The sequence below is a fragment of the Salvelinus namaycush genome, unplaced genomic scaffold (assembly GCF_016432855.1).
Source record: "Salvelinus namaycush isolate Seneca unplaced genomic scaffold, SaNama_1.0 Scaffold466, whole genome shotgun sequence".
In the NCBI taxonomy this organism is placed as follows: Eukaryota; Metazoa; Chordata; class Actinopteri; order Salmoniformes; family Salmonidae; genus Salvelinus; species Salvelinus namaycush.
In genome coordinates, this window is record NW_024061160.1 from 1 (window position 1) to 56,021 (window position 56,021).

At 42.4% G+C, this 56,021-nt stretch overlaps 2 protein-coding genes across 4 annotated transcripts; one reads left to right on the forward strand and one right to left on the reverse strand.

Annotated features, from left to right (window-relative positions):
* Positions 1 to 8,349: 8,349 nt before the first annotated feature.
* On the reverse strand, positions 8,350 to 37,383 carry fga (fibrinogen alpha chain). 3 transcript variants are annotated; one of them, XM_038986380.1, is made up of 11 exons: positions 37,251 to 37,383; positions 30,399 to 30,515; positions 29,853 to 30,036; positions 29,441 to 29,586; positions 27,697 to 27,893; positions 27,447 to 27,574; positions 22,463 to 22,584; positions 18,483 to 18,583; positions 13,174 to 13,256; positions 11,022 to 11,167; positions 8,350 to 8,850 (listed from the first exon to the last, which is right to left on the reverse strand). In XM_038986380.1, the coding sequence occupies exons 1-11, from the start codon at positions 37,302 to 37,304 to the stop codon at positions 8,479 to 8,481; spliced, it is 1,650 nt and encodes a 549-aa protein (XP_038842308.1). In that variant the 5' UTR covers positions 37,305 to 37,383; the 3' UTR covers positions 8,350 to 8,478. The 3 variants fall into 3 exon arrangements, with proteins under 3 accessions (XP_038842308.1, XP_038842306.1, XP_038842307.1); XM_038986378.1 differs by lacking the exons at positions 8,350 to 8,850; positions 11,022 to 11,167; positions 13,174 to 13,256; positions 18,483 to 18,583; positions 22,463 to 22,584 and adding an exon at positions 23,831 to 26,204 and having other exon boundaries at positions 26,799 to 27,574; XM_038986379.1 differs by lacking the exons at positions 8,350 to 8,850; positions 11,022 to 11,167; positions 13,174 to 13,256; ... (4 more) ...; positions 30,399 to 30,515; positions 37,251 to 37,383 and adding exons at positions 23,831 to 26,204; positions 29,285 to 29,434 and having other exon boundaries at positions 26,799 to 27,574.
* A 6,243-nt stretch (positions 37,384 to 43,626) lies between these two features.
* LOC120041430 lies at positions 43,627 to 49,852 on the forward strand. Its single transcript, XM_038986381.1, has 5 exons — positions 43,627 to 43,987; positions 44,425 to 44,525; positions 44,680 to 44,749; positions 47,026 to 47,156; positions 49,760 to 49,852. Exons 1-5 carry the CDS (start codon positions 43,738 to 43,740, stop codon positions 49,850 to 49,852), a joined length of 645 nt encoding a protein of 214 aa, XP_038842309.1. The 5' UTR covers positions 43,627 to 43,737.
* The last annotated feature ends 6,169 nt before the right edge of the window (positions 49,853 to 56,021 follow it).

Sequence of the window (56,021 nt, forward strand, 5' to 3'; positions counted from 1 at the left end):
AAACATGAGGGGGATTTGACAGCATAGCACCACTAAACTAGAAACATGAGGGAGGATTTGACAGCATAGTGACACTAAACTAGAAAACATGAGGGAGGATTTGACAGCATAGCACCACTAAACTAGAAACATGAGGGAGGATTTGACAGCATAGCACCACTAAACTAGAAACATGAGGGAGGATTTGACAGCATAGCACCACTAAACAAAAACATGAGGGAGGATTTGACAGCATAGCACCAATACTAGAAAACATGAGGGAGGATTTGACAGCATAGTGACCACTAAACTAGAAACATGTATGGGAGGATTTGACAGCATAGTGACCACCTAAACTAGAAACATGAGGGAGGATTTGACAGGGCATAGGACACAAAACATGAGGGACAGCATAGCCACCACTAAACTAGAAACATGAGGGAGGATTTGACAGCATAGCACCACTAACACTAGAACAATGGAGGGAGGATTTTGACAGCCATAGCAGCCACTAAACAAGAAACATGAGGGAGGATTTGACAGCATAGGCACCACTAACTAGAAACATGGAGGGAGGATTTGACAGCATAGGCACCACTAAACTAGGAAACATGAGGGAGGATTTGACAGGAATAGCACCACTAAACTATGAAACATGAGGGGGATTTGACAGCATAGCACCACTAACTAGAAACATGAGGGAGGATTTGACAGCATAGCACCACTAAACTAGAAACATGAGGGAGGATTGGACAGCAGAGCCCCACTAAACTAGAAACATGAGGGAGGATTTGACAGCATAGCACCACTAAACTAGAACCATGAGGGAGGATTTGACAGGCATAGCACCATAAACTAGAACACGAGGGAGGATTTGACAGCATAGCACCACTAACTAGAAACATGAGGGAGGATTTTGACAGCATAGCACCACTACACTAGAAACATGAGGGAGGATTTGACAGCATAGTGACTACTAAACTTAGAAACATGATGGGAGGATGTGACAGCATAGCACCCACTAAACTAGAAACACGAGGGAGGATTTGACAGCACTAGCACCACTAAACTAGAAACATGAGGGAGGATTTGACAGCATAGTGACACTAAACTAGAAACATGAGGGAGGATTTGACAGCATAGCACCACTAAACTAGAAACATGAGGGAGGATTTTGACAGCATAGCACCACTAAACTAGAAACATGAGGGAGGATTTGACAGCATAGTGACACTAAACTAGAAACATGAGGGAGGATGTGACAGCATAGCACCACTAAACTAGAAACATGAGGGAGGATTTGACAGCATAGTGACACTAAACTAGAAACATGAGGGAGGATTTGACAGCATAGCACCACTAAACTAGAAACATGAGGGAGGATTTGACAGCATAGCACCACTAAACTAGAAACATGAGGGAGGATTTGACAGCATAGTGACACTAAACTAGAAACACGAGGGAGGATTTGACAGCATTGTGACACTAAACTAGAAACATGAGGGAGGATTTGACAGCATAGCACCACTAAACTAGAAACATGAGGGAGGATTTGACAGCATAGCGCCACTAAACTAGAAACATGAGGGAGGATTTGACAGCATAGTGACACTAAACTAGAAACATGAGGGAGGATTTGACAGCATAGCACCACTAAACTAGAAACATGAGGGAGGATTTGACAGCATAGCACCACTAAACTAGAAACATGAGGGAGGATTTGACAGCATAGCACCACTAAACTAGAAACATGAGGGAGGATTTAACAGCATAGCACCACTAAACTAGAAACATGAGGGAGGATTTGACAGCATAGCACCACTAAACTAGAAACATGAGGGAGGATGTGACAGCATAGCACCACTAAACTAGAAACATGAGGGAGGATTTGACAGCATAGTGACACTAAACTAGAAACATGAGGGAGGATTTGACAGCATAGCACCACTAAACTAGAAACATGAGGGAGGATTTGACAGTATAGCACCACTAAACTAGAAACACGAGGGAGGATTTGACAGCATAGTGACACTAAACTAGAAACACGAGTGAGGATGTGACAGCATAGCACCACTAAACTAGAAACATGAGGGAGGATTTGACAGCATAGCACCACTAAACTAGAAACATGAGGGAGGATGTGACAGCATAGCACCACTAAACTAGAAACATGAGGGAGGATTTGACAGCATAGCACCACTAAACTAGAAACATGAGGGAGGATTTGACAGCATAGCACCACTAAACTAGAAACACGAGGGAGGATTTGACAGCATAGCACCACTAAACTAGAAACACGAGGGAGGATGTGACAGCATAGCACCACTAAACTAGAAACATGAGGGAGGATTTGACAGCATAGCACCACTAAACTAGAAACATGAGGGAGGATGTGACAGCACAGTGACACTAAACTAGAAACATGAGGGAGGATGTGACAGCATAGTGCCACTAAACTAGAAACATGAGGGAGGATTTGACAGCATAGTGACACTAAACTAGAAACATGAGGGAGTATTTGACAGCATAGTGACACTAAACTAGAAACACGAGGGAGGATTTGACAGCATAGTGACACTAAACTAGAAACACGAGGGAGGATGTGACAGCATAGCACCACTAAACTAGAAACATGAGGGAGGATTTGACAGCATAGTGCCACTAAACTAGAAACATGAGGGAGGATTTGACAGCATAGCACCACTAAACTAGAAACATGAGGGAGGATTTGACAGCATAGCACCACTAAACTAGAAACACGAGGGAGGATTTGACAGCATAGCACCACTAAACTAGAAACACGAGGGAGGATTTGACAGCATAGCACCACTAAACTAGAAACATGAGGGAGGATTTGACAGCATAGCACCACTAAACTAGAAACACGAGGGAGGATTTGACAGCATAGCACCACTAAACTAGAAACATGAGGGAGGATTTGACAGCATAGCACCACTAAACTAGAAACATGAGGGAGGATTTGACAGCATAGCACCACTAAACTAGAAACACGAGGGAGGATTTGACAGCATAGCACCACTAAACTAGAAACACGAGGGAGGATTTGACAGCATAGCACCACTAAACTAGAAACACGAGGGAGGATTTGACAGCATAGCACCACTAAACTAGAAACATGAGGGAGGATTTGACAGCATAGCACCACTAAACTAGAAACATGAGGGAGGATTTGACAGCATAGCACCACTAAACTAGAAACATGAGGGAGGATTTGACAGCATAGCACCACTAAACTAGAAACATGAGCGAGGATTTGACAGCATAGCACCACTAAACTAGAAACATGAGGGAGGATTTGACAGCATAGCACCACTAAACTAGAAACATGAGGGAGGATTTGACAGCATAGCACCACTAAACTAGAAACACGAGGGAGGATTTGACAGCATAGCACCACTAAACTAGAAACATGAGGGAGGATTTGACAGCATAGCACCACTAAACTAGAAACATGAGGGAGGATGTGACAGCATAGCACCACTAAACTAGAAACACGAGGGAGGATGTGACAGCATAGCACCACTAAACTAGAAACACGAGGGAGGATTTGACAACATAGCACCACTAAACTAGAAACACGGGGGAGGATTTGACAGCATAGTGACACTAAACTAGAAACATGAGGGAGGATGTGACAGCATAGCGCCACTAAACTAGAAACATGAGGGAGGATGTGACAGCATAGCACCACTAAACTAGAAACATGAGGGAGGATTTGACAGCATAGCACCACTAAACTAGAAACATGAGGGAGGATTTGACAGCATAGCACCACTAAACTAGAAACATGAGGGAGGATTTGACAGCATAGCACCACTAAACTAGAAACATGAGGGAGGATTTGACAGCATAGTGACACTAAACTAGAAACATGAGGGAGGATTTGACAGCATAGCACCACTAAACTAGAAACATGAGGGAGGATTTGACAGCATAGCACCACTAAACTAGAAACATGAGGGAGGATTTGACAGCATAGCACCACTAAACTAGAAACATGAGGGAGGATTTGACAGCATAGCACCACTAAACTAGAAACATGAGGGAGGATTTGACAGCATAGCACCACTAAACTAGAAACATGAGGGAGGATTTGACAGCATAGCACCACTAAACTAGAAACATGAGGGAGGATGTGACAGCATAGCACCACTAAACTAGAAACACGAGGGAGGATTTGACAGCATAGCACCACTAAACTAGAAACATGAGGGAGGATTTGACAGCATAGCACCACTAAACTAGAAACATGAGGGAGGATGTGACAGCATAGTGCCACTAAACTAGAAACATGAGGGAGGATTTGACAGCATAGCACCACTAAACTAGAAACACGAGGGAGGATGTGACAGCATAGCACCACTAAACTAGAAACACGAGGGAGGATTTGACAACATAGCACCACTAAACTAGAAACACGAGGGAGGATGTGACAGCATAGTACCACTAAACTAGAAACACGGGGGAGGATTTGACAGCATAGCGCCACTAAACTAGAAACATGAGGGAGGATTTGACAGCATAGCACCACTAAACTAGAAACATGAGGGAGGATTTGACAGCATAGCACCACTAAACTAGAAACATGAGGGAGGATTTGACAGCATAGCACCACTGAACTAGAAACATGAGGGAGGATTTGACAGCATAGCACCACTAAACTAGAAACATGAGGGAGGATTTGACAGCATAGCACCACTAAACTAGAAACATGAGGGAGGATTTGACAGCATAGCACCACTAAACTAGAAACATGAGGGAGGATTTGACAGCATAGTGACACTAAACTAGAAACATGAGGGAGGATTTGACAGCATAGCACCACTAAACTAGAAACATGAGGGAGGATTTGACAGCATAGCACCACTAAACTAGAAACATGAGGGAGGATTTGACAGCATAGCACCACTAAACTAGAAACATGAGGGAGGATGTGACAGCATAGCACCACTAAACTAGAAACATGAGGGAGGATTTGACAGCATAGCACCACTAAACTAGAAACATGAGGGAGGATTTGACAGCATAGCACCATTAAACTAGAAACACGAGGGAGGATTTGACAGCATAGCACCACTAAACTAGAAACATGAGGGAGGATTTGACAGCATAGCACCACTAAACTAGAAACATGAGGGAGGATTTGACAGCATAGTGACACTAAACTAGAAACATGAGGGAGGATGTGACAGCATAGCACCACTAAACTAGAAACACGAGGGAGGATTTGACAGCATAGCACCACTAAACTAGAAACATGAGGGAGGATTTGACAGCATAGTGACACTAAACTAGAAACATGAGGGAGGATTTGACAGCATAGCACCACTAAACTAGAAACATGAGGGAGGATGTGACAGCATAGCACCACTAAACTAGAAACATGAGGGAGGATTTGACAGCATAGTGACACTAAACTAGAAACATGAGGGAGGATGTGACAGCATAGCACCACTAAACTAGAAACATGAGGGAGGATTTGACAGCATAGTGACACTAAACTAGAAACATGAGGGAGGATTTGACAGCATAGCACCACTAAACTAGAAACATGAGGGAGGATTTGACAGCATAGCACCACTAAACTAGAAACATGAGGGAGGATTTGACAGCATAGTGACACTAAACTAGAAACATGAGGGAGGATTTGACAGCATAGCACCACTAAACTAGAAACATGAGGGAGGATTTGACAGTATAGCGCCACTAAACTAGAAACATGAGGGAGGATTTGACAGCATAGCACCACTAAACTAGAAACATGAGGGAGGATTTGACAGCATAGCGCCACTAAACTAGAAACACGAGGGAGGATTTGACAGCATAGCACCACTAAACTAGAAACATGAGGGAGGATTTGACAGCATAGCGCCACTAAACTAGAAACACGAGGGAGGATTTGACAGCATAGTGACACTAAACTAGAAACATGAGGGAGGATTTGACAGCATAATGACACTAAACTAGAAACATGAGGGAGGATTTGACAGCATAGCACCACTAAACTAGAAACACGAGGGAGGTTTTGACAGCATAATGACACTAAACTAGAAACATGAGGGAGGATTTGACAGCATAATGACACTAAACTAGAAACATGAGGGAGGATTTGACAGCATAGCACCACTAAACTAGAAACACGAGGGAGGATTTGACAGCATAATGACACTAAACTAGAAACATGAGGGAGGATTTGACAGCATAATGACACTAAACTAGAAACATGAGGGAGGATTTAACAGCATAGCACCACTAAACTAGAAACATGAGGGAGGATTTGACAGCATAGCACCACTAAACTAGAAACATGAGGGAGGATTTGACAGCATAGCACCACTAAACTAGAAACATGAGGGAGGATTTGACAGTATAGCGCCACTAAACTAGAAACATGAGGGAGGATTTGACAGCATAGCACCACTAAACTAGAAACATGAGGGAGGATTTGACAGCATAGCGCCACTAAACTAGAAACACGAGGGAGGATTTGACAGCATAGCACCACTAAACTAGAAACATGAGGGAGGATTTGACAGCATAGCGCCACTAAACTAGAAACACGAGGGAGGATTTGACAGCATAGTGACACTAAACTAGAAACATGAGGGAGGATTTGACAGCATAATGACACTAAACTAGAAACATGAGGGAGGATTTGACAGCATAGCACCACTAAACTAGAAACACGAGGGAGGATTTGACAGCATAATGACACTAAACTAGAAACATGAGGGAGGATTTGACAGCATAATGACACTAAACTAGAAACATGAGGGAGGATTTGACAGCATAGCACCACTAAACTAGAAACATGAGGGAGGATGTGACAGCATAGCACCACTAAACTAGAAACATGAGGGAGGATTTGACAGCATAGCACCACTAAACTAGAAACATGAGGGAGGATTTGACAGCATAGCACCACTAAACTAGAAACATGAGGGAGGATTTGACAGCATAGCACCACTAAACTAGAAACATGAGGGAGGATTTGACAGCATAGCACCACTAAACTAGAAACATGAGGGAGGATTTGACAGCATAGCACTACTAAACTAGAAACATGAGGGAGGATTTGACAGCATAGCACCACTAAACTAGAAACATGAGGGAGGATTTGACAGCATAGTGACACTAAACTAGAAACACGAGGGAGGATGTGACAGCATAGCACCACTAAACTAGAAACATGAGGGAGGATTTGACAGCATAGCACCACTAAACTAGAAACATGAGGGAGGATTTGACAGCATAGCACCACTAAACTAGAAACATGAGGGAGGATGTGACAGCATAGCGCCACTAAACTAGAAACACGAGGGAGGATTTGACAGCATAGCACCACTAAACTAGAAACATGAGGGAGGATGTGACAGCATAGCGCCACTAAACTAGAAACACGAGGGAGGATGTGACAGCATAGCACCACTAAACTAGAAACACGAGGGAGGATGTGACAGCATAGCACCACTAAACTAGAAACACGAGGGAGGATGTGACAGCATAGCACCACTAAACTAGAAACACGAGGGAGGATGACAGCATAGCACCACTAAACTAGAAACACGAGGGAGGATGTGACAGCATAGCGCCACTAAACTAGAAACACGAGGGAGGATTTGACAGCATAGCGCCAGAGGGGCCTTCAGGAATTCCTGTTCATCACCACGATGTCAGAGGATCCAGAATAATAAAACGTTAGCTAGGCTACATGTTTTCCTGGCTGGACCTGCGTTTACAATGTTTCCTACTTCAGTTTGTGTGGTCGTTGGTTTATCTTTCTGTAACTTTGTAGAATGTACGGTCTGCAAGTGCAGGTCCATATTGCGTCATGATCGCAAGATGTCCCGATATCTTTTCCAACTGTCCCGTTATCTGGTATAATGTACATTCTAGAATGCCCTTCTAGCCAATAAGAAAGGAGTATTCAACAATGCAGAGGTATATAATAATATATGTGCAGGAAGATGTTTAGTGCTGGGGGGGTTGTGCTGCTGAGGATCTCTTCGTCAAGGGAGCGCCGACAGAATGTTTTCATCACACACTAATGCCTATATTTATCCTCTCTGTCAAGAGTCATATTTGTTTTATTTAACAGGGCAAGTCAGTTAAAGAACAAATTCTTATCTACAATGACAGCCTACCCCGGGCCACTTGTCCCTATGGGACTCCCAATCACAGCCGGATGTGACGCAGCCTGGATTCGAACCAGGGTGTGTGCAGCGATGCTTCTTGTACTGAGATGCAGTGTCTTAGACCCCTGCGCCACTCAGGAGTCAGTAGTAGCACCTCAGTGAGGCACCCTCAACACCCCTACTTCCCGTGGCGATGACTGTATATAATGATAGTTTATGTTAATAAAACAGCAGTCCTTTATTATAAGTTAAAAGGTTCAAATACAACCCAATATGTTTATAATAACATATGCATCAGACCCGAACCAAGATATCACAGAGAGGCAGACATCTCTATCTAAGATTATAATTTACATTCTAGAACACCTGCTTCTCCTTTTCCTCTCTCCCGTTCAGAACCCAGGCATTCCGTTTCTTCTAGAACCTCTTCTAGAACCACATGGTTCTGTTCTAGATCCTCAAACTGAGTCAGGAGTTCCTTCTGCACCATGGGGATGGTTTTATAGGCGGGGGACGGCGGGAGACCGACATCCACTGGCTGTAGTTTGATCTTAGCGATGTCCTTATTAAGAGGAGAGCTCTTCTGATGCTTGGCAGTGTTACTGAACAGGGTCATCTGATCGTCTAGCGATCTGTAGCCGTCGTGGTCGATACGGAAAGCAACGGACCTGTTGCATGATCCCTGACAGGAGCGCAGTTTGATCTCAACCTCCACCTAGGGTACAGAGAGAAACACAGAGTGAACAGAGGTTCCCTACATAGTGCACTACTTTAGACCAAGGCCACCTATGCAACCCACAGAGGCTACGTCCGAAATGGCACCCTATTCCCTATATATAGTACACTACTTTAGACCAGAGCCCTATGGAACCCTGTTCCCTATATATAGTACACTACTTTAGACCAGAGCCCTATGGAACCCTGTTCCCTATATATAGTACACTACTTTAGACCAGAGCCCTATGGAACCCTGTTCCCTATATAGTGCACTGGGGCCATATGGATAAGTGAGTGGTGTTTTATCAAGTGCAGGAGTTCTGATTTAGGATCAGTTTAGCCATTTGAAACCATAATGAATAATATTAAATGGAGAGAGGGGCTGATCCTACATCAGAGACACACGATGCCCCTGGTCAACAGGGTGCTATTTCACACTCAGCCAAAGGTCAATGTCCATCTGATGTGTTACAGAGAAACACAGAGACTAGAGGAGTAAACCGTTAGGATTTGACCAAAGCTCTTAGGTAAACACTAGAGGACCTTGACTGGTGGGATGAGTTTGGAGAGGATCATGTGTGTCCCAAACGGCTCCCTGTTCCCTATCCAGCGCACTACTTTTGACCAGGTTCTGGTGCACTAGATAGGGAACAGGGAGCCATTTGGGACCGGAGCCATGTTTTGTCATATGAGTCAAAGTTAGCTAGAGTTTTGCCTCCCCCGCATGTCCCCCGCATGTTCTCAAAATCAGAGAGATCAATAGTCACTAACACAACAGTTGTGTGTCATAAGGCATTGATATTCAACTATCCTCATCGCCTTTCCTCATCTCCATTCCTCATCTCCTTTCCTCATCTCCTTTCCTTGTCTCCTATCCTAATCTGATATCCTCATCTCCTACCCTCATCTCCTATCCTCATATCCTATCTTCATCTAATTTCCTCATCTCCAATCTTCATCTCTTATCCTCGCCTCCTTTCCTCACCTCCTTTCCTCACCTCCTTTCCTCATCTCCTTTCCTTCGTGAGCACTGAATGGAGTTTATGGGTGAATGTGATATGATGAAAATCTCCAGCGCATTCTGGAAGTATTCAGACCCCTTCCCTTTTTCCACTTTGTTACGTCACAGCCTTGTAATAAAATGTATTTAAAAAAATTCCCTCATCAATCTACACACATTACCCCATAATGACAAAACAAAAACAGTTTTTTATATTTTTTTGCAAATGTATAACATTTTAAAAACCTAAATATAACATTTACATAAGTTTGCAAAAATGTCTAAAAACCTATTTATGCTTCATCACTATGGGTTATTGTGTGTAGATTGACCAGGGGGAAAAAACGATTTAATCCATTTCAGAATAAGGCTGTAATTTAACAAAATGTGGAAAATGTCAAAGGGTCTGAATACTTTCTGAATGCACTGAATTTACCCAGAACTTTCCTGGACACGTTAAAGGTAGACTCAGCAACACGAGCACCACCACAGATATTCAGATGATGCAAGACTTCTCTCTCACACAGTCTCTACACATGGGTTCTATTCACTCTACTAGGACTAGACTAGGCATAATCTCAAACAAACAACAAACTGGGCCTCTAAGTAAATTTTTAACCTTCATATCATCTCCAGCACCACGGCAACATCAACATATGTGAAAATTGTGTTTTTCTATGTTTTGTAGTAAAAGATATAGAGAAAGAAAAGTGTTTCCAAAGACGTGTTTCCAATGAAGTTGAAAAATTGTGAAGTTTCCCTTTCACTTTCTAAGTCTGACTCTTGACTCTCTAAGTCTGACTCTTAACTTTCTAAGTCTGACTCTAAGTCTGACTCTCTAAGTCTCTAAGTCTGACTCTTAACTCTCTAAGTCTGACTCTCTAAGTCTAACTCTTAACTCTAAATCTGACTCTTAACTCTCTAAGTCTGACTCTCTAAGTCTGACTCTCTAAGTCTGACTCTTAACTCTCTAAGTCTAACTCTCTAAGTCTAACTCTTAACTCTAAATCTGACTCTTAACTCTCTAAGTCTGACTCTCTAAGTCTGACTCTCTAAGTCTCTAAGTCTGACTCTTAACTCTCTAAGTCTGACTCTCTAAGTCTGACTCTCTAAGTCTCTAAATCTGACTCTTAACTCTCTAAGTCTGACTCTCTAAGTCTGACTCTTACCTCTTGCCGGTACATGTCCTCTAGCTGTTTCTGGACGTGGCTTCGCTGCTCCTTCAGTTTCCGAAACAACGCAGCCGACCTTTTCCTTAGCGATGTCAGGTTCATGGCCAACCCCTCAGCAAACTCCACGTACCTCAGCTCAGACACTGTAGTCACAATCAATCAATCAATCAATCAATCAATGAAAACAGAAGATGGAGAGAGAAAGGGGGAAGAAGGAAAACTGGGGGAAGCAGAGAGAAAAACAGAAGGAAGGCAATTGATTGATAGATATTGTAGAAAGATCGATGGCTTGGTTGGTAGACAGACGAACAGACAAACAGACATCGATTGATACAGTTGAAGTCAGAAGTTTACATACTTAGGTTAGAGTCATTAAAACTCGTTTTTCAACCACTCCACAAATTTCTTGTTAACAAACTATAGTTTTGGCAAGTCGGTTAGGACATCTACTTTGTGCATGACACAAGTCATTTTTCCAACAATTGTTTACAGACAGATTATTTCACTTATAATTCACTGTATCACAATTCCAGTGGGTCAGAAGTTTACATACACTAAGTTGACTGTGCCTTTAAACAGCTTGGGAAATTCCAGAAAATGATGTCATGGCTTTAGAAGCTTCTGATAGGCTAATTAACATAATTTGAGTCAATTGGAGGTGTACCTGTGGATGTATTTCAAGACCTACCTTCAAACTTAGTGCCTCTTTGCTTGACATCATGGGAAAATGAAAAGAAATCAGCCAAGACCTCAGAAAAATAATTGTAGACAAGTCTGGTTCATCCTTGGAAGCAATTTCCAAATGCCTGAAGGTACCACGTTCATCTGTACAAACAATAGTACGCAAATATAAACACAATGGGACCACGCAGCCGTCATACCGCTCAGGAAGGAGACGTGTTCTGTCTCCTAGAGATGAACGTACTTTGGTGCGAAAAGTGCAAATCTATTCCAGAACAACAGCAAAGGACCTTGTGAAGATGCTGGAGGAAACAGGTACAAAAGTATCTATATCCACAGTAAAACGAGTCCTATATCGACATAACCTGAAAGGTCGCTCAGCAAGAAAGAAGCCACTGCTCCAAAACCGCCATAAAAAAGTTTGCAACTGCACATGGGGACAAATATTGTACTTTTTGGAGAAATGTTCTCTGATCTGATGAAACAAAAATAGAACTGTTTGACCATAATGACCATCGTTATGTTTGGAGGAAAAAGGGGGGGGCTTGCAAGCCGAAGAACACCATCCCAACCGTGAAGCACGGGGGTGGCAGCATCATGTTGTGGGGGTGATTTGCTGCAGGAGGGACTGGTGCACTTCACAAAATAGATGGCATCATGAAGAGGGGAAATTATGTGGATATATTGAAGCAAGATCTCAAGACATCAGTTAGGAAGTTAAAGCTTGGTAGCAAATGGGTCTTCTAACTGGACAATGACCCCAAGCAAACTTCCAAAGTTGTGGCAAAATGGCTTAAGGACAACAAAGTCAAGGTATTGGAGTGGCCATCACAAAGCCCTGACCTCAATCCTATAGAAAATTTGTGGGCAGAACTGAAAAAGCATGTGCGAGCAAGGAGGCCTACATACCTGACTCAGTTACACCAGCTCTGTCAGGAGGAATGGGCCAAAATTCACCCAACTTATTGTGGGAAGCTTGTGGAAGGCTACCCAAAACGTTTGACCCAAGTTAAACAATTTAAAGGCAATGCCAAATACTAATTGAGTGTATGTAAACTTCTGACCCACTGGGAATGTGATGAAAGCTGAAATAAATCATTCTCTCTACTATTATTCTGACATTTCACATTCTTAAAATAAAGTGGTGATCCTAACTGACCTAAAACAGGGATTTTTTACTAGGATTAAATGTCAAGAATTGTGAAAAACTGAGTTTTAATGTATTTGGCTAAAGTGTATGTAAACTTCCGACTTCAACTGTAGATAGATAATGTAGAAAGATCGATGGCTCGGTTGGTAGATGGGCAGACAGGCAGGCAGGCAGGCAGGCAGACAGACAGACAGACAGACAGACAGACAGACAGACAGACAGACAGACAGACAGACAGGCAGGCAGACAGGCAGACAGGCAGACAGGCAGACATTGATAGATCATTTTGTTTGATCGATTGGAGGTGTTGTCACCTACTGTGTGTCTTGACGATGGCCTTGCGGTTGCTATTGTAGATGTGTTTGGTGGTCACCATGGATGCTGTAGCCGCGTCCTCGTACCTGAAGGAATGTTTCTCGGCTTTAACTTTCACAACATGTAATATGTTTAACTAGGTTTAATCTCAGTTAACCCGGACCTAAAGTCTCATGTAATTGGTCAGCTGCTCAATGAACTTCTGGGACCCTACGTGTTGAGAAAAGAGATGAGAAGATGAGGAGATCCTAGAAGGAGGAGATCCTAGAATGAGGAGATCCTAGAAGGAGGAGATCCTAGAATGAGGAGATCCTAGAAGGAGGAGATCCTAGAATGAGGAGATAAGGAGATCCTAGAACGAGGACATCCTAGAATGAGGAGATAAGGAGATCCTAGAACGAGGACATCCTAGAATGAGGAGATAAGGAGATCCTAGAATGAGGAGATCCTAGAATGAGGAGATAAGGAGATCCTAGAACGAGGACATCCTAGAATGAGGAGATAAGGAGATCCTAGAATGAGGAGATCCTAGAACGAGGAGAAGCTAGCACGAGGAGATCCTAGAACGAGGAGATCCTAGAACGAGGAGATCCTAGAATGACGAGATCCTAGAATGAGGAGATCCTAGAACGAGGATATCCTAGAATGAGGAGATCCTAGAATGAGGAGATCCTAGAATGAGGAGCGGAACCGGAATGAGGAGTAAGTTAAGGGCCAAATGTCCCCTCCCTTTCTGAAATTCCAAAAGATACTAACATCTGCAGAATCGTGATTCGTCCAAATAACCAGTGACGAACAACACCGGAACTACTACTGCTCGTCAAGGCCGGTTCTAGGGCGGTTCTAGGCCGGTTCTAGGGCGGTTCTAGGCCGGTTCTAGGGCGGTTCTAGGCCAGTTCTAGGGCGGTTCTAGGCCGGTTCTAGGCCGGTTCTAGGCCGGTTCCAGCTAGTGATATAAGCGGTCGCTTAAGCCCCCTGGCTTGCATGACCAAAACAATTAAACAATAATACACTGCTCAAAAAAATAAAGGGAACACTTCAACAACACAATGTAACTCCAAGTCAATCACACTTCTGTGAAATCAAACTGTCCACTTAGGAAGCAACACTGATTGACAATAAATTTCACATGCTGTTGTGCAAATGGAATAGACAAAAGGTGGAAATTATAGGCAATTAGCAAGACACCCCCAAAAAAGGACTGATTCTGCAGGTGGTGACCACAGACCACTTCTCAGTTCCTATGCTTCCTGGCTGATGTTTTGGTCACTTTTGAATGCTGGCGGTGCTCTCACTCTAGTGGTAGCATGAGACGGAGTCTACAACCCACACAAGTGGCTCAGGTAGTGCAGTTCATCCAGGATGGCACATCAATGCGAGCTGTGGCAAAAAGGTTTGCTGTGTCTGTCAGCGTAGTGTCCAGAGCATGGAGGCGCTACCAGGAGACAGGCCAGTACATCAGGAGACGTGGAGGAGGCCGTAGGAGGGCAACAACCCAGCAGCAGGACCGCTACCTCCGCCTTTGTGCAAGGAGGTGCACTGCCAGCGCCCTGCAAAATGACCTCCAGCAGGCCACAAATGTGCATGTGTCAGCATATGGTCTCACAAGGGGTCTGAGGATCTCATCTCGGTACCTAATGGCAGTCAGGCTACCTCTGGCGAGCACATGGAGGGCTGTGCGGTCCCACAAAGAAATGCCACCCCACACCATGACTGACCCATCGCCAAACCGGTCATGCTGGAGGATGTTGCAGGCAGCAGAACGTTCTCCACGGCGTCTCCAGACTCTGTCACGTCTGTCACATGTGCTCATGTGCTCAGTGTGAACCTGCTTTCATCTGTGAAGAGCACAGGGCGCCAGTGGCAAATTTGCCAATCTTGGTGTTCTCTGGCAAATGCCAAACGTCCTGCACGGTGTTGGGCTGTAAGCACAACCCCCACCTGTGGACGTCGGGCCCTCATACCACCCTCATGGAGTCTGTTTCTGACCGTTTGAGCAGACACATGCACATTTGTGGCCTGCTGGAGGTCATTTTGCAGGGCGCTGGCAGTGCACCTCCTTGCACAAAGGCGGAGGTAGCGGTCCTGCTGCTGGGTTGTTGCCCTCCTACGGCCTCCTCCACGTCTCCTGATGTACTGGCCTGTCTCCTGGTAGCGCCTCCATGCTCTGGACACTACGCTGACAGACACAGCAAACCTTTTTGCCACAGCTCGCATTGATGTGCCATCCTGGATGAACTGCACTACCTGAGCCACTTGTGTGGGTTGTAGACTCCGTCTCATGCTACCACTAGAGTGAGAGCACCGCCAGCATTCAAAAGTGACCAAAACATCAGCCAGGAAGCATAGGAACTGAGAAGTGGTCTGTGGTCACCACCTGCAGAATCAGTCCTTTTTTGGGGGTGTCTTGCTAATTGCCTATAATTTCCACCTTTTGTCTATTCCATTTGCACAACAGCATGTGAAATTTATTGTCAATCAGTGTTGCTTCCTAAGTGGACAGTTTGATTTCACAGAAGTGTGATTGACTTGGAGTTACATTGTGTTGTTTAAGTGTTCCCTTTATTTTTTTGAGCAGTGTATATTATTAACAATATATAATATATATAAGTTCCTAAAATATATATATATACAGTGGGGAGAACAAGTATTTGATACACTGCCGATTTTGCAGGTTTTCCTACTTACAAAGCATGTAGAGGTCTGTAATTTTTATCATAGGTACACTTCAACTGTGAGAGATGGAATCTAAAACAAAAATCCAGAAAATCACATTGTATGATTTTTAAGTAATTCATTTGCATTTTATTGCATGACATAAGTATTTTATACATCAGAAAAGCAGAACTTAGTATTTGGTACAGAAACCATTGTTTGCAATTACAGAGATCATACGTTTCCTGTAGTTCTTGACCAGGTTTGCACACACTGCAGCAGGGATTTTGGCCCACTCCTCCATACAGACCTTCTCCAGATCCTTCAGGTTTCGGGGCTGTCGCTGGGCAATACGGACTTTCAGCTCCCTCCAAAGATTTTCTATTGGGTTTAGGTCTGGAGACTGGCTAGGCCACTCCAGGACCTTGAGATGCTTCTCAAGGCCCTGGCTGTGTGTTTCGGGTCGTTGTTATGCTGGAAGACCCAGCCACGACCCATCTTCAATGCTCTTACTGAGGGAAGGAGGTTGTTGGCCAAGATCTCGGGATACATGGCCCCATCCATCCTCCCCTCAATACGGTGCAGTCGTCCTGTCCCCTTTGCAGAAAAGCATCCCCAAAGAAGGATGTTTCCACCTCCATGCTTCACGGTTGGGATGGTGTTCTTGGGGTTGTACTCATCCTTCTTCCTCCAAACACGGCGAGTGGAGTTTAGACCAAAAAGCTCTATTTTTGTCTAATCAGACCACATGACCTTCTCCCATTCCTCCTCTGGATCATCCAGATGGTCATTGGCAAACTTCAGACGAGCCTGGACATGCGCTGGCTTGAGCAGGGGGACCTTGCGTGCGCTGCAGGATTTTAATCCATGACGGCGTAGTGTGTTACTAATGGTTTTCTTTGAGACTGTGGTCCCAGCTCTCTTCGGGTCATTGACCAGGTCCTGCCGTGTAGTTCTGGGCTGATCCCTCACCTTCCTCATGATCATTGATGCCCCACGAGGTGAGATCTTGCATGGAGCCCCAGACCGAGGGTGATTGACCGTCATCTTGAACTTCTTCCATTTTCTAATAATTGCGCCAACAGTTGTTGCCTTCTCACCAAGCTGCTTGCCTAATGTCCTGTAGCCCATCCCAGCCTTGTGCAGGTCTACAATTTTATCCCTGATGTCCTTACACAGCTCTCTGGTCTTGGCCATTGTGGAGATGTTGGAGTCTGTTTGATTGAGTGTGTGGACAGGTGTCTTTTATACAGGTAACGAGTTAAAACAGGTGCAGTTAATACAGGTAATGAGTGGAGAACAGGAGGGCTTTTTAAAGAAAAACTAACAGGTCTGTGAGATCCGGAATTTTTACTGGTTGGTAGGTGATCAAATACTTATGTCATGCAATAAAATGCAAATTAATTACTTAAAAATCATACAATGTGATTTTCTGGATTTTTGTTTTAGATTCCGTCTCTCACAGTTGAAGTGTACCTATGATAAAAATTACAGACCTCTACATGCTTTGTAAGTAGGAAAACCTGCAAAATCGGCAGTGTATCAAATACTTGTTCTCCCCACTGTATATATTAGCAATTCAGTTGGGGTCTCAATTTACTATTGAGAGTAAGAATACACCAGGTGCAATATCGAAGTTTGGTTGTTCAACTCGTTCTCCGATGGATCCCATTCCTTCAATAATGCTTTAGAACGTTACATGGTTAGCTCTTATAGCTTGGAAGCAAACGCTCTCTTAGCTAGGCGGTCTCAGTCCGGGTGATAACCGGGGGGTTATTTAGTATTAGCATATTTCCCAGCATGCCTTTCAGGTGAATGTGAGACATGCCTACCCATGACTATGTTTGTTAGTGACAGAGATAAGGTTTTTACATTCCAGGCTAATTTTTTTTAAACATTTACTGCGTTTGAATTAAAAGTAAACCATGTTTGATCTATATCGTAAGGCTTTTAGTTGTGGCCTGTAACTCTTGAGAAACAGCATACCTGAATGTCACATTAAGATGATGTGTGCAGGGATTTGTAATTCTTATCAGAGAACAGCCAACAACTTTAATTTGTTTGTTAACCACAACGTGCTTTCAGAATGACTGCAACGGTGCACGATTTACAAGACGTTAAATCCATCTAAACATCTAGACGTTAAATCCATCTAAACTGGAACAACTATCTCAGTAACGGGTGCAATAAATCCGACCCTTTACTGATTGGATTAGTTTAGAAAAAAAATGTCATTTATTGATCTTTGTGTAGTATAAGATCAATTAATCAATCAACGTGCATGCAGAAACATAGTTATTAAAAAACGAACTATTCTAAAAAATCAACTTGCAGCAATTAACATTCAGTGGTGTAAAAATAACCCCGGTATCGGTGTTACTAACAAGAGTTGAACCAAAACCACGACCGGTATTATCATATTTCCCAGCATGCTCTATTGCAGGTTGATTTTTAAGAATTGTTTCAATATCTTACTAACAAGAGTTGAACCAAAACCACGACCGGTATTATCATATTTCCCAGCATGCTCTATTGCAGGTTGATTTTTAAGAATTGTTTCAATATCTATGTTTTTACATGTACTGTACATTGACACATTTTTCTTTACCCTTAACACTGAGATTTTAACCACTTACAAATCAAATCAATCAGTATACCTCTGTGTCCTCTCGCAGATGTCCCTCAGTCTGCCCGCCGTTTGTCTCTCCGTCTGCTCCATCAGACCCTGTAGTCTGCAGCCCGACGGACACCTGGACTCCTGTGGACGTTATCAAGAAGTTATTTATTGATTATTGGCTATTGATTGATTCGATAAGGTTATATTGATCAATTGTCTATCTCTCTGTCTGCTTCATCTGGCCTTGTAGCCTGCAGCCAGACCGACACCTGGACTCCTACAGACACACCACAGTCTATATTGTTAGGATATACATAAATATGCCAGTGTATGTATTATCAATAATGTATACATTTGGTGGTGAGTTTTGTTGTGGTGGCCTTGGCTATATCGTGAGTGTGTTAGTCTCTATTAACATTATCAGTAAGTTATCAATAAGTTCAGGATTGGATTGGTTTTATTCCTTTCATCGGGTTAGATGGGATGTGTCTCACTGACTTTGGTCTAATTAGAGGGTTTGGTGTGTTTGTGTGTGGTGTGTTTGTGTGTGGTGTGTTTGTGTGTGGTGTGTTTGTGTGTGGTGTGTTTGTGTATGGTGTGTTTGTGTGTGGTGTGTTTGTGTGTGGTGTGTTTGTGTGTGGTGTGTTTGTGTGTGGTGTGTTTGTGTGTGGTGTGTTTGTGTATGGTGTGTTTGTGTGTGGTGTGTTTGTGTATGGTGTGTTTGTGTGTGGTGTGTTTGTGTGTGGTGTGTGTGTGTGTGGTGTGTGTGTATGGTGTGTGTGTATGGTGTGTGTGTGTATGGTGTGTGTGTGTGTGGTGTGTGTGTATGGTGTGTTTGTGTTTGTGTGTGGTGTGTTTGTGTATGGTGTGTTTGTGTGTGGTGTGTTTGTGTGTGGTGTGTTTGTGTATGGTGTGTGTGTGTGTGTGTAGTGTGTTTGTGTAGGCTGTGTTTGTGTGTGGTGTGTGTGTGTATGGTGTATTTCTGTATGGTGTGTGTGTATGGTGTGTTTTTGTGTGGTGTGTGTGTATGGTGTGTGTGTGTGTGGTGTGTGTGTATGGTGTGTGTGTATGGTGTGTTTGTGTATGGTGTGTTTGTGTATGGTGTGTGTGTATGGTGTGTTTGTGTATGGTGTGTTTGTGTATGGTGTGTGTTTGTGTATGGTGTGTTTGTGTATGGTGTGTGTGTGTGTGTGTAGTGTGTTTGTGTAGGCTGTGTTTGTGTGTGGTGTGTGTGTGTATGGTGTATTTCTGTATGGTGTGTGTGTATGGTGTGTTTTTGTGTGGTGTGTGTGTATGGTGTGTGTGTGTGTGTGGTGTGTGTGTATGGTGTGTGTGTATGGTGTGTTTGTGTATGGTGTGTTTGTGTATGGTGTGTGTGTATGGTGTGTTTGTGTATGGTGTGTTTGTGTATGGTGTGTGTTTGTGTATGGTGTGTGTGTGTATGGTGTGTGTGTGAATGGTGTGTGTTTGTGTATGGTGTGTGTGTATGCTGTGTCTTTGGTCTAATTAGAGGGTTTGGTGTGTGTGTATGGTGTGTGTTTGTGTATGGTGTGTGTGTGTATGGTGTGTGTGTGTATGGTGTGTGTGTGAATGGTGTGTGTTTGTGTATGGTGTATGTGTATGCTGTGTTTGTGTATGGTGTGTGTGTGTGTATGGTGTGTTTGTGTATGGTGTGTGTGTATGGTGTGTGTGTGTATGGTGTGTGTGTGTATGGTGTGTGTGTGTATGGTGTGTTTGTGTATGGTGTGTGTGTATGGTGTGTTTGTGTATGGTGTGTGTGTATGGTGTGTGTGTATGGTGTGTGTGTGTGTATGGTGTGTGTGTATGGTGTGTTTGTGTATGGTGTGTTTGTGTATGGTGTGTGTGTGTATGGTGTGTGTGTATGGTGTGTGTGTATGGTGTGTGTGTGTATGGTGTGTTTGTGTGTGGCGTGTTTGTGTATGGTGTGTGTGTGTGTATGGTGTGTGTGTGTATGGTGTGTTTGTGTGTGGTGTGTGTGTGTATGGTGTGTATGGTGTGTGTGTGTATGGTGTGTGTGTGTGGTGTGTTCGCGCACGTATGTACAGTGCATTCAGAAAGTATTCAGGCCCCTTGACTTTTTCCACATTTTGTTAAGTTACATCCTTGTTCGGCAGGTAGCCTAGTGGTTAGAGCGTTGGACTAGTAACCAAAAGATTGCAAGATCAAATCCCCGAGCTGACATGGTAAAAAAATCTCGTTCTGCCCCTGAAAAAGGCAGTTAACCCACTGTTCCCCGGTAGGCCGTCATTGAAAATAAGAATTTGTTCTTAACCAAAATGCCTAGTTAAATAAAGGTTCCATTTTTTTTTTTAATCATGGATTAAATGTTAAAAATAAATCCTCATCAATCTACACACAATACCCCATAATGACAAAGAGAAAACTGTTTTTTATAATTATTTTTAAATCTAAACAGAAATACCTTATTTACATATGTATTCAGTATTTGCTATGAGACTCTAAATTGAGCTCAGGTGCATCCTGTTTCCATTGATCATCCTTGAGATGTTTCTACAACTTGATTGGACTCCACCTGTGGTAAATTCAATTGATTGGACATGATTTGGAAAGGCACACACCTGTCTATATAAGGTCCCACAGTTGACAGTGCATGTCAGAGCAAAAACCAAGCCATGAGGTCGAAGGAATTGTCCATAGAGCTACGAGACAGGATTGTGTCGAGGCACAGATCTGGGGAAGGGTATCAAAACATTTCTGCAGCATTGAAGGTCCCCAAGAACACAGTGACCTCCATCATTCTTAAATGGAAGATGTCAGGAACCACCAAGACTCTTCCTAGAGCTGCCCGCTCGGCCAAACTGAGCAATCGGGGGAGAAGGGCTTTGGTCAGGCAGGTGACCAAGAACCCAATGGTCACTCTGACAGAGCTCCAGGGTTCCTCTGTGGAGATGGGAGAACCTTCCAGATGGACAACCATCTCTGCAGCACTCCACCAATCAGACCTTCATGGTAGAGTGGACAGATGGAAGCCACTCCTCAGTAAAAGGCACATGACAGCCCGCTTGGAGTTTGCCAAAATGCACCTAAAGACTATCAGACCATGAGAAACAAGATTCTCTGGTCTGATGAAACCAAGATTGAACTCTCTGGCTTGAATGCCAAGCGTCACGTCTGGAGGAAACCTGGCACCACCCCTACAGTGAAACATGGTGGTGGCAGCATCATGCTGTGGTGATGTTTTTCAGCAGCAGGGACTGGGAGACTAGTCAGGATAGAGGCAAAGATGAACGGAGCAAAGTACAGAGAGATCCTTGATGAAAACCTGCTCCAGAGCGGACAGCAGTAGTTATATACTCATTAATAAGGTCATCAATCAGCTTTCTTCATTCCCCTAGAGGCACCAAAACGCTCAGGACCTCAGACAGGGACAACAGGACAACAGCCCGAAGCACACAGACAAGACAATGCAAGAGTGGCTTTGGGACAAGTCTCTGAATGTCCCTTAGTGGCCCAGTCAGAGCCCGGACTTGAACCCGATCAAACATCTCTGGAGAGACCTGAAAATAGCTGAGCAGCGACGCTCTCCATCCAACCTGACAGAGCTTGAGAGGATCTGCAGAGAAGAATGGGAGAAACTCCCCAAATACAGGTGTGCCAAGCTTGTAGCGTCATACCCAAGAAGACTCGATGCTGTAATCACTGCCAAAGGTGCTTCAACAAAGTACTGAGTAAAGGGTCTGAATACCTTTGTAAATGTGATATTTCACTTTTTAATTGTTAATACATTTGCTAAAAATTCTAAAAAAAACAGTTGTTGCTTTGTTGTGATGGGGGATTGTGTGTAGATTGATGAAGGTAAAAAAAACAATTTAATCCATTTAAGAATAAGGCTGTAACGTAACAAAATGTCAAGGGGTCTGAATGCTTTCTAAATTATGTGTGTGTGTGTGTGTGTGTGTGTGTGTGTGTGTGTGTGTGTGTGTGTGTGTGTGTGTGTGTGTGTGTGTGTGTGTGTGTGTGTGTGTGTGTGTGACTCACCCACTGGTGGTCAGAGCAGAGTGGGTACTCTGGTCTGTCAGGACACCATCCCCTCCTGCCTCTGTCTCTCTGTCTAACTGACTGGGTGACCCCAGTCCCTTGTTGCATCCACAGACTACACACTGCAACACACAACAACACACACACACACACACACACACACACACACACACACACACACACACACACACACACACACACATTTTTAGGCTACAACCCAGCCTAAAAAGGACCAGGGTGCGTTGACACGTTGCAGATTCATATAATGTATTCCATGATAGTGAAATACGATGATAGCATTTAGCTAATTATTGATTTCGGTCAATATTAGCTGTGTGCTAACATCAGTTCAGGTGAATGTCACATCGCTGAACTAAATGTTGACAGAGTTCAAAGTTCAGTCAACTATCCATATTGACACCAAACTGACCAGATCAAGGGGAAGAGTGGGGTAGGTTGAGCCAGAGGTCAGTGTAACCACCCTTGTTTCCAAGAACCACAAAATGAATCATTTTACCAAATATTTAGGAAGAGGATTTAATGTATATAATAGTCTATATATTCTTATTGTACCTTATATAATATTATATCTAATGTCTATATATACTTCATGTATATAATATAATATCCTAATGTCTATATATTCTTATTGTATATAATATAATATTATATCTAATGTCTATATATACTTATTGTATATAATATTATATCTAATGTCTATATATTCTTAATGTATATAATATAATATACTAATGTCTATATATTCTTATTGTATATAATATAATATACTAATGTCTATATATTCTTAATGTATATAATATAATATCCTAATGTCTATTTATTTGTAATGTATATAATATAATATCCTAATGTCTATATATTCTTAAATGTACCTTATATAATATACTAATGTCTATATATATTTAATGTATAGGCCTATACCATAAAGAAGACTATAAAGTCATATTATTAACTCTCATCCCACTGGGCAAAAACTGGTTGACTCAAATTTGTTTCCCTGTCATTTCAACCCAAAAAATATTTAATGTGATGACATTGAATCAACACGGAAAACTGATTGGATTTTCTAAAAGACATCAACATATGAATTTCGTATGAATTTTTTTTCACCCAACTTTGAACATTATTCCAATGACAGGGTGGAATTTGATTTCAGTGTAAATCAAAACTAAACTTTGAACTGACGTCTGTGCCCATTTGGAGGGGGGGTTATTAATATTGTAGTTGATTTCTGTTTATACTATAAAATATAACTAACTTTTGAACAGCTCTACCGTAGTAGTTTGAACAGTAAACAGAAGACATGCCCACCGTAATAACAAAAGACAAAACAAACAACCCAAAACATGAAGTTGAAGTGAACACATCTTTATTGTTTGAACAGTAGTTAATACGTTCTAACAGAAGTTCGAAAGTAGTTCTTAGAACCCCTTCTGTTCTCAGACCAGTTATTTGAACGTTAGCAGTAGCTAGTTGGTTCAAAGGTTACTGATCTCAGACCAGTTATTTGAACGTTAGCAGTAGCTAGTTGGTTCAGAGGTTACTGATCTCAGACCAGTTATTTGAACGTTAGCAGTTGGTTCAGAGGTTACTGTTCTCAGACCAGTTATTTGAACGTTAGCAGTAGCTAGTTGGTTCAGTGGTTACTGTTCTCAGACCAGTTATTTGAACGTTAGCAGTAGCTAGTTGGTTCAGAGGTTACTGTTCTCAGACCAGTTATTTGAACGTTAGCAGTAGCTAGTTGGTTCAGAGGTTACTGATCTCAGACCAGTTATTTGAACGTTAGCAGTTGGTTCAGAGGTTACTGTTCTCAGACCAGCTATTTGAACGTTAGCAGTAGCTAGTTGGTTCAGAGGTTACTGTTCTCAGACCAGTTATTTGAACGTTAGCAGTAGCTAGTTGGTTCAGAGGTTACTGATCTCAGACCAGTTATTTGAACGTTAGCAGTAGCTGGTTGGTTCAGAGGTTACTGATCTCAGACCAGTTATTTGAACGTTAGCAGTAGCTAGTTGGTTCAGAGGTTACTGATCTCAGACCAGTTATTTGAACGTTAGCAGTAGCTAGTTGGTTCAGAGGTTACTGATCTCAGACCAGTTATTTGAACGTTAGCAGTAGCTAGTTGGTTCAGAGGTTACTGATCTCAGACCAGTTATTTGAACGTTAGCAGTAGCTGGTTGGTTCAGAGGCTACTGATCTCAGACCAGTTATTTGAACGTTAGCAGTAGCTAGTTGGTTCAGAGGTTACTGATCTCAGACCAGTTATTTGAACGTTAGCAGTAGCTAGTTGGTTCAGAGGTTACTGATCTCAGACCAGTTATTTGAACGTTAGCAGTAGCTAGTTGGTTCAGAGGTTACTGATCTCAGACCAGTTATTTGAACGTTAGCAGTAGCTAGTTGGTTCAGAGGTTACTGATCTCAGACCAGTTATTTGAACGTTAGCAGTAGCTAGTTGGTTCAGAGGTTACTGATCTCAGACCAGTTATTTGAACGTTAGCAGTAGCTAGTTGGTTCAGAGGTTACTGATCTCAGACCAGTTATTTGAACGTTAGCAGTAGCTAGTTGGTTCAGAGGTTACTGATCTCAGACCAGTTATTTGAACGTTAGCAGTAACTAGTTGGTTCAGAGGTTACTGATCTCAGACCAGTTATTTGAACGTTAGCAGTAACTAGTTGGTTCAGAGGTTACTGATCTCAGACCAGTTATTTGAACGTTAGCAGTAACTAGTTGGTTCAGAGGTTGCTTGGGGTTTTGTTTTTACATGAACATTCAATACATTGACATCATCACGGGGTCAGAAAACAAAGTCACATTTAATCATCTAATCACAGAATCAACAGTCAGCATTAGCTCTCTCTCTCCTTCCCTCTCTCCTTCCCTCTCTCCTTCCCCCTCTCCTTCCCTCTCTCCTTCCCTCTCTCCTTCCCCCTCTCCTTCCCCCTCTCTCTCCTTCCCTCTCTCCTTCCCTCTCTCTCTCAGGCCATGGCGAGCGGCCGTATCTTCATGCGGGTGGTCTTCAGACTATAGTCAGCTGGTTTGTACGTCAGCCACACCACTCCGTTTTCTATCTCGTACGGAACGTTGCTACCAGGATCATACTTCCCCCCTTTGTAGTAAACACCGTTTAAGTTAGCCCTCTGGCAGTTGTTATACCACCAGCCGCCGCCGTACATCTCTGCACAGCTCTCCTCCCATTGGTCATTATCCTTATCGAAGGTACTAAACTTCATCCCCTCGTGGGAGAGGAACGACCTCAACCCGGGCGACCCCTGACTCCCTAAACTAGACTCCCCCTTGACTAAAGCGTCTCCTGCATCGCCTGCATACTCCGCCACGGTTAACTGATACCCCTCAGCTTCGGACCCCACTTTCACTGTGTACTCGGCTATCGCCTCCCCTCCCTCCCAGTCTTCTAGCTCTATCCTCAACATACTATCCTCCCGGGTTAGGAGATGGAGGTGTTTTAACCCTAGCCATACCTCCCCTTTACCCTGGCCGTCCACTCCTCCGAACCCCTCCTGGTAGTCTGCCCAGGAACGGTTGAAGCTAACCCCCCCATGCGCTCTCTGTTGGACCAGGGTCCACCCTCCTAGAAACCCTTCCTGGTCGCAGTAAACCTCCACTACCCCGTTCAGAGAGGGGGTGGAGAGGGAGGTAGAGGGGTTAATTTTGTACAGGCCGCTCTTTTCCCCTGTTAGATGGTTCCGTTGGATGTCGGAGCAATCTGAAAGCAGACGGAGAAACTACGGATTAGGGGCCCGGGAAGAATGGAGAGACCGGAATTCTGTAGTGAATTTAGTGTGGTCCTTTTCAGTGAAGAGAAATTACAACAGTCCTTTTGTTCTCCATGATTACACTTCTTATCCATTGAATATTTCATGTGCATACAGTAATAGGTACAGTACAGTATATCTTATACAGTATCTCTGTAAAGTTTTATTTGTTAAAATTAAAAAAAAAAAAATGTTAGCTACAACCACATCATATGAGCAATGTCTGAACTAGCTTACACATCTTTGTTAATTTGGCTACTGTTCATCAGATTCTGAAAGTTAATTTTACAATCTAGGCTTTGCTTTGAGCTATGACAAAATTAGCAATGTTTAACTTCTGACTGCTAGCTAAGACGCTGAAAGCTTCTGGCTAAGACTCTAACCTCTAACGGCTGCTAGCATAAGGTGCTAATTGCTATTGGCAGTTTGGCTAAGGTGCTAATGGAGTCTAGGCTAACATGCTAATTGCTAACGGCTGCTAGGTTAAGACGCTAACAGCGGCTAGCTAGGTCAACTGCTGGGCGGTTACTCCAGGTCAGATGTACCTTTTCCCACATAATCCGCCTGCCGCTCGCTCCGGACGCTAGTCTTCACGCTGCGGGCGTGGAAATCTGGGACGTCGTCTTCCTCGTTCCCGCGCATGAACGCTCCGAGATCCATTCCGAACGGATCACCTCCGAAACCGCCGCCGGTGCCACCGGTCTTGGTGCTGGTGAGGATGCTACTGCCTCCCTTGGTGCCGCCGTGGCTCGTGGTTTTGGTCAACGAGGAGGAGGAAGAGGAGGAGGAGGAAGAGGAGGAGGTGAGGGATGGGAAGAAGTCGCCCATCCCTCCTCCTCCTCCTCCTCCGCCACCGTGCTTCAGCGCCTCACAGCCGAGTCCGCCCGATACTTCCTCGATGCGCTCCACTGGCCCGTCCTTCGTATGTACTATCGTACTTTTCGTCGTCTTGGTACAGCTCGACGTCTGAGTGGTCAGGTGACCAGTAGTGGCGAAATCTCCGCCTCCGAGACTTCCCAGACCACCGCCGAATCCACCCATCCCTTTAAAGAAATCCCCAACTCCATCCCCCCTTGTCCCCCCACCACCACCCAGCTCCGTGATCGTTTTCCTCGGCCCGTCCTTCGTCCCCGACCCCGTTGACAAACCCGATGATGATGAAGAGCCTGAAGTCGAAGGCTTGAAGTGCGTACCCGGGACCTTGCTGGCAGTGGCGTCAGACAAAGCGTCAGACCCCTGGGTCTCCAAGGTTAGCTTCACGGTCTTCACCTCCGGGAAGAATACCTCCTTCTGCTCCTCAGCCGGGCCGGACTTGTACTTACTGAGAGGGGGGGTGGAGAGAAGGGTACGGGAGAGGGGAGGAGAGGAAAATATGAGATTAGATGGGAAGGGGGGTGGAGATGGCGGGGCAGGAGAAAACAAAAGCAGCATCCTCCTGCTCACCTGTCGACCACGATGTCTTTAAGCGGTCGGCTCTTCATGACGTACAGCGTGCGTACGGTCTCCACAGACTGAACGCTCTGGGATTCCAGCTGGTCCATCTGTTTGTCCAGAGCCACGTAGGATTCTTTATCAACAGAGAACTCAACGTAGCCCTTACAAGATCCCTTACAGGTGCGCAGCTTGATATCGATGTCCACCTGGCGGAGGGGGGTGGAGTAGGAGATGAGATAAGAAGGGAGGGGAGAGTGGGGTGGGGAGGGAAGAGAAGGGGGAGATGAGTAGGGGGTAGTGGGGGGGAGGAGAAGGGAGAGGGGAGAAAGGAGGTACATAAAAAAGGGTTTTTCAACACTCTTCCTCACATCACCATGTCTTCATATAGCTCTTCCTTACAACACCATGACTTCATATAACTCTTCCTCTTCTTCCTCACATCACCATGTCTTCATATAACTCTTCGTATTCCTCACATCACCATGTCTTCATATAACTCTTCCTCTTCCTCACATCACCATGTCTTCATATAACTCTTCCTCTTCCTCACATCACCATGTCTTCATATAACTCTTCCTCACATCACCATGTCTTCATATAACTCTTCCTCACATCACCATGTCTTCATATAACTCTTCCTCTTCCTCACATCACCATGTCTTCGTATAACTCTTCCTCTTCCTCACATCACCATGTCTTCATATAACTCTTCCTCTTCCTCACATCACCATGTCTTCATATAACTCTTCCTCTTCCTCACATCACCATGTCTTCATATAACTCTTCCTCTTCCTCACATCACCATGTCTTCATATAACTCTTCCTCACATCACCATGTCTTCATATAACTCTTCCTCTTCCTCACATCACCATGTCTTCATATAACTCTTCCTCTTCCTCACAACACCATGTCTTCATATAACTCTTCCTCTTCCTCACATCACCATGTCTTCATATAACTCTTCCTCACATCACCATGTCTTCATATAACTCTTCCTCTTCCTCACATCACCATGTCTTCATATAACTCTTCCTCTTCCTCACAACACCATGTCTCATATAACATGTCTGAGTGACCTCTGCATTGATAATCATCTAGTCTCTTTGAGGCTCTGAAATTGATATTTCTGTTCTTTCAAACCAAAGGAAGGGTTAATAACACCAAGGATACTGAATTCACATGTGGAAACTCTGTCTCTCTGTGGAAAGAGAGGGACTGTCTCCTCATCTCTATAACCTGGTCTCTGACCCTGGTCTTCATCATCATCATCGTCAGTCTTAATCTCACCTCCAGTCTCTGCATGTCTATAACCTGGTCTCTGACGATGGTCTTCATCATCATCATCGTCAGTCTTAATCTCACCTCCAGTCTCTGCATGTCTATAACCTGGTCTCTGACCATGGTCATCATCATCATCATCAGTCTTAATCTCAACTCCAGTCTCTGCATGTCTATAACCTGGTCTCTGACCCTGGTCTTCATCATCATCATCATCATCAGTCTTAATCTCACCTCCAGTCTCTGCATGTCTATAACCTGGTCTCTGACCCTGGTCTTCATCATCATCATCATCATCATCATCAGTCTTAATCTCACCTCCAGTCTCTGCATCTCTATAACCTGGTCTCTGACCCTGGTCTTCATCATCATCATCATCATCAGTCTTAATCTCACCTCCAGTCTCTGCATGTCTATAACCTGGTCTCTGATCCTGGTCTTCAACATCATCATCATCATCAGTCTTAATCTCACCTCCAGTCTCTGCATCTCTATAACCTGGTCTTTGACGCTGGTCTTCAGAGCGTTGAGGATCCTCAGCTGGCGCTCTATCTTGATCTTGATGTCGACGATCCTCTGACGGAGACGCTCTGCCAGGTCATAGAAGCTGTTGTCATTACCTGTTGGGACAGAGGGGAGGAATGGTTAGCATCTATACAGAGAGAGAGATATAAATTGATAGAAAGAGATGAGAGCTAGATAGATAGATCGATAGATAGAAGAGACAGAGAGAGAGAGAGGGAGAGGGAGAGAGAAGGAGAGGGAGAGAGAAGGAGAGGGAGAGAGAGAGAGAGAGAGAGAGAGACAGAGAGAGAGAGAGAGAGACAGAGAGAGACAGAGAGAGAGAGAGAGAGAGAGAGATCCCGTCTCACCTATCCCGTCTCACCTGCGTTGGAGGTGAGTTTCTCCTTGAGGTAGTCATAGGTCTGTTTGGATGCCTGGTCGGCAGAGCGGTGTTTGGCTCTGTTCTGGTCAAGGAGCTGCCTAATCTTCTCTATCTTCTTCAGCAGGGAATGGTCTGCCTTGTCTAACAGACCCTGGATACGACAACCTGACGGGCACTTAGGACCCTGGGGAGGAGGAGGAGGAGGAGGAGGAGAGGGGAGGGGGGGGGGGGGGGGGGGGAGGAGGAGGAGGAGGAGAGGGGGGGGGGGGGGAGGAGGAGGTGGAGGGGGAGGAGGAGAGGGGGAAGAGAGGAGTAGAGGAGAGAGGATGAGGAGGAGGAGGAGGAGAGGGGGAATGGGGAGGATATAGAGGGGGAGGAGGAGAGGGGGAAGAGAGGAGGAGAGAGGATGAGGAGGAGGGGGAGGAGGTGGAGGAGGAGAGGAGAGGCTGAGTTACAGTACAGGACATAGACAAAAGGTTTGTATATATCTAAAAGTATATTTCTGTTTAAAAGTCATCCATTAGGTAAAGAGAAACGGTGACTTACCCAGTCATCATCTGAGCAAAAAGGCCAATTCTTCTCTGTGGCACATTTATCAGCCTTGTAGCCATGTTCTACTGGCCTGGCTCCACGAGGGTTCAATATGGTCGCTATGTCCTCAGCCTGAGAGAGAGTGATAGAAAGAGGGGTGAGGAGGGAGAGAGAGAGAGAGAGATGTGGGGGGGAGTTAGAGGGGTGGGGAGAGAAAAAAAGGGAAAGGGAGAGGGAGAGAGAGAGACAGAGAGAGAGACAGAGAGAGAGAGAGACAGAGAGAGAGACAGAGAGCGAGAGAGACAGAAAGAGAGAGATAGAGAGAGAGACAGAGAGAGAGAGAGAGAGAGAGAGAGAGAAAGGGAGAGAGAGAGAGGGACAGAGAGATTTAAGCAATAAGAATAAGACAACAAAAAATGTCAGTAATATTAAACAAATATATGATAACATATTCAAGATAAAAAATACTGAACTCATAATTTTTGTCACCTTATAGTTCAACTTGTGCTTAAAGCCTCCTAGTCCATGTCTACATGCCCCAGAAACCATATATATATATTCATTTAAACACACATTATATATATTAATTTAAACACATATCATATAAAAAAATATATATATATATTTTTCACATTTTGTTGTGTTACAGCCTGAATTTCATAAAATTACTTAAATTTAGATTTTTGGTTCACTGGCATACCCACAATACCTTGTAATGTCAAAGTAGATTTATGTTTTTTGAAATGTTTATACATTTATTAACAATGAAAAGCTAAAATGTCTTGAGTCAATAAGTTTTGAACCCCTTTGTTATGGCATGCTTAAATAAGTTCAGGCGTAAAATATTGCCTAACAAGTGACATAATAAATTGCAACTCACTCTGTTTGTAATAATAGTGTTTAAAACCTCTACGGGATCGGTGTCCCCCCAGCGGGAACGGTTGAGCTAACGTGCGCTAATGTGATTAGCATGAGATTTTAAGGAACAAGAAAATGTCCCAGGACATAGACATGTCTTATATGGGTAGAAATCGAACTGCACTGTCCAATGTACAGTACCTATTACAGTGAAAGAATACCATGCTATTGTTTGAGGACAGTCCTAAACTTGAAGTTGTATCCATAAACCAATTAGGCACATTTGGGCAGATTTAATACAACATTTTGAACAGTAATGCAATGGTTCATTGGATCAGTCTAAAACTTTGCACATACACTGCTGCCATCTAGTGGCCAAACTCTAAATTGCGCCTAAACTGCAATAATACATTGTGGCCTTTCTCTTTCATTTCAAATCAAATCAAATCACATTTTATTAGTCACATGTGCCGAATACAACAGGTGTAGACCTTACAGTGAAATGCTTACTTACGAGCCCCTAAGCAACAACGCAGTTAAAAAAAAATATGGAGCAGTAAAATAACAATAGCGAGACTATATACCGGTACAGAGTCAATGTGCGGGGGCACCGGTTAGTTGAGGTAATATGTACATGTAGGTAGAGTCATTAAAGTGACTATGAATAGATGATAACAACAGAGAATAGCAGCGATGTAAAAGAGGGGGAGGGGGATGGGGCAGGTCTCTGACCTCCTCCCTATAGGCTGTCTCGTCGTTGTCGGTGATCAGGCCTACCACTATTGTGTCATCGGCAAACTTAATGATGGTTTTGGAGTCACGTGCAGTCATGAGTGAACAGGGAGTACAGGAGGGGACTGAGCACGCAGTGTTGAGGGGACTGAGCACGGGCCCCTGTGTTGAGGATCAGCGTGGCAGATGTGTTGTTACCTACCCTTACCACCTGGGGGCAGCCCGTCAGGAAGTCCAGGATCCAGTTTAGAGGGAGGTGTTTAGTCCCAGGGTCCTTAGTGTAACAGTATAACTTTAGTACGTCCCCTCGCCCCGACCTCGGGCGCGAACCAGGGACCCTCTGCACACATCAACAACTGACACCCACGAAGCGTCGTTACCCATCGCTCCACAAAAGCCGCGGCCCTTGCAGAGCAAGGGGCAACACTACTTCTAGGTTTCAGAGCAAGTGACGTAACTGATTGAAACGCTATTAGCGCGTACCCGCTAACTAGCTAGCCATTTCACATCCGTTACACTCACCCCCCTTTCAACCTCCTCCTTTTCCGCAGCAACCAGTGATCCGGGTCAACAGCATCAATGTAACAGTATAACTTTAGACCGTCCCCTCGCCCCGACACGGGCGCGAACCAGGGACCTTCTGCACACATCAACAACAGTCACCCTCGAAGCGTCGTTACCCATCGCTCCACAAAAGCCGCGGCCCTTGCAGAGCAAGGGGCAACACTACTTCTAGGTTTCAGAGCAAGTGACGTAACTGATTGAAACGCTATTAGCGCGTACCCGCTAACTAGCTAGCCATCCGTTACATTAGCTTAGTGATGAGCTTTGAGGACACTATGGTGTTGAACGCTGAGTTGTAGTCAATTAATAGCATTCTCACATAGGTGTTCCTTCTGTCCAGGTGGGACAGGGCAGTGTAGAGTGCAATAGAGATTGCATTATCTGTGGATCTGTTGGGGCGGTATGCGATTTGTAGTGGGTCTAGGGTTTTTGGGATGATGGTGTTGATGTGAGCCATGACCAGCCTTTCAAAACACTTCATGGCTACAGACGTGAGTGCTACGGGTCGGTAGTCATTTAGGCAGGTTACCTTGGTGTTCTTGGGCACAGGCACTACGGTGGTCTGCTTGAAACATGTTGGTATCAAAGATAACAAACAAACAAAAAAAATAATAATCATGTTTTTTTATTTTTTATTATCTTTTACCAGATCTAATGTGTTATATTCTCCTACATTAATTTCAAATTTCCACAAACTCCAAAGTCTTTCCTTTCAAATGGTATCAAGAATATGCATATCCTTGCTCCAGGTCCTGAGCTACAGGCAGTTAGATTTGGGTATGTCATTTTAGACAAAAATTGAAAAAAAGGGTCCGATCCTTAAGAGGTACATGATTTTTGAATGACTACCTCATCTCTGTATCCCACACACAACTATTTGTAAGATCCCTCAGTCGAGCAGTGAGGTTTTCCAATGTCTCGCAAAGTAGGGCACCTATTGGTAGATGGTTAAAATATAAAAAAACAGACATTAAATATCCCTTTGAGCATTGTGAAGTTATTCATTACACTTTGGATGGGGTATCAACACACCTAGTCACTACAAAGATACTGGTGTCCTTCCTAACTTAGTTGCCGGAGAGGAAGGAAACCGCTCAGGGATTTCACCATGAGGCCAATGGTGACTATAAAACAGTTACAGAGTTTAACGTCTGTGGTAGGAGAAAACTGAGGATGGATCAACAACATTGCACTTTCTCCACAATACTAACCTAAATGACAGAGTGAAAAGAAGGAAACCTGTACAGAATACAAGTATTCTAAAAACATGCATCTGGTTTGTAACAAGGCACTAAAGTAATTGTAACGGTTTTCTTCCAGGGGTGAAGGAGAGGACCAAAGTGCAGCGCGGCTAGTGTTAAACATGTTTAATAAAGAACAAGTAAAACACTACAAACAACAATACAAAATAACAAATGTGCAAAAACCGACACAGACCTATCTGGTGCAGACAATCACAGAGACAGGAAACAAACACCCACAAAATCCCAACACAAAACAAGCCTCCTATATATGATTCTCAATCAGGGACAACGATTACCATCTGCCTCTGATTGAGAACCATATTAGGCTGGACATAGAAACAGACAAACTAGACACACAACATAGAATTCCCACCCAGCTCACGTCCTGACCAACTAAACACATACAAAACAACAGAAAACAGGTCAGGAACGTGACAGAACCCCCCCCTCAAGGTGCGAACTCCGGGCGCACCCCTAAAACTCAAGGGGAGGGTCTGGGTGGGCATCTGTCCGCGGTGGCGGCTCCGGCGCAGGACGAGGACACCACTCCACCACTGTCTTTGTCCCCCTCCTTAGCGTCCTTTGAGTGGCGACCCTCGCCCACGACCTTGGCCTAAGAATCCTCCCCAAGGCCCCCACATGATTTAGGAGGTAGCTCAGGACAGAGAGGTAGCTCAGGACAGAGAGGTAGCTCAGGACAGAGAGGTAGCTCAGGACAGAGAGGTAGCTCAGGACAGAGAGGTAGCTCAGGACAGAGAGGTAGCTCAGGACAGAGAGGTAGCTCAGGACAGAGGGGCAGCTCAGGACTAATGGCAGCTCCGGACTGAGTGGCAGCTCCGGACTGAGTGGCAGCTCCGGACTGAGTGGCAGCTCCGGACTGAGTGGCAGCTCCGGACTGGAGGGCAGCTCCGGACTGGAGGGCAGCTCCGGACTGGAGGGCAGCTCATGACTGGAGGGCAGCTCATGACTGGAGGGCAGCTCATGACTGTAGGGCAGCTCATGACTGTAGGGCAGCTCATGACTGTAGGGCAGCTCATGACTGTAGGGCAGCTCCTGACTGGCTGGCGTCTCTGGCAGCTCCTGACTGGCTGGCGTCTCTGGCAGCTCCTGACTGGCTGGCGTCTCTGGCAGCTCCTGACTGGCTGGCGTCTCTGGCAGCTCCTGACTGGCTGGCGTCTCTGGCAGCTCCTGACTGGCTGGCGTCTCTGGCAGCTCCTGACTGACGGACGGCTCTAGCGGCTCCTGACTGACGGACGGCTCTAATGGCTCGGGACAGACGGGCGGCTCTAATGGCTCGTGGCAGACGGATGACTCAGATGGCGCTGGGCAGACAGATGGCTCAGATGGCGCTGGGCAGACGGATGGCTCAGACGGCGCTGGGCAGACGGATGGCTCAGACGGCGCTGGGCAGACAGATGGCTCAGACGGCGCTGGGCAGACGGATGGCTCAGACGGCGCTGGGCAGACGGATGGCTCAGACGGCGCTGGGCAGGCAGGCAGCTCAGACGGCGCTGGGCAGACGGATGGCTCAGACGGCGCTGGGCAGACAGGCAGTGCAGGCGGCGTTGAGCAGACGGCCGACTCTGACCTGCTGAGGCGCACAGTAGGCCTGGTGCGTGGTGCCGGAACTGGAGGTACCGGGCTGAGGGCACGCACCTCAGGGCGAGTGCGGGGAGGAGGAACAGGGCTCTGGAGATGCACTGGAAGCCTGGTGCGTGGTGTAGGCACTGGTGGTACTGGTCTGGGGCGGGAAGGTGGCGCCGGATATACCGGACCGTGAAGGAGGACACGCGCTCTTGAGCACCGAGCCTCTCCAACCCTACCAGGTTGAATGGTCCCCGTAGCCCTGCCAGTGCGGCGAGGTGGAATAACCCGCACTGGGCTATGCAGGCGAACCGGGGACACCACCTGTAAGGCTGGTGCCATGTACGCCGGCCCGAGGAGATGTACTGGAGGCCAGATACGTTGGGCCGGCTTCATGACATCCGGCTCGATGCCCAACCTAGATTTCCCAGTGCGGCAAGGTGGAATAGCCCGCACTGGGCTAAGCACGCGTACTGGGGACACCGTGCGCTTTACCGCATAACACGGTGTCTGACCAGTACGACGCCCTCTCACTCCACGGTAAGCCCGGGGAGTTGGCTCAGGTATCCAACCCGGCTTCGCCACACTCCCCTTTATCCCCCCCCCAAGACATTTTTGGGTGAGCCTCTCGGGTTTCCAGCCACTCTGCCTTGCAAGCGCCTCATAATGCCGCCTCTCCGCTTTTGATGCCTCCAGCTCTGCTTTGGGACGGCGACACTCCTCTGGCTCTGCCCAGGGTCCTTCTCCGTCCAGAATCTCCTCCCATGTCCATTCCTCCTTGTACCGCTGCTGCTGTTGCTGCTGCCCGTTGCCACGCTGCTTGGTCCGGGTTTGGTGGGTGTTTCTGTAACGGTTTTCTTCCAGGGGTGAAGGAGAGGACCAAAGTGCAGCGCGGCTAGTGTTAAACATGTTTAATAAAGAACAAGTAAAACACTACAAACAACAATACAAAATAACAAATGTGCAAAAACCGACACAGACCTATCTGGTGCAGACAATCACAGAGACAGGAAACAAACACCCACAAAATCCCAACACAAAACAAGCCTCCTATATATGATTCTCAATCAGGGACAACGATTACCATCTGCCTCTGATTGAGAACCATATTAGGCTGGACATAGAAACAGACAAACTAGACACACAACATAGAATTCCCACCCAGCTCACGTCCTGACCAACTAAACACATACAAAACAACAGAAAACAGGTCAGGAACGTGACAGTAATAATACAAAAAAATGTGGCAAAGCAATTAACTTTTTGTCCTGAATACAAAGAGTTATGTTTGGGGGCAAATCCAATACAACACATAGTGGTGGCTGTCTCATGTTATGGGTATGCTTTTCATCTTTAAAGGACTGGGGAGTTTATCAGGATAAGAAAAGAGATGGAATGGAGCTAAGCACAGGCAACATCCTAATACTAAAGAATAATGGGCAAATGTAGCACAATTCAGGTGTGCAAAGCTCTTAGAGACTTACCCAGAACGACTCACAGCTGTAATCGCTGCCAAAGGTGATTCTAACATGTATTGACTCAGGGGTGTGAATACTTATGTAAATTACATATTTTTGTATTTCATTTAGAATAAATGTGCAAACATTTCTAAAAACATGTTTTCACTATGTGTAGATGGGTGAGAGAGAAAAAAAGTCTGTAACGCAAACAAAATGTGGTATAAGTCAAGGAGATGAATACATTCTGAATACTCTGTATATTTAAAAACATATTTCCAAAAAAAAGGTACCTCACAAATACATCAGGAATAAATACATGTTATCTAGAAAAAGTGGTATATAAATTCAATCTATTATTATTAAATAAATTATAATTAAAACTATTAAATTAAAATGATAAATAATGAATGGAAATGTTATCGTACCCAAGTGGAGGCAAGGACAGCCAGGAACAAGCAGAAGATATGTGGTAGCTTCATCTCTCTCTATGCTGGTCTAGAATACTGTTCCCCGAGCTTCTGAGCTTTTTTTATCTGACTATACTTGTTGACAAACCCTTTTAGTCCCAAATGGCACCTAAATCCCTATAGAGTGCACTACCTTTGACCGGGGCCCATAGGCAGACCCATAGGGCTCTGGTCAAAAGTTGTACACTACATAGGGAATAGGTTGCCATTTGGGACACAGCCTCAGGAGTTAGTCACTGATTGTCTAGAGAGTGGTCACTCAGAATTTAGCAACCATCTGGGGGTTTCCAAACGGATTGATTGACACGCAGGTTTAGACGATCTTTCCAGAAAGGTTGTGTCCCGGGGTCGTATTTATGAAGCATCTCAGAGTAGTAGGGCTGATCTAGGATCTGTCCCCCCCCTTCCCTGTCCATGTAATCGTACTCACTGTGATTAAACAGGCAAAACTGATCCTTGATCAGCACTTCTACTCAGAGACGCTTAATATATACTGTCCCTGGACAGACTGGGTAGCTCTGAGGAGTGGAGGCTTGGTCTGGCTCCTGATCAGCCTGGGTAGCTCTGAGGAGTAGAGGCTTGATCCAGCTCCTGATCAGCCTGGGTAGCTCTGAGGAGTGGAGGATTGATACCTATCCGGCTCCTGATCAGACTGGGTAGCTCTGAGGAGTAGAGGCTTGATCCGGCTCCTGATCAGACTGGGTAGCTCTGAGGAGTAGAGGCTTGATCCGGCTCCTGATCAGCCTGGGTAGCTCTGAGGAGTAGAGGCTTGATCCGGCTCCTGATCAGCCTGGGTAACTGTAAGGAGTAGAGGGGAGAAAATGAGAGGAGAACAGAGGAGGTATGTTTTTGGAATAAAACCACAGCCATTAAGTAACAGTGTTGTTGATTTATTTGTTTCTGTGTGGTTGTTGTTTGTCATCTGTTCTGTGACGGAGTTGACTTGACTCAGCAGTTCTTAAAGAGACGGTCCCCCTGTAGCCCGGTCCCGGGTCAGTTTGTGCTCTTGCCAACTCTATTGCTCATTGTCATGACAGTACAAACAGACCGGCTGGCTCCCAGGCTAGTCTTGATAATGTTTTAGCACTGTGTGTGTTTTAGTTATCATGTACAGTACCCACCCCCACACACTAACCACCCCCACTAACCACCCCCACACACTAACCACCCCCACTAACCACCCCCACACACTAACCACCCCCACTAACCACCCCCACACGCTAACCACCCCCACACACTAACCACCCCCACTAACCACCCCCACACGCTAACCACCCCCACACACTAACACCCCCACACGCTAACCACCCCCATACACTAACACCCCCACACACTAACCAACCCACACGCTAACCACCCCCACACACTAACCACCCCCACACACTAACACCCCCACACACTAACACCCCCACACGCTAACCACCCCCACACACTAACACCCCCACACACTAACCACCCCCACACACTAACACCCCCACACACTAACCACCCCCACACGCTAACCACCCCCACACACTAACCACCCCCACACACTAACACCCCCACACACTAACACCCCCACACGCTAACCACCCCCACACACTAACACCCCCAGACACTAACCACCTCCACACACTAACACCCCCACACACTAATCACCCCCACACACTAACACCCCCACACGCTAACCACCCCCACACACTAACACCCCCACACACTAACCACCCCCACACGCTAACCACCCCCACACACTAACACCCCCACACACTAACCACCCCCACTAACCACCCCCACTAACCACCCCCACACACTAACACCCCCACACACTAACCACCCCCACTAACCACCCCCACACACTAACACCCCCACACACTAACACCCCCACACACTAACACCCCCACACGCTAACCACCCCCACACACTAACACCCCCACACACTAACACCCCCACACGCTAACCACCCCCACACACTAACACCCCCACACACTAACACCCCCACACGCTAACCACCCCCACACACTAACCACCCCCACACACTAACCACCCCACACTAACCACCCCCACTAACCACCCCCACACACTAACCACCCCCACGAACCACCCCCACTAACCACCCCAACACAGTACCCACCCCAACACAGTACCCACCCCCACACAGTACCCACCCACACACTAACCACAGTACCCACCCCCACCCCCACCCCCACACACTAACCACCCCACTAACCACCCCCCCACACTAACCACCCCCACTAACCACCCCCACTAACCACCCACACAAACCACCCCCACTAACCAACCCCACACACTAACCACCCCCACACACTACCACCCCCACTAACCACCCCCACACACTAACCGCCCCCACTAACCACCCCCACACACACTAACCACCCCCACTAACCACCCCCACTAACCAGTACCCCCACTAACCACCACCACACACTAAGCACCCCCTCTAAGCACCCCTACTAACCACCCCCACTACCCACCCCCACACTAACCACCCCCACTAACCACCCCCCCCCACACTAACCACCCCCACTAACCACCCCCACTAACCACCCACACAAACCACCCCCACTAACCAACCCCACACACTAACCACCCCCACACACTACCACCCCCACTAACCACCCCCACACACTACCACCCCCACTAACCACCCCTACTAACCACCCCCACTAACCACCCCCACACACTAACCACCCCCACTAACCACCCCCACTAACCACCCCCACTAACCACCCTCACACACTAACCACTAACCATCCAGGGACCAACCCTTGTCAATAATACACTGCACCCTGGAAGCCTACATTAGAGAGAACATCAGAACATTAGAACCTGGAAGCCTACATTAGAGAGAACATCAGAACATTAGAACCTGGAAGCCTACATTAGAGAGAACATCAGAACATTAGACCCTGGAAGCTTACATTAGAGAGAACATCAGAACATTAGACCCCGGAAGCCTACATTAGAGAGAACATCAGAACATTATAACCCGGAAGCCTACATTAGAGAGAACATCAGAACCTGGAAGCCTACATTAGAGAGAACATCAGAACATTAGAACCCGGAAGCCTACATTAGAGAGAACATCAGAACATTAGAACCTGGAAGCGTACATTAGAGAGAACATCAGAACATTATAACCCGGAAGCCTACATTAGAGAGAACATCAGAACATTAGAACCTGGAAGCCTACATTAGGAGAGAACATAAGAATATTAGAACCCGGAAGCCTACATTAGAGAGAACATCAGAACATTAGAACCTGGAAGCCTACATTAGAGAGAACATCAGAACATTAGAACATGGAAGCCTACATTAGAGAGAACATAAGAATATTAGAACCCGGAAGCCTACATTAGAGAGAACATCAGAACATTAGAACCTGGAAGCCTACATTAGAGAGAACATCAGAACATTAGAACCTGGAATGCTACATTAGAGAGAACATCAGAACATTATAACCTGGAAGCCTACATTAGAGAGAACATAAGAATATTAGACCCCGGAAGCCCACATTAGAGAGAACATCAGAACATTAGAACCTGGAAGCCTACATTAGAGAGAACATCAGAACATTAGAACCTGGAAGCCTACATTAGAGAGAACATACGAATATTAGAACCCGGAAGCCTACATTAGAGAGAACATCAGAACATTAGAACCTGGAAGCCTACATTAGAGAGAACATAAGAATATTAGAACCCGGAAGCCTACATTAGAGAGAACATCAGAACATTAGAACCTGGAAGCCTACATTAGAGAGAACATAAGAATATTAGAACCCGGAAGCCTACATTAGAGAGAACATCAGAACATTAGAACCTGGAAGCCTACATTAGAGAGAACATCAGAACATTAGAACCTGGAAGCCTACATTAGAGAGAACATCAGAACATTAGAACCTGGAAGCCTACATTAGAGAGAACATCAGAACATTAGAACCTGGAAGCCTACATTAGAGAGAACATCAGAACATTAGAACCCGGAAGCCTACATTAGAGAGAACATCAGAACATTAGAACCTGGACGTCTACATTAGAGTGAACATCAGAACATTAGAACCCAGAAGCCTACATTAGAGAGAACATCAGAACATTAGAACCTGGAAGCGTACATTAGAGAGAACATCAGAACATTAGAGCCCGGAAGCCTACATTAGAGAGAACATCAGAACATTAGAACCTGGACGTCTACATTAGAGTGAACATCAGAACATTAGAACCTGGAAGCCTACATTAGAGAGAACATCAGAACATTAGAACCTGGAAGCCTACATTAGAGAGAACATAAGAATATTAGAACCCGGAAGCCTACATTAGAGAGAACATCAGAACATTAGAACCTGGAAGCCTACATTAGAGAGAACATAAGAATATTAGAACCCGGAAGCCTACATTAGAGAGAACATCAGAACATTAGAACCTGGAAGCCTACATTAGAGAGAACATAAGAATATTAGAACCCGGAAGCCTACATTAGAGAGAACATCAGAACATTAGAACCTGGAAGCCTACATTAGAGAGAACATCAGAACATTAGAACCTGGAAGCCTACATTAGAGAGAACATCAGAACATTAGAACCTGGAAGCCTACATTAGAGAGAACATCAGAACATTAGAACCTGGAAGCCTACATTAGAGAGAACATCAGAACATTAGAACCCGGAAGCCTACATTAGAGAGAACATCAGAACATTAGAACCTGGACGTCTACATTAGAGTGAACATCAGAACATTAGAACCCAGAAGCCTACATTAGAGAGAACATCAGAACATTAGAACCTGGAAGCGTACATTAGAGAGAACATCAGAACATTAGAGCCCGGAAGCCTACATTAGAGAGAACATCAGAACATTAGAACCTGGACGTCTACATTAGAGTGAACATCAGAACATTAGAACCCAGAAGCCTACATTAGAGAGAACATCAGAACATTAGAACCTGGAAGCCTACATTAGAGAGAACATCAGAACATTAGAACCTGGAAGCCTACATTAGAGAGAACATAAGAATATTAGAACCCGGAAGCCTACATTAGAGAGAACATCAGAACATTAGAACCTGGAAGCCTACATTAGAGAGAACATAAGAATATTAGAACCCGGAAGCCTACATTAGAGAGAACATCAGAACATTAGAACCTGGAAGCCTACATTAGAGAGAACATAAGAATATTAGAACCCGGAAGCCTACATTAGAGAGAACATCAGAACATTAGAACCTGGAAGCCTACATTAGAGAGAACATCAGAACATTAGAACCTGGAAGCCTACATTAGAGAGAACATCAGAACATTAGAACCTGGAAGCCTACATTAGAGAGAACATCAGAACATTAGAACCCGGAAGCCTACATTAGAGAGAACATCAGAACATTAGAACCTGGACGTCTACATTAGAGTGAACATCAGAACATTAGAACCCGGAAGCCTACATTAGAGAGAACATCAGAACATTAGAACCCGGAAGCCTACATTAGAGAGAACATCAGAACATTAGAACCTGGAAGCGTACATTAGAGAGAACATCAGAACATTAGAACCCGGAAGCCTACATTAGAGAGAACATCAGAACATTAGAACCCGGAAGCCTACATTAGAGAGAACATCAGAACATTAGAACCTGGAAGCCTACATTAGAGAGAACATCAGAACATTAGAACCCGGAAGCCTACATTAGAGAGAACATCAGAACATTAGAACCTGGACGTCTACATTAGAGTGAACATCAGAACATTAGAACCTGGAAGCGTACCGAAGGTAAGCGGACATTAGTCAGGCTCATGGTCTCGTCATAGGTGGCCCCGCGACTTTAGAAATCAGTGTCACCCTCAGTCCAAATGGGAATTAGGTTACCTATATGGCTAAAGAGTCAGGGTTAGTTTATGCTGTGTGACACCTAGGTCCAGATCCCTCCCATGACAAGGGCCAGGGACAATATGTTCCTGTATAGTTTTTATTCTTACTTAATTAAAAAAAAAATATATATATATATTTTCTATATTGTTATTATTATTTCTACATTGTTGGGAAAGAGCTCTCAAGGTAAGAATTTCACTGGACTGTTGTAGCCTGTGTACGTGTCGAACTTTGAAACTTCGACATTAAATAGTAATCCTACGCATCAGTTTGAAATAGGAGACTGGGTTGACTCAATGTAAAAGTGACTCGGTGACAATCACAACATCCTCACTCATTTTTAAAAAAACAAGAAATGAATGAGGTCTACTGCAACTTCAATCATCCAATCCACCTATAGCCTCGTATATGTGTACATCTAGCGCCATCATGCGTCCATTTACAAAACGTCACAATCACCGGAGCGGACCGAAAATAGGCTCAACCTGGGTTCCTACACGGACTATTTTGGTCGTAGCACGAGTTAAATGTATCTTGAACTTTCAGAGTTGACTTTCTCGATTTATTCAGGTTAAACTATTTTAATTACAATGTCTAATATCACCAATTTATCCCGTGTCGTCCACGCATTGAGGGTCCAACGGCTGACAAATGGTTTTTGCTTGAAAACACCCGCGTTTGCTTGCAACTTGGCGAGATTTCTGCACTCGAACTTCTCGTCCAACAGAACTTTCCCAAAGCATCGCTTTGAATGCGCTACACATTACAGCTCTTCAGCAAAGAAGGACACCGTTAGGATAGGGTGCGCGTCCGGGTTTTGGGGAGATACGGCGGCCTCGGGTAAGAGCAAGCTAGATGGTTGTAGTTGGCTAGGCACATGACTTGTTCTCTAGTCTAGCCAACTAGGACAGAGTTCATTCGCTTTGACCTCAGAGACTCTAGGGTTTGCGTTACAAATTGCACCCTATTCGCATGTAGGGCACTACTTTTGACCAAGGCTCATAGTGTAGGGTGCTATAGAATTAAGCTCTTATATTCATGTGTTATGTCAGTTTATGACAACATTAACTATCTATCTACAAACATCAATGGATATGATTATGGATAGCTTGGATCAATGGATGAACTTTTAGCAGACAAAGTATTTATGGAACTCTTCTCCCTCTCTGTCTCTCTCGCTCTTTCTGTCTCTCTCGCTCTTTCTCTCTCTCTCTCTCTCTCTCTCTTCTCTCTTCTCTCTTCTCTCTTCTCTCTCTCTCTCTCTCTCTCTCTCTCAGTCCCCCAGCTGATCTACAGTGGGCAGATAGACTACCTGGTGTTTGACTACCTCAGTGAGATCACCATGTCTCTCCTCACCGTGGCCAAGACCAAGATGCCTGTGAGCTCATTACCTATCAATCATTCATTTTTTTGTCAATTACCTTTGAATCCCGCCTAGTATCAATAATCACCAGGTCAAGAAGCCTGTGAATCCACCTATTCATCAATAACCAATATTAGTTATCTCATCAATCCATTTCTTCTTCTTTCAGAATATGGGTTATGCCCCTGACTTTGTCCAAATAGCGATAGCTCCCTTTATACATGACATCCATAAGAAAGGTAGGACCTGGCTTCACGTTGACCTTCCACATCAACATGTTACTAGACGTCATGTTAACCTTCCACATGTTACTAGACGTCATGTTAACCTTCCACATCAACATGTTACTAGACGTCATGTTAACCTTCCACATCAACATGTTACTAGACGTCATGTTAACCTTCCACATCAACATGTTACTAGACGTCATGTTAACCTTCCACATCAACATGTTACTAGACGTCATGTTAACCTTCCACATCAACATGTCACTAGACGTCATGTTAACCTTCCACATCAACATGTTACTAGACGTCATGTTAACCTTCCACATCAACATGTTACTAGACGTCATGTTAACCTTCCACATCAACATGTTACTAGACGTCATGTTAACCTTCCACATCAACATGTTACTAGACGTCATGTTAACCTTCCACATCAACATGTCACTAGACGTCATGTTAACCTTCCACATCAACATGTTACTAGACGTCATGTTAACCTTCCACATCAACATGTTACTAGACGTCATGTTAACCTTCCACATCAACATGTTACTAGACGTCATGTTAACCTTCCACATCAACATGTTACTAGACGTCATGTTAACCTTCCACATCAACATGTTACTAGACGTCATGTTAACCTTCCACATCAACATGTTACTAGACGTCATGTTAACCTTCCACATCAACATGTTACTAGACGTCATGTTAACCTTCCACATCAACATGTTACTAGACGTCATGTTAACCTTCCACATCAACATGTTACTAGACGTCATGTTAACCTTCCACATCAACATGTTACTAGACGTCATGTTAACCTTCCACATCAACATGTTACTAGACGTCATGTTAACCTTCCACATCAACATGTTACTAGACGTCATGTTAACCTTCAACATCAACATGTTACTAGACGTCATGTTAACCTTCCACATCAACATGTTACTAGACGTCATGTTAACCTTCAACATGTTACTAGACGTCATGTTAACCTTCAACATGTTACTAGACGTCATGTTAACCTTCCACATCAACATGTTACTAGACGTCATGTTAACCTTCCACATCAACATGTCACTAGACGTCATGTTAACCTTCCACATCAACATGTTACTAGACGTCATGTTAACCTTCAACATCAACATGTTACTAGACGTCATGTTAACCTTCCACATCAACATGTTACTAGACGTCATGTTAACCTTCAACATGTTACTAGACGTCATGTTAACCTTCAACATGTTACTAGACGTCATGTTAACCTTCCACATCAACATGTCACTAGACGTCATGTTAACCTTCCACATCAACATGTTACTAGACGTCATGTTAACCTTCAACATCAACATGTTACTAGACGTCATGTTAACCTTCCACATCAACATGTTACTAGACGTCATGTTAACCTTCCACATCAACATGTCACTAGACGTCATGTTAACCTTCCACATCAACATGTTACTAGACGTCATGTTAACCTTCCACATGTTACTAGACGTCATGTTAACCTTCCACATCAACATGTCACTAGACGTCATGTTAACCTTCCACATCAACATGTTACTAGACGTCATGTTAACCTTCAACATCAACATGTTACTAGACGTCATGTTAACCTTCCACATCAACATGTTACTAGACGTCATGTTAACCTTCAACATGTTACTAGACGTCATGTTAACCTTCAACATGTTACTAGACGTCATGTTAACCTTCCACATCAACATGTTACTAGACGTCATGTTAACCTTCCACATCAACATGTTACTAGACGTCATGTTAACCTTCAACATGTTACTAGACGTCATGTTAACCTTCAACATGTTACTAGACGTCATGTTAACCTTCCACATCAACATGTTACTAGACGTCATGTTAACCTTCCACATCAACATGTCACTAGACGTCATGTTAACCTTCAACATGTTACTAGACGTCATGTTAACCTTCCACATCAACGTGTTACTAGACGTCATGTTAACCTTCAACATCAACATGTTATTAGACGTCATGTTAACCTTCCACATCAACATGTTACTAGACGTCATGTTAACCTTCCACATCAACATGTTACTAGACGTCATGTTAACCTTCCACATCAACATGTCACTAGACGTCATGTTAACCTTCCACATCAACATGTTACTAGACGTCATGTTAACCTTCCACATCAACATGTCACTAGACGTCATGTTAACCTTCCACATCAACATGTCACTAGATCTGTTATCTTGTTGACATTCCAAGTCGTGCGTGCTTATGCGTGCGTGTGCGTGCGTGTGTAGGTATCCGGGTGGTCAGTAATGCCGGGGGGGTGAACCCACTGGCGTGCGCTGCCGCTATACAGGAAGTAGTCAAGAAGGCGGGACTTGATCTCAAGGTCGCCGTGGTGACAGGCGATGACCTCATGGCTCAGGTATGTACGCTCAAATGCAGTAAATACATGTGAGATGAGTAATGTAAGATATGTAAACATTATTAAAGTGGCATTATTTAAAGTGACTAGTGATCCATTTGTTAAAGTGGCCAGTGATTGGGTCTCCATGTGGCAGCAGCCTCTCTGAGTTAGTGATGGTTAGTGATGGTTTAGCAGTCTGATGGCCTTGAGATAGAAGCTGTTTTTCAGTCTCTCGGTCCCAGCTTTGATGCACATGTACTGACCTCGCCTTCTGGATGATAGCGGGGTGAACAGGCAGTGGCTCGGGTGGTTGTTGTCCTTGATGATCTTTTTGGCCTTCCTGTGACATCGGGTGCTGTAGGTGTCCTGGAGGGCAGGTAGTTTGCCCCCGGTGATGCGTTGTGCAGACCGCACCACACTCTGGAGAGCCTTGCGGTTCAGGGCAGTGCAGTTGCCGTACCAGGCGGTGATACAGCCCGACAGGATGCTCTCAATTGTGCATCTGTAAAAGTTTGTGAGGGTTTTAGGTGACAAGCCAATTTTCTTCAGCCTCCTGAGGTTGAAGAGGCGCTGTTGCGCCTTCTTCACCACGCTGTCTGTGTGGGTGGACCATTTCAGTTTGTTCGTGATGTGTACACCGAGGAACTTACCACCTTCTCCACTGTTGTCCCTTTCAATGTGGATAGGGGGGTGCTCCCTCTGCTGTGTCCTGAAGTACATGATTATCTCCGCTCTTTGTCATCATCATCATCATTTAATTCTCTATTGCTTTGCATTGTTGGGGTAGGTTCCTTGTTACTTGTCAATCATTGGCTTATTGGTGAAATCAGCAGCCAGACAATATCTTCTTTAAAACTTCTTCGGGATAGGGGGCAGTATTTTCACATCCGGATGAAAAGCGTGCCCAAAGTAAACTGCCTGTCACTCAGGCCCAGAAGCTATGATATGCATATGCATGGTAGTATTGGATAGAAAACACTCTAACGTTTCTAAAACTGTTAAAATAATGTCTGTGAGTATAACAGAACTGATTTGGCAGGCGTAACCCCGAGCACAATCCATCCAGAGACATTATTTTTTGAGGTCATTGTGTTTTCCAATGATTTTCTATGGGAAACCTGATTTATTAGGGCCCAGATTGCAGTTCCTATGGCTTCCACTAGATGTCAACAGTCTTTAGAAATTGTTTGATGTTTTTCTTTTGAGAAATTAAGAAGTAGTCCTATTCTTTCTATGTCTCACTCCAGGTGGACTCTACTGTTTTGGTGCGCGTGAACTGGAGCGCGCTTCACGTTGTTTTTATCCGGTATTGGAAACAGTTTATTTCGTATTAAATTTGATCAATTATTTACATTTTAGGGTACCTGAGGTTGGATTAAAAACGTTGTTTGAAATGTTTGGACCAAGTTTACAGGTAATTTATTAGATACTTTGTAGTCATATTGGGCGATTTGGAACCGGTGTATTTCTGAATCGAACGCGCCAAATAAATTGACATTTTGGGAATATAAAGAAGGAATTTATCGAACAAAACGACCATTCATTGTGTCACTGAGACATATTGATATTGCAAAAAGAAGGCATTTATTATATCGTCATTATATCGTCATTTCTGAAAAATGATTTTCATGTGTTTGTATGCGGGGCGCTGTCCTCAGATAATCGCATGGTTTGCTTTCGCCGTAAAGCCGTTTTGAAATCTGACACAGCGGCTGGATTAACAAGAAGTTAAGCTTTATTTTGATGTATTACATATATTTTCGTGAATGTTGAATATTGATATTTCTGTAGTTTGAATTTGGCGCTCTGCAATTTCACCGGATGTTGTCAAATCGATCCCGCTAACGGGATTGCCGCTTTAAGGGATCCCTAAGAGGTTTTAAGTAAATCAATCAAACCTTTATTAATGCAATTGCACACAGAAGATAGAAATAGAAATACTTGCAGTCAACCCCTGCCTACCTCAACACCTTCTACTCATGAGACCAAGCCCATGCATATACAGTTAGACAAACTTGCAGGAGAAAACAATAGTCCAGTGTTTTCTAAGGGCTCAGCAGTCATTTTCCATTCACGTGTGGCTTACACTGATATGTCTGACTTGTCTCTTATCTATAATATTCCCCTGCAGGGGTCTGTGTCTATGAATCTCTTTTAGCCTTGAGGCGCTTTCTCACAGACATCTTGTTTTGACTGCAGTAACGCACACATCTGCTCAGACCGTTTCCTATAAGAGGCAGAGACTAGAAAATAACTGTGGAACAGTATTAAACCTTATAATGCATATATATATTGCTAAGCTGTGGTCCAGGACCCTATAAATGTAGTGGGGGTGGGTCTTATAGCCCTTCCCCTTCTATTAATACAACATAAGCATAATCAATTATTATCATACATCAATCATTTTGTGCAGCCCCTATCATGACCCCAAGGTGACCCCCATTAGCATAGATTGCCAACTCCTCTCCTCCTACCTTTTCTCTCCTCCTAACCTCCTCACCTCACCTCCCCCCTCCTTTCCTCTCCTCCTCCCTCCTTTCCTCTCCTCCTCCCTCCTTTCCTCTCCTCCCCCCTCCTTTCTTTTCCTCTCCTCCTCCCTCCTCTTCCCTCCTCTCCTCCAGAAAGACAGTCTGTCTGAGGTGAGAATGGCTGATGGGGTGAGCAGGTCAAAGCTGCCTACAACCGTCCACAGTATGAATGCCTACCTGGGGTAAGTCTGGGAACGATAGAAACACAATACTGTTTTATACTGCTAGAACAATACTGAACTATTATATACTGTTAGAACAATACTGAACTATTATATACTGTTAGAACAATACTGAACTATTATATACTGTTAGAACATACTGACTATTATATACTGTTAGAACAATACAATACTGAACTGTTATATACTGTTAGAACAATACTGAACTATATATACTGTTAGAACAATACAATATGAACTATTATATACTGTTAGAACATACTGAACTATTATATACTGTTGACAATACTGAACTATTATATACTGTTAAACATACAATACTGAACTATTATATACTGTTAGAACAATACTGAACTATTATATACTGTTAGAACAATACTGAACTATTATATACTGTTAGAACAATACAATACTGAACTATTATATACTGTTAGAACAATACTGAACTATTATATACTGTTAGAACAATACAATACTGAACTATTATATACTGTTAGAACAATACTGAACTATTATATACTGTTAGAACAATACTGAACTGTTATATACTGTTAGAACAATACTGAACTGTTATATACTGTTAGAACAATACTGTACTATTATATACTGTTAGAACAATACTGAACTATTATATACTGTTAGAACAATACTGAACTATTATATCTTTAAAACATACAATACTGAACTATTATATACTGTTAGAACAATACAATACTGAACTATTATATACTGTTATATTATTATACTGTAGAACAATACAATACTGAAACTATTATATACTGTTAGAAAATACATACTGAACTATTATATACTGTTAGACCAATACAATACTGAACTATTATATACGTTAGAACAATACTGGAACTATTATATACTGTTAGAACAATACAATACGGAACTGTTATATACTGTTAGAACAATACTGACTATTATATACTGTTAGAACATACGAACTATTATACTGTTAAACAATACTGAACTATTAATACTGTTAGAACAATACAATACTGACTATTATATCTGTTAGAAACAATACTGAACTATTATATACTGTTGAAACAATACGGAACTATTATATAGTTAAAAAACTGAACTATTATATACTGTTAGAACAATACTGAACTATTATATACTGTTAGAACAATACTGTACTATTATATACTGTTAGAACAATACTGAACTATTATATACTGTTAGAACAATACTGAACTATTATATACTGTTAGAACAATACTGAACTATTATATACTGTTAGAACAATACTGAACTATTATATACTGTTAGAACAATACTGCTATTATATACTGTTAGAACAATACTGTACTATTATATACTGTTAGAACAATACTGAACTATTATATACTGTTAGAACAATACAATACTGAACTATTATATACTGTTAGAACAATACTGAACTATTATATACTGTTAGAACAATACTGAACTATTATATACTGTTAGAACAATACTGAACTATTATATACTGTTAGAACAATACTGTACTATTATATACTGTTAGAACAATACTGAACTATTATATACTGTTAGAACAATACTGAACTATTATATACTGTTAGAACAATACAATACTGAACTGTTATATACTGTTAGAACAATACTGAACTATTATATACTGTTAGAACAATACAATACTGAACTATTATATACTGTTAGAACAATACAATACTGTACTATTATATACTGTTAGAACAATACTGAACTATTATATACTGTTAGAACAATACTGAACTATTATATACTGTTAGAACAATACTGAACTATTATATACTGTTAGAACAATACTGAACTATTATATACTGTTAGAACAATACAACTGAACTATTATATACTGTTAGAACAATACAATACTGACTATTAATACTGTTAGAACAATACTGACTATTAATACTGTTAAGAACAATACTGAACTATTATATACTGTTAGAAACAATACAATACTGAACTGTTATATACTGTTGAACAATACTGAACTATAATACTGTTAGAACAATACTGAACTATTATATACTGTTAGAACAATACAATACTGAACTGTTTATATCTGTTAGAACAATACTGAACTATTATATACTGTTAGAACAATACATACTGTACTATTATATACTGTTAGAACAATACTGAACTATTATATACTGTTAGAACAATACTGAACTATTATATACTGTTAGAACAATACAATACTGAACTGTTATATACTGTTAGAACAATACTGAACTATTATATACTGTTAGAACAATACTGAACTATTATATACTGTTAGAACAATACTGAACTATTATATACTGTTAGAACAATACAATACTGAACTATTATATACTGTTAGAACAATACAATACTGAACTATTATATACTGTTAGAACAATACAATACTGAACTATTATATACTGTTAGAACAATACTGTACTATTATATACTGTTAGAACAATACAATACTGAACTATTATATACTGTTAGAACAATACTGAACTATTATATACTGTTAAACAATCAATACTGTACTATTATATACTGTTAGAACAATACTGAACTATTATATACTGTTAGAACAATACTGAACTATTATATACTGTTAGAACAATACTGTACTATTATGTACTGTTAGAACAATACTGAACTATTATATACTGTTAGAACAATACAATACTGTACTATTATATACTGTTAGAACAATACAATACTGAACTATTATATACTGTTAGAACAATACAGTACTGAACTATTATATACTGTTAGAACAATACAATACTGAACTATTATATACTGTTAGAACAATACTGAACTATTATATACTGTTAGAACAATACTGTACTATATAACTGTTAACATACTATATTATATACTGTTAGAACAATACTGAACTATTATATACTGTTAGAACAATACTGAACTGTTATATACTGTTAGAACAATACAATACTGTACTATTATATACTGTTAGAACAATACTGAACTATTATATACTGTTAGAACAATACTGAACTATTATATACTGTTAGAACAATACTGAACTATTATATACTGTTAGAACAATACAATACTGAACTATTATATACTGTTAGAACAATACTGAACTGTTATATACTGTTAGAACAATACTGAACTATTATATACTGTTAGAACAATACTGAACTAATATATACAGTTAGAACAATACAATACTGAACTATTATATACTGTTAGAACAATACATAGAACATATAATACTGTTAGAACAATACTGAACTGTTATATACTGTTAGAACAATACTGAACTATTATATACTGTTAGAACAATACTGAACTAATATATACAGTTAGAACAATACAATACTGAACTATTATATACTGTTAGAACAATACAATACTGAACTATTATATACTGTTAGAACAATACTGAACTAATATATACAGTTAGAACAATACAATACTGAACTATTATATACTGTTAGAACAATACTGAACTATTATTAACTTTAGAACAATACTGAACTATTATATCTGTAGAACAATACAATACTGAACTATTATATACTGTTAGAACAATACTGAACTATTATATACTGTTAGAACAATACTGAACTAATATATACAGTTAGAACAATACAATACTGAACTATTATATACTGTTAGAACAATACTGAACTAATATATACAGTTAGAACAATACAATACTGAACTATTATATACTGTTAGAACAATACAGTACTGAACTATTATATACTGTTAGAACAATACAATACTGTACTATTATATACTGTTAGAACAATACTGAACTATTATATACTGTTAGAACAATACTGAACTATTATATACTGTTAGAACAATACAATGAACTATTATTACTGTTAGAACAATACTGAACTATTATATACTGTTAGAACAATACTGAACTATTATATACTGTTAGAACAATACAATACTGAACTATTATATACTGTTAGAACAATACTGAACTATTATATACTGTTAGAACAATACTGAACTATTATATACTGTTAGAACAATACTGAACTATTATATACTGTTAGAACAATACAATACTGAACTATTATATACTGTTAGAACAATACTGCACTATTATATACTGTTAGAACAATACAATACTGAACTATTATATACTGTTAGAACAATACAATACTGAACTATTATATACTGTTAGAACAATACTGTACTATTATATACTGTTGAAAATACTGAACTATTATATACTGTTGAACAATCAGTACTGAACTATTATATCTGTTAGAACAAACAATACTGACTATTATATACTGTTGAACAATACAATACTGTACTATTAATACTGTTAGAACAATACATACTGAACTATTATATACTGTTAGAAACAATACAATACTGAACTATTATATACTGTTAGAACAATACTGAACTATTATATACAGTTAGAACAATACTGAACTATTATATACTGTTAGAACAATACAATACTGAACTATTATATACTGTTAGAACAATACTGAACTATTATATACTGTTAGAACAATACAATACTGAACTATTATATACTGTTAGAACAATACTGAACTATTATATACTGTTAGAACAATACTGAACTATTATATACAGTTAGAACAATACTGTTCTATTATATACTGTTAGAACAATACAATACTGAACTATTATATACTGTTAGAACAATACAATACTGAACTATTATATACTGTTAGAACAATACTGAACTATTATATACTGTTAGAACAATACAATACTGAACTATTATATACTGTTAGAACAATACTGAACTATTATATACTGTTAGAACAATACTGAACTATTATATACTGTTAGAACAATACAATACTGAACTATTATATACTGTTAGAACAATACAATACTGAACTTATAACTGTTAGAACAATACTGACTATTATATACTGTTAGAACAATACAATACTGAACTATTATTACTGTTTAGAACAATACTGAACTATTATATACTGTTAGAACACATACTGAACTATTATATACTGTTAGACAATACAATACTGAACTATTATATACTGTTAGAACAATACTGAACTATTATTACTGTTAGAACAATACTGAACTATTATATACTGTTAGAACATAACTAACTGATTATATACTGTTAGAACAATACAATACTGAACTATTATATACTGTTAGAACAATACAATACTGAACTATTATATACTGTTAGAACAATACTGTACTATTATATACTGTTAGAACAATACAATACTGAACTATTATATACTGAACTATGTTATATACTGTTAACATACTGTAACTATTATAACTGTTAGAACAATACAATACTGAACTGTTATATCTGTTAGAACAATACTGAACTATTATATACTGTTAGAACAATACTGACTATTATTACTGTTAGAACAATACAATACTGAACTATTATATACTGTTAGAACAATACAATACTGAACTATTATATACTGTTAGAACAATACAATACTGAACTATTATATACGTTAGAACATACTGTACTATATAATACTGTTAGAACAATACATACTGAACTATTTATATCCTGTTAGAACAATACTGAACTATTATAACTGTAGAACAATACTGAACTATTTATCTGTTAGAACAATACTGAACTTTATATACTGTTAGAACATATACAATACTGAACTATTATATACTGTTTAGAACAATACAATACTTGAACTATTATATATCTGTTAGAACATCTGAACTATTTATACGTTAGAACAATACTGTCTATTATATACTGTTAGAACAATACAATACTGAACTATTATATACTGTTAGAACAATACAATCTGAACTATTATATACTGTTAGAACAATCTGACTATTTATTGTTGAAATACAATATGAACTTTATATACTGTTAGAACAATACTGAACTATTATATACTGTTAGAAACAATACTGAACTATTATATACTGTTAGAACAATACTACTGAACTATTATATACTGTTAGAACAATACAATACTGACTATTATATACTGTTAGAACATACTACAATACTGAACTATTATATACTGTTAGAACAATACTGTACATTATATTACTGTTAGAAACTACAAACTGAACTATTATATACTGTTAGAACAATACTGTACTATTATATACTGTTAGAACAATACTGAACTATTATATACTGTTAGAACAATACTGAACTATTAATACTGTGC

Coding starts and splice junctions, on each gene's coding strand:
- fga (XM_038986378.1), bottom strand. CDS start 37,304: ATGAAGCTACCACATATCTTCTGCTTGTTCCTGGCTGTCCTTGCCTCC. Junction 29,587..29,852: donor GAAACTCACCTCCAACGCAG/GTGAGACGGGAT, acceptor CTGTCCCAACAG/GTAATGACAACAGCTTCTAT. Junction 27,894..29,440: donor TAGAGATGCAGAGACTGGAG/GTGAGATTAAGA, acceptor CCCCTCCGCCAG/GTGGACATCGATATCAAGCT.
- LOC120041430 (XM_038986381.1), top strand. CDS start 43,738: ATGTCTAATATCACCAATTTATCCCGTGTCGTCCACGCATTGAGGGTC. Junction 43,988..44,424: donor GGGAGATACGGCGGCCTCGG/GTAAGAGCAAGC, acceptor TCTCTCTCTCAG/TCCCCCAGCTGATCTACAGT. Junction 44,750..47,025: donor ACATGACATCCATAAGAAAG/GTAGGACCTGGC, acceptor GTGCGTGTGTAG/GTATCCGGGTGGTCAGTAAT.